Here is a 72,089-nt window from a genome sequence, read left to right as displayed (position 1 = left end):
ACGTAGCCCCAGTGTGTCTGGTCCTATTTCTTCTAAGCGTCCGATCAAAGGACCGAGGGCGGCCTTCACTGCGCACCGCTGATCGGACGTAGGGTCAGAGTTCGGTCACTGCCCAAGGCAGAGTCCGGTCAATACAAAATAGCTCCTTTTGACCCCAAACTTCACCACCCTTGATCAAATGTGCCAACCACCAAGTGTAACACTTCGTGCATGTGTGTTAGCATATTTTCATAAGTATTTGCAAGGGTGTTAGCACTCCACTAGATCCTAAATGCATATACAATAAGTTAGAGCATATAGTGGCACTTTGATAACCGCATTTCGATCCCAGTTTCACCCCTCTTAATAGTACGGCTATCGATCCTAAATGTGATCACACTCGCTAAGTGTCTTGATCACTAAACTGAAAAGCTCCTATCAATTTACCTTTGCCTTGAGCTTTTTGTTTTTCTCTTTCTTCTTTTTCAAGTCCTAGCACTTGATCATCACCATGGCATCACCATCATCATGATCTTCACTTGGAATAGTGCTACCTATCTCATGATCACTTAGATGAACTATGTTAATACTTAGAGTTTCATCAATTCACCAAAACCAAACTAAAGCTTTTAATCTCCCCCTTTTTGGTAATTAATGACAACCCTTACACAAAGATATGAATTAAAATTTAATTGAATCCATGTTGCTTGCCCAAGCATATTTACCATTTGTAAAAGGATATTGACAAGTTTCATGAACCCCCACTGGTAGCAATTACTCTCCCTACATATGTGCTAAGAGTTTGGATTGTAGCTTGCACATATGTTTAGATAGGAAATGTAGGAGTCAATGTCTACCAAATGATGCTAAGGTATAAGAGACGGACATTTGAAGCGTGATGCCAATCAGGAGTGCACCAATATACCATCCTTAGCACCATGAGTAACTAGATATCCACAAAAACTAGAATACCCTGTGAGATCAATCATTAGAAGTAAGGGTCTAGTTTTCATAATATGAGCATAAGTCTAGTTACTTAACCTATGCATGCTAGTTTTTTATTTCATCATTCAAACCTACAACTAGCATACACCACACAAGCATGGATATTGAAATTTAAAACTTTTGCTTGTGCAAGCAAATATATGAAATGCACATTCAAATGCACCATACAAGTTCATGAGCTTGCCTTCCCCTACTTGTGTGCTTAAAATTTTAATTGATCCTCTTCCTTTGTCATATCTCTCTCCATATGTCAAATTCTCCCACTATCACTTATATCTTTGTTTCTCTCCCCCTTTGTTGTCTTTTCACTATCTTTGTATACTATTTCTCCCCCATTATCAACAATGACCATAAAGGTTTAAAAATGTAGATAGGTTGAGATTATCAATGTCAATCAATGGGGTGAGGACCATTTTCTCAAATTTGGTTCAATCTAGAATACTTGCCAAAGATTTTTAACTCGGTTTGATCCAAGTACAAGCTTCTTCATACCTCCAAATAAGGGTTATCTTGTACCATGTTGAGTTAAACACTTATAGCTCATTTTCTAGATCAAACACTAGGTTTACAAGCCCACAAACATGTCATATGCTACCACTTGATCAAGTCAAGTATAGAAGCAATAGTGGTACCATACAAGCATCAAATTTATTTGATTTTCATTAATGAGCCTATTAAAAGTGAAAGATGACTAGATGCACTAAACATGTCCTTATCAAGGATGTATGCCATGCCAATCAACTTTTACCTTGGATTGCTCAAAGGAGAGGCATGTCATATAAGTGAGGGTGCATCAACACATATTTGAGAAATCTAATATGTTTCAACTCATTCCTTAGCTTGCAAAACCTTTTCTCATCCAATGGCTTGGTGAATATATCGGCAAGTTGATCTTTGGTGCCTACACTCTCAATGTAAATGTCCCCTTTTAGTTGGTGATCTCTTATAAAATAGTGGCGGACATCAATGTGCTTTGTTCTTGCATGTTGAACCAGATTGTTGGTTAACTTGATTGCATTCTAATTGTCACATAGCAATGGCACTCTCTTGAACTTGATTCCAAAGTCACTCAAAGTGGCCTTCATCCAAAGTATTTATGCACAACTACCGGCGGGTATATATTTAGCTTCGGCGGTTGATAATGCAATACTATTTTGCTTCTTTGATGATCATGAAACTAGTAATCTTCCCAATAATTGACATGTGCCTGAGATACTCTTCCTTTCAACCTTGCATCCCGCATAATTCGAGTCGGAGTAACCAACTAGCTCAAACTTTGCTCCTTTAGGATATCACAAACCAATATTTTATGTATGCTTCAAGTACCTCAATATTCTCTTTGTAGCCTTCAAATGACTTTCTCTTGGTGAGGCTTGAAATCTTGCACACATGCATACACTAAACATGACATTGATGTGGTCACATAGAGTAGGCTTCCAATCATAGATCGATACAATTTTTGATCCACCATATTGCCACTTGCATCACTATCTAAATTACCATTTGTCCCTATTGGTGTGCTAATGGCTTTGCTATCACTCATACTAAACTTTTTGAGCATGTCTTTGAAGTACTTGTCTTGACTCACGAATGCATCATTCTTCAATTGGTTGATTTGAAGACCAAGGAAGTAACTTAACTCCCCAATCATGGACATTTCAAACTCATTAGCCATCATGTTTCTAAATTCTTCACAAAAGTCTTGATTGGTTGATCCAAATATGATGTCATCAACATAGTTTTGCAATATAAATAAGTCTTTGCCAATCTTTTTGGTGAAAAGAGTGGTGTCAACCTTGTCCATTATGAATCCTTTAGAGAGTAGGAAGTCCTTCAATCTCTCATACCATGATCTAGGTGCTTGCTTCAAGCCATACAATGCCTTCTTCAACTTGTACACATGGACATGCTTTTTGTCATCTTCAAAACTAGAAAATTGTTCAACATATACTTCTTCATTGATGTAACTATTGAGAAATGCACTCTTGACATCCATTTGATAGAGCTTGATATTGTGGGCACAAGCATAGGCTAATAAGATTCTAATTGCTTCCAATCTAGCAACCGTGATATATATTTCTCCAAAGTCAAGACCTTTAACTTGTGTATATCCTTGTGCTACCAATCTTGCTTTGTTCCTTACTACTATCACATCTTGATCTTGCTTGTTTCTAAAGACCCATTTGGTTCCAATCACATTATGTCTCCTTAGTCTCTCTACTAATTCCCATACTTGATTTCTTGTGAAGTTATTCAATTCTTCATACATAGCATTCACCCAATCAACTCTTTCAATGCTTCATCTATGTTCTTTGGTTCAATGGATGACACAAATGAGAAATACTCATAAAATAAAGCCAATCTTGATCTAGTTTGCACACCTCTTGAAATATCACCAATGATAGTGTCTAATGGATGATCCCTTTACAATATTAGTTGGTTGGAGTATTGGAACTTGATTGCTTGCACTTGCTTGATCATTGAATTGAGGTGATGTGCTAGCCACTTGATTTTGTTCATTATCATTAGAGCCATTTGTACTAGCTTGATTTGTATCATTTTGCAAATTTGTGTTAGAGAGCACTTGCACTTGATCATCTTCATCATCATTCATTTGCCTAGGCCTTAATTCATCAACATCCATGTTCTTCATGACTTTTGAAAGTTGAATGCCTCTAACATCTTTCAAGTTCTCATTCTCATCTTGGAAACCCTTGGTTTCATCAAATTCAACATCATGAACTTCCTCAAAAGTACCACTATCCAAATTCCAAACTCTATATGCTTTGCTAGTAGTTGAGTATCTAAATAGTAATCCTTCATCACATTTCTTGTCAAACTTGTCCAATCTAGTGCCTTTCTTCAAGATATAGCATTTGTAACCAAAGACCCAAAAATATGCAATGTTGGGATTTCTACCATTCAAGAACTCATATGATGTCTTCTCTTTTAATAGGTGACAATAGAGGCGGTTGCAACAATAGCAAGCCGTGTTGATAGCTTTGGCCCAAAAAGATTGACTCATATTGTACTCACTAAGCATAGACCTTGCCATATCAATGAGTGTTCTATTCTTCTTCTCAACAAGGTCATTTGATTATAGAGTGTACTTGGCTGAGAATTGATGTCTAATTCCAAATTTATCACACAACTCATTAATTCTAGTGTTCTTGAACTCACTACCATTGTCACTTCTAACTCTCTTGATGGTTGTTTCAAACTCATTGTGAATGCCCTTGACAAATGATTTGAATGTTGCAAATACATTACTTTTATCCAATAGAAAGAATACACAAGTGTATCTAGTATAATCATCCACTATCATAAGGCCATATTTGTTACCATCAATGCTAGTGTATTGAGTTAGCCTAAACAAAGTCCATGTGCAATAACTCAAATGCTTTACTAGTACTCATCATGCTTTTCTTAGGATGAGTGTTTCCAACTTGTTTTCTGGCTTGACAAGAGCTACGAAGCTTATCTTTCTCAAACACTATATCTTTCAAGCCTTTAACCAAGTCATGCTTGACCAATCTATTCAATTATTTTCATTCCAACATGACCAAGCCTTCTATGCCATAACTAACCCATGCTATACTTAGTAGAAAAACATGTAGATAATTGAGCTTCACTAGCATTGAAATCAACCAAGTATAGATTCTTATATCTAAAGCCCTTGAAGATCAAGTTAGAGACATCTATACTTATGATGTCTATATCATCTACCCCAAATATGCATTTGAATCTAAGATCATATAATTGAGCCACGGATAGTAAATTAAAGTCCAAGCTCTCTACTAGCAACACATTAGATATGCTCATGTCATTGGATATTGCAATCTTACCAAGCCCTTTGACCTTGCCTTTGCCATTGTCACCAAATGTGATACTATCATAACAATCATTGTCATTGGTATTGATTGAGTTGAACATTCTTGCATCACCAGGTCATGTATTGAGTGCATCCACTATCAAGAATCCTAATGCCTTCCTCCAGCTTTGTAATTGACCTATAAAAGAAGATCAATTGTTTTTAGATACTCAAACTTGCTTGGGTCCTTGAAGGTTAGTGATCAAGCTCTTTGACACCCAAATGGCTTTCTTCTTTGAGCCCATCCATAGTGTACTAGTGAACTTAACTTTCACACCATTTGTACCCTTAGTAAGCATATAGAAAGAATTAATCTTAATTGAGGATACATTAGTATTTTTGCTCTTGTTCTTACACACATGCTCTTTATGATCAACTTGCTTGTAACTAGTGCAAACTCAACCATTGTTCTTCATAAAACTAGTCTTGTGAGGAGCAAAGGCCGTCTTGCCTTTTTTGGGGGTATAGCCCAATCCCTACTTTGTAGAGAGAAGCTCTTTAGCTACCCAAGCACATAAGCAAGCGGTCCTCACCACCATATGCCTTAGCCAAGGTGTGAGTGAGCTCATTGACCTTCTTCTTGAGGGTCTCATTCTCAACCATTAGTGAGGCATTACATGTGAAACCATCACTATTAGATGAGGTGAAAGTGAAAGTGCTACACGAAGGGTTAGTGGGAGCAACAATGATAGGCTTATATAATAATTCATCAATTAGGTCACAAGTTAACCCTACATTACATGTCTCAATATGCTTATTCTCATTTTGCTCATCAAGCAAAGTGGAATGAGCTTTTTCAAGCTTCTTGTAAGTCTTGCCAAACTTCTCATGGGCTTCCTTCTAGCCTCTCATTAGATGCATTGAGCTCACCAAAGGCTTGCTTAAGGACTTTTAGTTCCTTACGCAAGCTTTTGCATTCTCTTCTCTTAATGTCAAAGTGTTCTTTATTATCATCTAGCATGTCAAGTAGTTCATCGTTAGTTGGTTCATTATCATCACTATCACTTTCATTTTTATTTTCATTATCATGTTCCTCATCGCTTCCATCATCACAAGTTTGTACCTTAGTGGACTTAGCCATGAAGCATGAATGGAGTGTCGAAGAGAGAAAGCTTCTCATTGATAGCAATGCTTATAAGTGCCTTCTTTTTGGTGGTCTTGTCATCATCACTATCATTATCATTACTTGAGGAGGCATCACTATCCCTAGTGACCACATATGAACCACCCTTCTTCTTCTTCTTGAATGTCATCTTAGTCCTTTCTTCTCTTTCTTTTCCTTCTTGTCCTTCTTCTTATTCTTCTTGTCATCATCATTGTCACTATTGTATGGGCATTAAGCAACAAGATGATCTTTGCTTCCTGCAATTGAAGCACCTTCTTGACTCTTCCTTATTCTTGGATGAAGACTTGTTTCTTCTAGCATGGTAGCCCTTCATCATGAACTTGCCAAATCTCTTGACAAAGAGAGTCATCTTCTCATCATCCATCTCATCAAAGCTTAAGTCTTCATCTTCACTTGATGATTCTTGCTTTACCTTGTCCTTGGATGATGTGGCCTTGAATGCCACACTCTTCTTCTTCTCATCCTTCTTCTCATATTTCTTCTCCTTCTTTTCATCCTTCTCATCATTGTCTCTATATGTATCATCGGTCATTATATCTCCTAACACTTGGTTTGATGTCATGGTGTCCGAAACCACTCCTCACTAGAATAGTGACCAATGTGCCAAATCTTGAAGGTAGGCATCTTAAGAACTTATGGGAGAAGTCCTTATCCCCCACCTTCTCTCTAAGTCCTTTAAGATTATTGACAAGCACTTGAAGCCTATGAAACATCTCTGGCACACTCTCATCCTCCTTTATCTTGAAACTAGCAAACATCTTCTTGAGGATATATGCCTTAGCACCCTTCACCGCTTGAGTGCCCTCAAATGACTCCTTCAACTTCTTCTAAGCCTTATAAGCCATCTCAATGTTCTTGATTTGCTCAAATGTTCTCTCATCAATAGCATCATGAATAGTCACTAAGAGCAATATCGTTGTTTTGGAGAAGTACTTTCTTCGGCGGCGGTGGGATTCTCTAGGATCTTCTATCTCAATCTTGGTCTCCATCACTTTCCTAAACCTTCCTATTGATTGACTTGATATATGTTGTACCATCTTAGCTCTCAATTAGGGATAGTTTGAGCCATCAAATTAGGGGTGGCTTCTTGGTATTGTTGATTTGAGCTATTTCGACATCGAAGGTTGTTAAGCCTCAAATCACGATGACCATAGCTCCGATACTACTTGAAAGGTCCTAATGGCTAGAGAGGGGAGGGGTGAATAGCCTATTAAGAATTTCTACAACAACACTAAGATAAATAATTAGTCAATAATATGGCGAAGCAAATTTTGCGTAAGCACTATACTTAGGGTTGAAAGCCACCTACCCTAATTCTATTTTCTATGATCTCTAGTATATCACAACAAGGCTATATCTCGAATTTACACCTAGGTGATCAATCTAGCAAAAGTGATGCAATTAAGTACTACACTATCAAGTCTTGACTACCACAAGCTCTATACAAATAAATGTATAATAAAATACAAGAGAATGGTAGAGAGGTATGCCACCGTGGTAATTGATCAAACAATGAATACGAATGAATACCAAGGAGATAATCAAGGCACAATGATTTTTCCTCCGAGGTCACTTGCTTTGCCGGCAAGCTAGTCCCCGTTGTGGAGATACACTCATTTGAAGGTTCACGCGCTAATTGGCATCACACGCCAAACCCTTAATAGGGTGCCGTACAACCAACATAAGATGAGGATCACACAAGTCAAGAGCAATTTACTAGAGTACCTTTTGACTTTCCGCTGGGAAAAGGTCAAGAACCCCTCATAATCACCACGATCGGAGCCAGAGACAATCACCAACCTCCGCTCGTCAGTCCTCGCTGCTCCAAGCCATCTAGGTGACAGCAACCACCAAGAGTAACAAGCCAAACCCATAGTGAAACATGAATATCAAGTGCCTCTAGATGCAAACACTCAAGCAATGCACTTGGATTCTCTAACAATCTCACTAAGATAATAAATCAATGATGGAGATGAGTGGGAGGGCTTTAGCTAAGCTTACAAGGTTGCTATGTCAATGCAAATTGCTAAGTTTTTGAGCTAAAGCCGGTCATGAGGCTTAATAGAGAGCCTTCACGAATAGAGTCGTTGGGCTCCCTGTCCACTGAAAATCGGGGCGACCGGACACGCCGGTCGAATCGATCGAACGCACCCTATCAGCGTCCGGTCAACGGATGACTACCATGTTATCCCTGGCTTCAAATGCTGAGCACCTGATCTCAACGGTTAAGTTGCGATCGGACACGCACCGTGAGGATGATCGGACACTGCTACGCCTGAGTCCGTTCATTTCCAGTAAGGTTCCAGAGAGGCAAAATGATGACCGGACGCGTCCGATCACAGGTGATCGACGTGGCTCAGGGTCCGGTCCTCATTGGCTTGTTTTGATGCTTACGTCAACATACGTCATAGTTTGACTGAACGCACCCCCAGCGCGTCCGGTCCTATTTCTTCTAATCGTCCGGTCAAAGGACCGAGGACGACCTTCACTGCGCATCGCTGACCGGATGCAGGGTTAGAGTCCGGTCACTGTCCAAGGCAGAGTCCGATCAATACGAAATAGCTCATTTTGACACAAACTTCACCACCCTTAGATCAAATATGCCAACCACCAAGTGTAACACTTCGTGCATGTGTGTTAGCATATTTCCACAAATATTTGCAAGGGTGTTAGCACTCCACTAGATCTTAAATGCATATACAATGAGTTAGACCTTCTAGTGGCACTTTGATAACCGTATTTCGATTCGAGTTTCACCCCTCTTAATAGTAGGCTATCGATTCTAAATGTGATCACACTCGCTAAGTGTCTCAATCAATAAACCAAAAAGCTCCTATCAATTTCACCTTTACCTTGAACTTTTTGTTTTTCTCTTTCTTCTTTTCAAAGTCCTGGCAGTTGATCATCACCATGGCATCACCATCATCATGATCTTCACTGTTGCTTCATCACTTAGAATAGTGTTACCTATCTTATAATCACTTAGATAAACTATGTTAGTATTTACGGTTTTATCAATTCATCGAAACCAAACGAGAGCTTTTATCTAGTCACCTGAAACTGCTGCTGCTGCTAATAATAATAATAGTAATAATAAAAACAACGACGACGACGACCACATATAAAAGAGAATTGCTATATATCCGTTTGACAGATTTTGGGATTCTGAGCCGCTAGATGTAAAACCAACCATCGGATGTCCTTCTCCAACCTCTCTTCCGTCTTCCCCCAGGAATCTCCCATCCGCCCCATCCGCCGCCGGCATCACCATGCTCCTTCTTCACCAAGTGGGAGGCGACAGATCCGTCTCCTAGCTCTTGCGGCACCGTGCAAGGAGCCGGCCGGCGAGGAGCGCGGCTCCGGTGGCCCCAGAAGTTGAAGGGGCGCGGGCTCCGGCGGTCCGACGTGTGGAAGGCGAGCGCGTCTCCGGGCTGAGGGCACCGAAGGCCGAGCGCACCGGAGGCCAGTAACCTGCAGCGGCGTGCGGAGCTCTTATCTCGGCACAATCCACCCCTCCCGACGGGATAGAGAATCCGTGGGATAAGAGGTCCGAATTTCCCTTTCCCCTAAGTTTGGTCGCAAATTCTTTCCATTGCTGTTTCTGGATGTTTCTGATTTAATTAATTTGATCAACCGTAGGAGCAATACCCTTTTGTTTGTCTGCTAAATTTGAGTACACAAGTACTTAAGCTGCTGGATTTGTAGTGGTAAACACGGTGGATTAGAAGTGTGGGGAGATGTACCGTGGGGGCCTTGACCGCTTCAAGAAGGCACAGACCTTGGAGCCCTTCTCAGTGAAGGAGTCAGGCACCAAGAACGCAGCTGCAGCTGCAGGAACAGCTAAAGCACCACCGGCTCTGCTCACACTGCCACAGAATTCTAATTTTGTGCCGGGTCAGAATCACCAAAGTCCGCAAGGCACCAGCTCAAGGGTGGCTGGGCAAGATGGTGTTGCTCCTGGCCATGTTGGGACACAGGTTGGTGGAGGGCAGTCGACGTGGCAACCTCCGGACTGGGCGATTGAGCCGCGCCCTGGTGTCTACTATCTTGATGTGGTGAAAGATGGGGAGGTCATTGACAGGATCAATCTGGACAACAGGAGGCATCTATTCGGGAGGCAGGTTCCTGCTTGTGACTTCGTGTTGGACCATCAGTCTGTGTCGCGTCAGCATGCTGCTGTTATTCCACACAGGAATGGAAGGTTAGGATCCTCATGTCTGATTGCAATTCTATTCTATGTTCTTATGTATCCTATGGTTAGTAAGGCACATTTGTTTAGACTTTATTTATTCCCTGAATGTCAAATTTTCTAGCATCTCACGATTAACTTCTTTTGTGAGTACCACCAGGCCAATAGATGTGCCTGCTTTTTATAGTTTGACGTGTTCATGCTTCATACCACATATGAAGATCGATCTTGTTATCAATTATCATAAGCAAAATCATTTTCAGTGGAGTACCACTGAATGCACACATGCAAAATGAAATGCATCTTAAGTAGTCAACTAGATCATTGCCTGTGTGTTGCAATGGGAGAAAAAAAATCAACATGAAAACATGCTGGTATGAGATCACCAAACACTATAATCCCACCTAATGCGTTAGCAACATGCTATTTCTAGATACATTGAAATACAATAGCATCATCTTACATATTGATATCTAATCAAGCATAAATATAGAACACTAAAATACATAATTCTACTCAAAGGAATCAAGTATTTTCAGCAGGGTCGAGGACCAATGTTTTCCTTGTTAAGAGACATATGATGTATCACACCCCATACACAAACTTCTCTCAGGAGTTCAGGACAACAAGCAATGACAATGTATATTCCAGTGTAGAAGCAACAGTATTGTGTAATTACAAGGAACTAAGGAAGGGAACAACATCTACAGCCCTGACATACCCACATTGCCAATAATCTAAATATGTTGGTTTTGTTTAATGCTCACTACTACTAATGGCAAAACTGGCTGTACTTACCACCCAGCCTCATGTGTTTATTGAGCTGATCAAATTCACATCAATTTGCATGTACACCTGCCTGCTTGCGTTCTAACTTGCCAGTAATTATGCTGCATTGCTTCTTGTCTCCCCGCAAAATGTTATGGTAACCACTAGTATCGCCATCTGCTCAACTACCCTCATCTCTTCAGATAAGATGATAGAGCGAAATCTGCAAGTTTATCTATACATGCTTATTACCATTCGTCAATTTGGCAATTCCATTTCCTTGGAACTCTGAACTCAGCAAGGATAATCGACAAAGACACATCACCGAATCAAAGCGCATCAGAGCAGCAGCATCCCATCTCCTCACTGAATTGTCCTTGTGAGTCTGGACTTGGAGATGAAGAGGGTGTCAGTGTAGTTGAGGTGGCACAGCTTGAGCAGCTCCCATGCTTTCTGCTTCAGCTCTGATGCACAACCACTTTGGATGACAAGTAGAAGCTTCATGGTTAACCCAGCCTCCACGGCAGCAGGTGCACACTCTTCAGGAGCCATCCGACATACCGTCCACAACATCGACAGCGCCTGTCGCATTCATGCCTCTGAAACTCTCATCAGCAAGTGGACAACATTGGGTATCGTCCGTGGACAATCCTTAAGAGCCATCCTCCCCTCTGGAACTGCAGACAGGGCATCCAAGATGTCCAAGGCCAGCTCGACACACTCCGTTGCTAACTCCAGCGATAATTCCACCAGCTGCGGTCCGCACCTACGCTAACAATCATACTCCTTGCTGGCCTGTGGACCGCACAGATCGAATTCATAAGCTCAAGCCCCGCGACCACACAATCTGGATGCCGCTTGTCCTGGATGAGGCGCTTGACACCAACCAAGACTCTCGAGCTCGCGGTGCCGTGGGGGGCCACCTACACGGATCCGTCCTCCACCTCTGCAAACTCCGTGGCAGCCATGTCTGGGGCAGGAGGGGTGCCAACTGGGTAGGGCGGGGAGGGGTGGTGAGGTAATGGGGCAAAGGTGGGATGGTGTGGTTTTTCTTTCGTTTGTGGAAAAAAAAAACGGGCATGGAGGGGCGGACGAGCCAGAGAGGCACGCCGAAGGGGTGTGTGGACGTAAGCGCTCTGCGCTTTTTAGGACTAGAGTAAAGATATCTTTGTTCTCTTGCTTTCAGTTATTTTATAGACACAGGCGTGTTTCCTTAGAACTTTTCTACCAAAGAAATGCATGTCATGATGGAAGATGGTTTCTATTGTCTTTCTTTACCATTGTGACTTAGGTGTATAATTATCTGCTACTCTATACTTGCATTTATGTCTCAGAAACATTGTTTTCCAGTTATTGTTGGTTTCTATATCACTTTATCAGTTTTTTTTAACCAAAAACACATTCCATGAATTTTTCAAAAAAAAATCATTCCATAAAAATTAACTAACAAAGAGGATATTATGTTCTGTATTCTTAACTGTTATCTGTAAAGAACTCTTAGATGTTCATGACATTGGTTCTGTATCCAATGAAGTTTTAAGGCCATTTATTATCAATGTAAAATTAATTTACTTTAGGTTGGAATTTGGAATGAATTCCATAATTCCTGTGCTCCATTTGAATAACTTCTTCGTTGGTTTGTGCATTTGTAGACCCATAAGGAATACCATTTGAACTTTTTTTTGTCAGAAATCATCCCCTGAACTACATTTTTGTTTTTACTGTACATTACTGTATTAGGCTGCTAGGTTTACTACTAACTGCATGTCCTTGCTTTTCTATTTCAGCATCTATGTTATCGACTTGGGATCAGTTCATGGCTCGTTTGTTGCGAATGAGAGATTAACAAAAGACAACCCTGTTGAACTTGAGGTTGGACAGTCACTTCGCTTTGCTGCATCAACCAGAACCTATATCCTGCGAAAGAACACAGCTGTTCTATTCGCAACTCCTAGCCTTCCATCAGATGTCAGTTTGCCATCTCCTCCAGATCCCAATGATGAAGATGCTGTTGTGGCATACAATACAGTACTTAACCGCTATGGTATTAGTAAATCTGACATATTATCCAGTTCCAAAGATTCTTCAGGAGGTGCCTCTGGTGCAAATGATGATAAACATGCAGTTGAAAGGCCCTTGAAGAGAAGTAAAAAACGCAGAGTGTCATTTAGAGATCAGGTTGGAGGAGAACTTATCCAAGTGGTTGGGATTTCAGATGGTGCAGATGTTGGAACTGAACCGGGCCCTATAGGTGTGAAGGAAGGCAGTCTTGTTGGGAAGTATGAATCTCTTGTACAGGTTACTGTCATACCGAAGGGAAAGGAGCAAGCATCACCAAAAGAATATACCTCTACCTCAAAGAGTGGGGTAACGGATAAGCTACAAGAGGTGCTTAAAAAAGTAAAGAGCACAACACGACCTGGAATTTACGATGACCTTTATGGGGATTCTGTTCCAGCAAAAGTGGGCTCATCTTGGGCATACAAATCAGATGATCTGTCAGATAAAGCCCAACCTGTTGAGGAGAAGACACATAGCATGAATTTAAACATTAATTCAGCCGATGACAGTGATGACTTGTTTGGTGACTCGTGATCCAGAATTGTCAGTGGATACAAACAAATGTATTCTTCAGAATTTCGTGGCAGAGTTGTTTCATTTGTTAGAGGTTTTTTTTTTTTTTTGGCTTAGTTATACATGATTGTACCCTGCTGCAAATCTAGGTATGTTCTTTTGTCTAATGTTAGCAACTTAAGGACATGCTTTCTTATAGTGATGCTCATGGTGAGTTTAACCTTCTTTTCCCCTTTTTTTTCTTAACCACTTTGGTGAATTTTGACCTCTGCTGTTTCTTTTACCGAGCCTGCTGTTATAAGTCCGTGTTGTTCATGTTTTGATATGGTCTGATGTAGTGATGTGCTTCCGTCCTTGTGGTGATATCATTGGCTTGACACGAATTTAAAGCTGAACATGAAGCGCAGGGGATCTACATTTGCATCCTGGACAATTCCTGTATTGTTTCTTAATACAGGGAAACTCTCTTGCCTTGTTCATAAAAAAAAAAGTTGTATGCTTGCATCACGTTCTCGTTGAGCCCATCAGTTGTATGCTTGCATCACGTTTCTTAATACAGGGAAACTCTCTTCGGCCAGCCAGGCTTTTGATGGGCTCTTTTTCGATAATTATAGGCTCAGGATGAACGTACGTCCGTCCGGATTCTGACCCGCCGGCGCCTGTACATACCATCTACATGTGTATGGAAAATATCCGTCATCCGGTTCCTCTCTCGTTCGCGTGCGTGCCTTAGAAAATATGAGTCACCCTTTCTCTTTTATGCCTCCCTGCCACCGCTACTCCATCTCTCTCGTAGCCTCAACACGAGCGGGCCTGGCCTTAGCATGGCCTCAGCACGAGCCACGACACGGAGGCCCGAGCGGCCCTCGACATGGCGGCGCAATGGCGCTGACGGCCTGGTCACGGGTGGATCAGCGCGACAGGCACAACACCAGTGGCTCCTTGGCGGATCTGAATCCCTCTCCTAGTTGTGTGGGCGCTGCTTCCTTGTCGCGTTGCGCGGCCACCGCCGCCGGCCCGCGGCCTACAAGCGCCATCGGACCGCTGCTTCCGGTGAACTCCACACGCCGACGAGCCTCCATTCTTCAAATAAAAAAAGGAGATGTTGCACCGCGTTGAAAGTGCATGTTTCAAGCGTATATTTCAGATGTTTCAGAGGTATGTTGCAAATGCTTCATATGGATGTTGTAAAAGTAGATATGGAAATTCACACATGTTGTATATGTTGCAAGTGTTTCAGATAAATATTGCAAGCGTTTGTTCAAAATATTTTATTTATTTCGGACGTATGTTTGCAAGCATTTTTTATCTAGATGTTGCATATGTTTCACACACATGTTGCATGAGTATGTTTCAAATGTTTCATCTGTCAGCAAGTGTTTTCATGTTGCAAGTTATAAGTGTTCTAAAAGTTACATATGTTATAGTGGCTATACACGTATATTGTAAGTGTATGCTTCAAATGTTTCAGTTGTTTTCAGAAGTATGTTGCAAGTGTTTTATCTAGATGTTGCATATATTGTAGTGGCTATACACATATATTGCAGGTGTATGTATCAAATGTTTCACCTATTTTAGACGTATGTTGCAGCTAGTGCTTCATGTTGCCAGTGTTTTCATTAGCAGGCATGGGAAATGAGCGCAGGTAGAGGTGGTTCCCCGCGTGCATGTGTAGTAGCATGGCGTGCATAGGCACGCCAACAGCAGCAGGCACATGCGGAGCACTAGAAAATCTCGTGCTTGTAGCTGTGGTCCACGACAATGACCTGTTGTAGCTCCCATGTTTCGGTGACCATGCATCACTGGAGAATGAGGCCATGCATGTCCTCTTCCCGTTTAAAAATCGTGAGCATGCGGGTGTATGCAACTGGCGCATGCGGGGGGGAGGGGGGTGCGGCATCACCATGCGCAACAGGCAGGGCAGCATGCGTAGGCGCTCAGCAGCAGACGCATGCGGGCACGTTCAGTAAGCGAGGCAAGCGGCAGCAGCATGCGCATTAGGAAGGCCAGGCGCGGGTATCCGCACTAGGGATGAAAACGGTACGGATATTTTCCGACTGTATTTGAAACCGAATCCGTTTAGAGGAGTTGAGATCTGTCCGTATCCGAGTCTGGATATCCAACATGTAATATCGGTGATATCCGTCCGTATCCGATCCGTTTTCATCCCTAGTCCGCACGATGCGGCTAGTGCCCGGCGCCGTTTCACTAAATCCCTATCAAATTTGCCAAATGTTGACACACATGATGACTACTTGCACCGTATAGGTATCCGCATAGAGCCATAGACCATATGACGAAAGCTACAACAAACGCTTAGTCCTCGCTCGATTGGGCTGACTCAGTGGCCCTTCAGGTGCGCTTGCGCGCCCATCTATACATCTATAGATGTACTTAAGTTTGTATTAGGGTGCTTTTCATGATTCCATTACAGGTAAGGTTTGTATTATGCATTTGTATAAACTTGATCGTAATAAGAGAAGTTTGACTTAGGACAAACTAAAAAAACACACACTCTCTTTCTCACACCCATACACAATTATAAGTGAGTATTTTCTACTCCCATTTTTAATATGGAATAATAGCGCCCGGATGTCCGGCCCTAGGTCCACGTCTGGACGCAGCTTCGCCGCACCCTGTCCCATCCCCCGCGTAACAAAGTGTTCGCCGCGCCCGCGTAACAGGGGAGCCTGCCCGCTCGTCGCGCCCACAGGGGGTCTCAACCTCGTCGCACCCGTGTCACCTCCATAGCCAGGGCCTGCATCTCCATCCGCTAGGAGATGCCACAAGCTTCTACTTCAGGACCTCCGGCGGGGCTAGCGGAGGCAGCATGTCATACGGGAACGGGCCACGTGCGGCAGCATGGACGCCTATGCGTCCTCTGGTGGAGCGCTGCTGCCAGCTTACATCTGACGCCGCCATGGCTCCTACACTAGCTCTCTCTTCCTCGCTAAATAGCCCTACATTGAGATCTACTTTAGCAATAGTTAGATGAAACAATTACAACATACGTCTGAAACAGATGAAACATTTAGAACATACAATTGCAACATAGTCATGGTAACAAATGCAACATTCAGATAGAACACTTGCAACATACATCTAAAACAGATGAAACATATGGAGCATGTTGTTGCAACATATGTGTGAAACATATGCAAATATCCGGATCAAAACGCTTGCAACATACGTCTAGAATAGATAAAATATTTTGAACAAACGCTTGCAACATGCCTTTGAAACACTTGCAACATATGCAACATGTGCAACATCCCTGATCTACTTTTGCAACATCCATAACAAACAACTACAAAGTACCTTTGAAATGGCTGAAACACCTGAAATATACATTTGTAACATAGGGGATGGGAAGCCTAGGCCGGTCGATTCCGGCCGTCGGGGTCATAGCCGGCGGGGAGTGGTGGCGCATGAGCACCACCGGTACCCAACACCATTAGCACCAGCCTTGGCTCAGCCTGGTGGACAGCGCGCGCTACAAGACGGAGCAGGCGACGCGGTGCATGACCAAAGTGAGGAGCAAGGTGCAGCTGGGCACGATAGGCAAGGGAGAGGAGTGAGCGGCGCAGGTGGGCACGCGACGACGTGGTAGCGCGGAGCGAGCAGTGCAGGGTCAGGGCGCGGTGGGAAAAGGCCGAGCGAAGTGAGCGAGCGGTGTCCTGATGAGAATAAGAGATGGAGGGAATCAAAGTTGTGGTGCACGTCACGCCGCGCGTCCATCCGGAGGGAGTCGCTAGCGTTGGACATCCTGTTTGTACCATTATCATTTTTAATATACCACCTTGCGTATGGACGCATACTTATTTATTAGTTTTGATTATGTTTTATACTAATTTAAAGATATTCTAAATCTTACTCCAGAGGAGCTCATATTTTTTCAGTGTATTATTATAATGTTATAATACCATAATACTATTATATACGATAACCATATACACTATTTATACTTACATACTTGATGTATATATTATTTAATAATATAGTCCATATAAATATAATTTGTTGGTGTATACCCTCTAGATCTACGCTTTTATATTTCAAATGCCTAAATTTTAAGATGATTTCAGGTAACACTCGCTACTACACAAATAATTTTAGGAGACGGTGCCCAAATATTAATGGAGGCGGGCACGAAATCCAAGCGCCTCCAAAAAAGCCAGACAATTAACAGAGGTGGTCGTTTTTATTTGCGGAGGCGGATAAAAAATAACTGCCTTCTAAAATCAATTTACGTTTAAGACAACCGCCTCCAAAAATGACATATTGTCGGAGACGGTCGTCTTAATAGGTCCGCCTCCTTAAATCCATTTTCGGAGGTGGGCACACTGCAAGGCCTGCCTCCAAAAATACTAGCCCAACTTTGAGGCCCATTAGCAGCCCGCTCTAAACCCTAGCTAAAAAATGCAACCCACCTCTCCACTTCTCTAGCTCTCTATCCACTTCACTCCCTCTCAGCCGCCGCCCTAGAACACAACGCTTCTCTGCTCCCGACACTCCCTCCCTCCCTCCCGGCGCTGCCTCCTTCCCTCCCTCTCTCTCCCGACGCTCCATCTTCGTGGTGGCGTGGGGCCGTAGGGCCACGCAGTGAGGTGCGGTGCAGTTGTAGTGGTGGCGCAGGGCCACAGTGCTGTGTGGTGGCAGCGGCGTGGTGCCTGTGGTGGCAAGCGGCGCGGTGAGGAGCAAGGGCACGGACAACGGGCTTGATTCGGCAGCACGGAAGGTACATATCCCTCTCTCTCTCTCTCTCTCTCCATCTCCATCACTCTTCTATCTCTTCCCCTCTTCATCTACCTCACTCTTTCCTCTCCTTTTGTAGATCCGGTGGAGTAGAGGCAGATCCAGCGACGGGACTCTGGAACAGCGGTAGATCTGGGTGACGCCACGACGGCAGCATGGAGGGCGACCGGCGTGGGCGTGGATCTGGCTCTGGGGCTAGGATTGGGCTTGCCGGTAGGCTCGGAAACGGGTTCGCCGATGGGCTATGGTTTTTTGTTTTTTTAATCCATTAACCGAGGCAGGCATTTGCAAGACGCCCGCCTCCGTTAATAGATTAACCGAGATGGGTAAAGCATCCGTCTCCATTGTTCTCTATTAACGGAGGCCTTTGATTGGAGGCTGTTGCAATGCCCGCCTCCATTAATCTATTTTGCCCACCTCCATTAAACTTTATGTAGTAGTGACTCTTGTACAACAAACTAGTGCAAGTAAATTGTTACTTTTGATGGCTAGCGCCCGGCGCCGTTTCACTAAATCCCTGTCAAATTTGCCAAATGTTGACACACATGACGACTACTTGCACCGTATAGGTATCCGCATAGAGCCATAGACCATATGACGAAAGCTGCAACAAACGCTTAGTCCTCGCTCGATTGGGCTGACTCAGTGGCCCTTCAGGTGCGCTTGCGCGCCCATCTATACATCTATAGATGTACTTAAGTTTGTATTAGGGTGCTTTTCATGATTCCATTAAAGGTAAGGTTTGTATTATGCATTTGTATAAACTTGATCATAATAAGAGAAGTTTGACTTAGGACAAACTAAAACACACACACTCTCTCTTTCTCACACCCATACACAATTATAGAGTGAGTATTTTCTACTCCCATTTTTAATACGGAATAACTAGCGCCCGGACGTCCGGCCCTAGGCCCATGTTCGGACGCAGCTTCGCTGCACCCTGTCCCATCCCCCGTGTAACAAAGTGTTCGTCGCGCCCGCGTAACAGGGGAGCCTGCCTGCTCGCCGCGCCCACATGGGGTCTCAACCTCGTCGCACCCGCGTCACCTCCATAGCCAGGGCCTGCATCTCCATCCGCTGGGAGATGCCACAAGCTTCTACTTCTGGACCTCCGGCGGGGCCAACGGAGGCAGCATGTCATACGGGAACGGGCGCGTGCGGCAGCATGGATGCCTGTGCGTCCTCTGGTGGAGCGCTGCTGCCAGCTTACATCTGACGCCGCCATGGCTCCTGCACTAGCTCTCTCTTCCTCGCTAAACATCCCTACATTGAGATCTACTTTTGCAATAGTTAGATAAAACAATTACAACATACGACTAAACAGATGAAACATTTGGAACATACAATTGCAACATAGTCATGGTAACAAATGCAACATTCAGATAGAACACTTGCAACATATATCTGAAACAGATGAAACATATGGAGCATGTTGTTGCAACATATGTGTGAAACATATGCAAATATCCGGATCAAAACGCTTGCAACATACGTCTAGAGCAAATAAAATATTTTGAACAAACGCTTGCAACATACCTTTGAAACACTTGCAACATATGCAACATGTGCAACATCCCTGCTCTACTTTTGCAACATCCATAACAAACAACTGCAAAGTACCTTTAAAATGGCTGAAACACCTGAAACATACATTTGCAACATAGGGGATGGGAAGCCTAGGCCGGTCGATTCCAGCCGTCGGGGTCATAGCCGGTGGGGAGTGGTGGCGCATGAGCACCACCAGTACCCAACACCATTAGCACCAGCCTTGGCTTAGCCTGGTGGACAACGCGCTCTACGAGACAGAGCAGGCGACGCGGCGCACGACCAAAGTGAGGAGCAAGGTGCAGGTGGGCACGATAGGCGAGGGAGAGGAGCGAGCGGCGTAGGTGGGCACGCGACGGCGTGGTAGCGAGGAGCGAGCGGTGCAGGGTCAGGGCACTGTGGGAAAAGGCCGAGCGAAGTGAGCGAGCGGTGTCCTGATGAGAATAAGAGATGGAGGGAATCAAAGTTGTGGTGCACGTCACGCCACGCGTCCGTCCGGAGGGAGTCGCTAGCGTTGGTCATCCTGTTTGTACCATTATCATTTTTAATATACCACCTTGCGTATGGACGCATACTCATTTATTAGTTTTGATTATGTTTTATACTAATTTAAAGATATTCTAAATCTTACTCTAGAGGAGCTCATATTTTTTTAGTATATTATTATAATGTTATAATACCATAATACTATTATATACGATAACCATATACACTATTTATACTTACATACTTGATGTATATATTATTTAATAATATAGTCCATATAAATATAATTTGTTGGTGTATACCCTCTAGATCTACACTTTTATATTTCAAATGCCTGAATTTTAAGATGATTTCAGGTAACACTCGCTACTACACAAATAATTTTAGGAGACGGTGCCCAAATATTAACGGAGGCGGGCACGAAATCCATCCGCCTCCAAAAAAACCCAGACAATTAACGGAGGCGGTTGTTTTTATTTGCGGAGGCGGACAAAAAATAACCGCCTCCTAAAATCAATTTACGTTTAAGACAACCGCCTCCAAAAATGACATATTGTTGGAGGCGGTCATCTTAATAGGTCCGCCTCCTTAAATCCATTTTTGGAGGCGGACACACTGCAAGGCCCGCCTCCAAAAATACTAGCCCAGCTTTGAGGCCCATTAGCAGCCTGCTCTAAACCCTAGCTAAAAATGCAACCCACCTCTCCACTTCTCTAGCTCTCTATCCACTTCACTCCCTCTCAGCCGCCGCTGTAGAACACAACGCTTCTCTGCTCCCGACACTCCCTCCCTCCCTCCCGACGCACCTCCTTCCCTCCTCTCTTCCCGGCGCTCCGTCCCATGGTGGCGCGGGGGCCGTGGGCCACGCGGTGAGTTAGGTGCGTGCGGTTGCAGTGGTGCGAGTAGGGCCACGGTGCTGCGTGTCCCGGTGGCAGCGGGCGGTGCCCGTGTTTGTGCGAGCGGCGCAGTTTTGAGCGAGCAAGGGCACGGGGCAGCGGGCTCGATCGGCGGCCAAAAGGTACAGATCCCTCTCTCTCTCTCTCCATCTCCATGCCACTCTTCTATCTCTTCCCCTCTTCATCTCCCTCACTCTTTCCTCTCCTTTTGCAGATCTGGTGGAGTAGAGGTAGATCCGGCGATGGGACTCTGGAGCAGGGGTAGATCTGGGTGACGCCACGATGGCAGCATGGAGGGCGACCGGCGTGGGCGTGGATCTGGCTCTGGGGCTAGGATTGGGCTTGCGGGTAGGCTCAGAAACGGGTTCGCCGATGGGCTATGTTTTTTTTTTGTTTTTTAATCCATTAACCGAGGCGGGCATTTGCAAGACGCCCGCCTCCGTTAATAGATTAACCGAGACGGGTAAAGTAACTGTCTCCATTGTTCTCAATTAACGGAGGCCTTTGATTGGAGGCTGTTGCAATGCCCGCCTCTATTAATCTGTTTTGCCCACCTCTATTAAACTTTATGAAGCAGTGACTCTTGTACAACGAACTAGTGCAAGTAAATTGTTACTTTTGTGATTGGGTGTTCATCTTTGTTCATAACATATCAAAATTTTGTCCTTATCGACTATAAAAATAATTATAAATTATTAATTGTCTTTGTAGCAACACATATCAGATTTTACAGATTTAGGGTTTTGTCTAACTGGCTTTTTTACAAATCATGCATACATAAATTGCAAAGAACTAAAATTAGATTTTTTAATATAAAATATAGACAATAACTGTCGCCTAAAAATAAATTAAAGTTCAACGAGCACCTGGATTTTAGCGAGTTTCCTATGGCCTTGTTCGGTTAGTTAGGATTGTACCCGGAAATCATTCTAATTCAACAATAGTTATACAAATTACATGAGCAATCCAGCTATGAATAATTCCAAGCCGCCGTTCTCTAGGAACCGAACAGGGCCTAAATGTAATCTTGATATACAACGCTACATTCCTCCACAAAACTATGAGTCAAGCACATGGTGACGGCTTCACGGGGGCGGTGGCGGCACTCCGGCTGCCACCGGGGCCATGGCAGCTGCCGCTCATCGGCAGCCTGCACCTCCTCCTGCTGTCGCGCTTCAGGGACCTGCCGCACCAGGCGCTGCGCGAGATGTCCAGCACCTACGGCCCGCTCATGTTGCTCCGCTTTGGCTCTGTGCCCACGCTGGTGGCCTCCTTCGCAGAGGCTGCCAGGGACGTGATGTGGACCCACGACCTGGCCTTCTGTAGCCGGTACCTGAGCGCCACCCTAGACATCATCAGCTACGGCGACAGGGACATCCTCTTCTCCCCCTACAACGACCGCTGGCACGACCTCCGTGATAGAGAAAGCAATGGAGCCAACAACACAATCTATATTGATCTCAGTGTATTTGTATAAGCTACAAGGCGGGCAACTGCCAGCGCGAGGTGCGACTACAGCCGAGCGCACCGCGACATGGGCGACGTCGTGGGCTGACCAGCGTGGTTGCATGGGCTAAGCTGCGCGGGAAAAACCTCAGCTAAGCTATGAACTACAAAATATAAATTACACTTTATCACCCCCGCAGTCTGAAGCTTCATCGGTATGACGCAAAGACGGTCCCGGAAAGCTTCAAAGGTCTTCATCGTGAGGCCCTTGGTCATGATGTTGGCATACTGCTCGTCAGTCGGCACATGGAGGACGCGGAGCTCGCCAGCTTGCACCTGTTCCCAAACGAAGTGGGTGTCGAGTTTGATGTGCTTCGTTCTCTTGTGATGGACCAGATTCGTGGACATGTAGACAGCCGAGACGTTGTCGTAGGACGCCACCATAACTTTGAGTATGGGGGTGTGAAGCTCATGGAGGAGCTGTCGTAGCCATATGCATTCGGCTGCGGCATTGGCGACAGCGCGGTACTCCGCCTCGGTGCTCGATCATGACACCGTGGGTTGTCGCTTGGAAGACCATGACACAAGGGACTCACCAAGAAACACGCAGAAGCCAGAAGTCAATCGGCCAGTGTCTGGGCAGTCGTCCCAGTCTACATCGGAGTAGGCCGTGACGTTGAGCTGTGGCGAAGCACACAACAGTAGATCATGCGATGTCGTGCCGCGTACGTAGCGCAGGATCCGTTTTAGCTGCGCTGAATGTTGTTGTCGTGGATCATGCATGTAGAGGCAAGCTTGTTGAACGGTGAAGGCAAGGTCCGGGCGGCTGATAGTCAGATACTGCAGCGCTCCAGCGATGCTGCGGTATTACTTCACGTTCAGAATAGCGGGGCCATTCGAGGAAAGCATTCGTTTGCCATTGATCAGTGTCGAAGCAGGCTTACAGTTCGACATGCTCGCGCGCTGTAGGATCTCCTCGGTGTACTGGCTCTAGGAGAGGTAGAAGTCGTCCACCGTGCGTTGGACGTCGATGCCGAGGAAGAATCGGAGGTCACCCATGTCCTTGACGGTGAACTCGGAGCGCAAGTCGGTGATGACATGTTGAAGCAGTGTCGAGCTCGAGGCAGTGAGGACCATGTCGTCAACATAGAGGAGGAGATAGGCCATGTCAGCTCCCCGGTGAAGAACGAAGAGGGAGGAGTCTGACCGGGTGGCCTTGAACCCAAGCTTGGTGACGAACGTGGCGAAGCATGTGAACCAGGCGCACGGTGCTTGCCGCATTCGGTACAAGGACTTGTCGAGGCGGCAGATAGCCTGAGGGCGATCAGGGTCGACAAACCCAATTGACTGTTGAGACAAGACATACTCTTCGAGGTTACCATGGAGGAATGCGTTGGAGACATCAAGCTGTCTTGTAGGCCACTGCTTGGACGCAGCAATGGTGAGCGTGGTTCGTATGGTCGCTAGCTTGACCACCAGCGTGAATGTTTCCTAGAAATGCACCCTAGTACATTGTGTGAATCCGCGCACCACCCATTGAGCCTTGTAGTGCTCGAGTGATCCATCAGGATGAAGCTTGTGCTTGAAAACCCATTTCCCTGAAATCACGTGAGCACCGACCGACTTGTCGATAAGACACCAGGTGCGGTTCGCCTGTAGGGCCTTGAATTCAGCATCCATGGCTTGCTTCCAGTTTGGATCGCGTAATGCTACCCAAGCTGATGACGGAATAGGTGAGATGGTGGTGGATGTGGCCAATGCGGCCATGGCATAGCGGGGGGTTGGGTTTAAACACATCGGCGCGCGCATGAGTGACCATGGGATGGACGGGGGGTGGTGTTGGCGTGGCATGCGCGGGCACCGGTGATGCTTGTGTGGGAGCTAGTGATGCATGTGGATTGGAGCTGGGAGCAGGCATGCCAGGCGATGGCATGGGCATGGCCATAGTCATAGGCATCAATATGGGTGTGGGCGTGACCACTGGGGAAGGTATGCTAGGGCTGGCACTGGGCGATGGTGTAGCGATGCGATGACGCTTGGGAGCTATGTCCGAGAGGATGAGAGTATCATCATCAATGGTGGTAGGGAGCGCACGCGCTGGCGACGTAGTGGTAGATGATGGTGCCCAGAACGGGAAGATGGATTCGTCGAACACCATGTGGCGCGACGTGATGATGCGACGGGTGTCGAGGTCAAAGCATCGATAACCACGATGATCAGTGGGGTAACCCAGGAGGACACAAGCACTGGATCAGGCGCCGAGTTTATGAGCGGCGGTGGCTGTCTGGTTGGGGAAGCACAAGTAGCCAAACACCCGGAGGTGAGTGTAGTTCAGTGGAGCACCCAGGAGCCATTGGAATGTCATCACCGGCACCAGGCGTGGCATGGGTGCCGGTTGAGAAGGTGAGTGGCAGTGGAAATTGCTTTAGCCCAAAAGGAAAATGGCATGCCAGCGTGCAGAAGAAGGCTGCACACACAATCATTCAGGGTGCGGATGATGCGCTCTGCCTTACTGTTCTGAGCTGAGGTATATGGACAGGAAAGGCAAAAGGAGATGTCGTGTGAAGTGCTGATGAACTACAGTGTTGTTAAACTCCTTGCCATTGTCGGTTTGAAAAGAAATGAAGGGTAACTGAAATTGCGTCAGAACATAAGCATGAAAGGAGATCAAACATTCAACAACTTTAGATTTAGCGCGCATTGGAAAGGTCCAGATAAAACGAGTACAAGCATCAATGAGGACTAGATAATATTTGAAACCAGAGTTGCTGGGAACAGGTGATGTCCAGACATCGCCATGTACAAGCTAAAAGGGAACATAATAGACATAAGAAGAATGGGAGAATGGAATACGAACATGCTTGCCTAATTGACATGACTGACAAGTATGAGCTATGGTTTTTGTATAGGTGAAATTAAACTGATCAAGAGTGTGTTTGAGGGAATCACAGTCGGGGTGCCCAAGGCATTGATGCCACAGATCAGCCGAAGAAGAGGATCTGGACAGCAGCGCCTGAGCAGATGAAGGCCAAAGGGGATATAGCTCACCGTTACTATTACATCAGAGCATCTCCGTCTAGGTGGGAAGATCCTTGATAGAGAAACCGAAAGGATCAAATTCGACTAAAACATTGTTATCTCGAGTGAAAGCATGAACTGAAATCAAATTCTTGACAAGATCAGGAGAAATAAGAATCTGATTGAGATGACAGGGAGTTCCAGGAAGGGTAGAGGAGGCAGTATGAGTGACCGGCATGGATGCACCATTACCAATAGTGATTCATGCTGTGAAGGGTAGGGCATGAGCAGAAGAGAGATTACCAGAGCTGAATGCCATGTGCGAAGTGGCGCTAGTGTCAAAGAACCACTCTGACGTTTGAGGCCTGGTGGGTGGAACACTAGCCGTGGCCAGAGCGGTGAGTAGGGCCTACTAAATCCACACATCATTGGAGGATGAGGGCGGAGCAGGTGCTGGTGTAGGTGCGCTGGCGAAGTAGGCCTACTATGGTGGACCGGGTCGCGGGCCTAGGACGCCAACGCTAGGAGCGCGGAACAACATGGGCCATGCCTGGACCATGTCGGTCCATGGGTTGAAGCCTGGAAGCCACGGGGAAGATGGTGGGCGCTACCAGTAGATGCACCTTAGGAAGGAGGTGAGCCACCACTACTGCCACTAGGGAAGTTGTTGCCGCGGCCACGACGCTTCTTGTTGTCGTGGTTGTCAAAACTTGTGTTGGCATCCACGGTCGGCTGGCTAGATCAAGGAACATCGGTGGCACCTAAACCGCTCATAGGAGCAGCAGGTCGAGAACTATCAGCAGAGAGTAGGGTGTGCTGGGCGGCGGATTTGGTGTGTTCCTTATAGTACTGCTCCTCTAGCAGCAGATAGGAACACGTGGACAAGAAGGTATGTGGATGGTTCTTGGCGGTGATCACCAGAACAGTATGCTGGTACTTGGGGTAGAGGCCACGGAGCATGTTCAGCACCTGAGATGTCTCGCGCACTGATTGTTCGATGTCACGTAGAGCATCAGTGAGATGTTTGAGATGGCCAGTGTACATTGTGATGTCCATGTCACCCTAGACCGAGCTGTGGAACTTAGCCTCAAGGTAGACGGCTTGATGAAGCTCGTTGTCGTGAAACTGATCGTGGATCATGTGCCAGATGGTGTGCGCTATAGCCTTGGGAACGCACATGATAGCATGAATGTCCTTAGACATGGTGTTGTAAAGCCAGCTCAGGATGCACTGGTTGACCATGACCCAGTCCGAATCACGGTGGTTGGCGCTGATGGGAGAAGAAGTGAGGTGGGAGCTAAGACCGAACTTGTCGATGAAGGCATCAAAGAAGCATCACCACTCAGTGTAGATTGACTCGGTGAGATCGAGCTCGATGGGAACATGGTTTTTGATGTTCACCGTCTGTAGCACAGTGGAGGAAGGAGGCTAGACGACGGTTTCGGTGAAGGAGAACGGCTGACGGAAGAAGTGGAGGAAGAAGACTTGCCATCAGAGAGATCAGTGTCATGCAGGGGGGTAGTATCCATGGAAACAATGGAAGGTGAGCATGCGACAATGCCGATCGCGGTAGTGATGGTTGCGGGAAGGAAAGCGAACACATAGCAACCTAGATCATGGCGGTGGGGCAAAGTCGAGCGTGGTGGCGGCGGTTGTGGGGAGGGCAGCGTAGGGGAATAGACCTAAGTCAATGAAACCATGATAGAGAAAGCAATCGAGCCAACAACACAATCTGTATTGATCTCAGTGTATTTGTACAAGCTACAAGGTAGGTAACAGCCAACGTGAGGTGCGACTATGGACGAGTGCACCGCGATGTGGGCGACGTTGTGGGCTGACCAGCGTGGTTGCATGGGCTAAGCAGCATGGGAAAAAACCCTCAGCTCAGTATGAACTACAAAATACAAATTATACTTTATCACTCCGCAAGGTGTGCATGCTAGAGCTCTTGAACCCACACCGCGTGCTCTCGTTCCGAACTGTCCAGGAGGAGGAGGTGGCACGCCTCCTCCACTCCATCTTAGACTAGTGTGGTGGCCATCATGCTGGTGTCATCATCGTCAACCTCAGCAATGGCATCTGTCGCATGGTGAATGACGTCGTCGTGCAGACCACCATCGGCGACCGGTGTAAGCACCATGACAAGTTCCTGCATGAGCTCGATGAGGCGGTGCAGCTCACTAGCGGGGTTAGCTTGGCTAACCTATACCCATCGTCGCGGCTCGTGCGCTGGTTTAGCCTTGCCGCCAGAGACATGGGAAGGTGCCAGAAGAACGTGTACCGCATCATCGAGAGCATCATCCATGAGCGCAAGGTGGCCACCACACATGTGCCGGTGGACTGAGATGACGACGACCTCCTCGGCATCCTCCTTAGGCTACAGAGGTAAAGTGGCCTTCAATTCCCTCTTATTAGATTGATCTCCAATCCCAAACTAGGCCCAATGGCCCAGTTGGGCCTTTGATCCGCGCCCTGATCGGGGGCGCCTAGTCCACTATGGCTAGAGGGCCCCTGTCACACTGCGCAATAAATAGAGGTGGGGGCCAGCGGCTCAAGTCATGAGGTTCACCTGAGCCGAGCTCCCCACCGACAAACCCTAAACCCGATCGAGAGGGTGCGCAGCCAGTGATGGGAAGCCACCAGCCGCGCCCGTACCAAACTACGTCACCACGACCACTGCATTGCGCCACCACTCGTCTTCCCCGACCGTCACTGCCCTAGCGCAGACATCGACTCCATGGCAGATGCGAGCGAATCCTCCACCACTGCGGTGTTAGGTTTGACATGTCCATCTTCTACCCCTCCCTTTCTCTCGTTCTACCTACTGTTACTACACTTGTAGATGTTCTAGGATTCATGATTCTATTCAACAACAAGTACCTAGCTATATTTATGCTCCTAGTGATCCTATAGGTATAACAATGGTACTAGAGCCAACTAGGTATAGATCTAGCCTAACAGACAAAATCCATTTGGATTTGAGAAAAGAACAAAGGTTCATCCGAACCCTAACCCATTGGGGAACAAGAACAATACCCTAACCCATCGGGGAAGATGAATAGTGACTCCAGTGAGTCAAACCCTAACCCTAACTCATGACGGGAAAGGGGAACAGCTAGCTAGATTCTAATGAGTAGATCTCGGTATGGGTACAAATAGAAAAGAAAAGAAATCAAATCAAAGAGACCCTAACCCTAGATCCCCAATCAGTTGAATCCGAGAAGAACAAAAAAAGAACACAAACCAGAAGGGGAAGGGGAGGCTTGCCTCGACCGCTGCTGACACCGCCATAGTGTGGCTCACCGGCATACAGGGAGAAGAAGGCCAAGCCAAGGGCAGCTGCTCACTGGGCCCTGGCCAAGGAGGCATCGTGGCTAGGCCGCTCGATGGCGGCGTGCTCACCCACTAGGGAGGGGGCCGACGACGGCATCGAGGCTCTCGTCGTTGCCTGCTCTTCGCTTAGGCTCGCGTGACTGAGTGAGAGAGAGAATGGGAGGGAATGAATGGGTTAGGGTTTTTAGGGGAGCCGCTGTCGTTGTGTTTTTGATTGAGCAATGCACGTGGACGGCTGTCGGATCAGCATGGGCGGCTCAGATCGAGTGGGCCATTTCGCGACCTAGGTGGGCGTGCGCGACCGTGGCACTTTACCGCCCCAAGCCCACGTTGCGGCCTAGGTGCGGCCAGGCGCCGCGCTGAGGTCGTGGGCCAAGCCGAATTGCTGGCTTCGGGCCTAGTAGCAGTAAAGATGGAGCCCAATTTTCATTTTTTCCTTTTCTGTAAAATTGAAAAATGGAAAATGGCTCAAAAGAAATCAGAAAAATGAATTTTTCCTGTGGGTAAAATTCAAGGAAATGAGTTCATTTTTCCGCTGCGTATTTAAAGTTGTCATTTTCATTATTAAATTCGAATCAACGAGAGAATTTAATTTTGAAAAATGGATATGTTTTTAGTCTATTATAATATTGTTATTATTCTGACCAACGTTGATTAATGGCAATATTATGATGTTATGTCATGCATTAATTCTATTTTTGCCCAACGGTGATGTAGAATTAGTGTAAAGGACAATTGTATGTTTTAATTTTGACCAATGTTGGAACTAAGGCATGCAATTTGTTATTATTATGTTTATGTTCTCACTCCATATGAATTGTGTTTTCAGGCGGATACAACTTGATGGGTTGTATCAAAGAGATCCCCACTCTCAAAGGTGACAACTACACGGAGTGGAAGAAAAAGATTGACCTAGCCTTCATCTTGGTTGAGGTGGACTGGGTAGTCACCTCACCGTGTCCCACTGAGCCTATGGCACCGGTGAGAGAGACAAACGAGGTTGATACCGCTTGGGCAACCAGAGAGAGGGATTTTGCATCCCAAAAGATGTCCTATGACCTTGAGCATAGGAAATGGGTTACTGCCAATAAGAAATGTATGGCTGTGATAAAGAACACGATTGAACCTACAATTGTGGGCACAATCCCAGAGTGTGACACCGTCACCGAGTACCTCGATAGAATAAAGAGTCAGTTCACTGGTTCTTCAAAGACATATGCTACCCAGCTGATAAAGCAACTGGTGACAGAGAGGTACTCTAGAAATGGTGGCATAAGAGAGCACATACTAAGGATGAGCAATTTAGCATCCAAGCTAAAACCAATGGATCTAGCTCTCAAGGAAGAGTTCCTTATCCACCTGATTTTTGCTTCCTTGCCAAAGGAATTTGACACTTTTGTTGTCAACTACAACATATAGCCCGAGAAGTGAGATATGGAGAGGCTCATGGCTATGTGTGTGCAAGAGGAGGAGAGAATGAAAGCTACCAATGGTGGCACTATCAATTATCTAAAAGACAACAAGAAAAAGAATACTAATGCTAACTTCTCCTTAAAGTCAAAGGGAAAGGGTCCCATGCTGCATCAGCCTCAGCAAAACAAGTTCACAGTAGGGAAAGATCAGTGTCTCTATTGCAAGAAGATGGGACATTATAAGAAAGATTGTCCCGATTACTTAAAGATGATCATGGGAAAGAAAGGTGAGAACATTATTACGTTCATAAATGAATCCCTATATGTATAGTATTCAAAATCTACTTGGTGGATTGACTCAGGCGCAACTATTCATGTTGCTAATTCTTTACAGGGATTCCATTCGACGAGGACTACGTAAAGAAGAGAAAGACACGTTAAAGTTGCAAATGGAGTCCGAGCAGATGTCAAAGCCGTTGGCGATCTTTCTCTAGAGCTTGCTGATGGCTTCACACTTTTACTTACAGATGTACTTTATGTTCCCTCTTTATAGAGAAACTTGATTAGTGTTTTATGCTTGGACAATGATGGATATGATTGCCATTTTGGAAATGGCAAATGTAAGATAACATTTAATAATGCATGTGTTGGTCTTGCTATCTTACAAAATGAGCTTTATTTGTTATCACTACGTGATGATGTGAATGTTGTATGTGATGATGGGAACATTGCGTGCGACAATGAGAATGTATCCTCGTCTGCGGATGTAAACAGAAAACGAAAGAGAGCTCACGATGTGTTGTCGAAATTATGGCACTGTCATTTAGGCCATATTTCGAGGGGGAGAATAGAAAGACTAGTTAAGAATAATATTCTTCCTCCGTTAGAGCTCTTAGATTTAGAACAATGCAGAGAATGCATAAAAGGAAAGTATGTAAAGAAAATTAAGAAAGATGCAAAACGAAGCGTTGGAATTTTACAGACTATTCACACAGACATCTGAGGTCCGTTTCTTGTAAAGAGTGTGGATGGTTATGATTCGTTCATAACATTCACAGATGATTACTCCCATTGTGGCTATATTTATCTAATCAAAGAAAGAACAGAAGCATTGGATAAATTTAAGATATTTAAGGCAGAAGTTGAAAACCAACACAATTTAAAGATTAAGATAGTCAGGTCCGACCGTGGGGGAGTACTATGGTCGGCATACCCTATACTGCCAAGTTCCTAGACCTTTTGCAAGGTTCTTATAGGAGAATGGCATAGTTGCCCAGTATTCTACACCGGACGAATCTCAGCAGAATGGAGTAACTGAAAGACGCAATTGTACCATGATTGATATGGTGCACAATATGATAAGTTACTCCACCTTACCATTGAGCCTATGGATGGAGGCGTTAAAACCGCCATTCATATTCTCAATAGAGTACCAAGTAAGTCGGTGCCCAAAACACTGTATGAGTTGTGGACAGGAAGAGTACCCTCACTAACCCACTTACGTGTGTGGGGGAGTCCTGCTGAGGCTAAAGTATTTAACCCAAACATTGGGAAGCTAGATCTCAAAACAGTAAGTTGCCATTTCATTGGCTACCCAGAAAAGTCAAAAGGTTTTTGTTTCTACTATCCAGACAGACATACAAAGTTTGTGGAAATGAGACATGTTGTCTTCCTAGAGGATGAATTGATGAGGGGGAGCATGGTAGCTCAAGAAATTGACCTTGAAGAGAAGCGGGTGTATGCGCCCACTTCAATGATTCATGAGCCATTTTTCTCACTACCTGTTGTCGCTGCACCGATAGTGCAAGATACTATGGTGCCTATCAGTGCGAGACCCACAGGATACCTTGCAAGGAAGGGAGAAGACCTTGTCTAATTAGGATTCTTCCCTTGTAATCTTAGTAGCAGTATTACTCTGTAATCCTACTAGGAACTCTTATTGTAAACCGACTAGGACTCTAGCCTCCTGACTATATAAAGGAGGGCAAGGCTCCTTAGATCGGGAGTTCAAGACAACAGTTGTACAACACAACACTTTATGATTAATCCAATGCAAAGGCTAACACCAACTAGACATAGGGCTATTACTCGATCTACGACCGAGGGCCTAAACCAGGATAAATCGACTGTGTCTTGCGTTAACCATCGAGTTCTGCATACGCTGAAGCCCAAACATACTACCCCAAGTACCCCTGTGGTAGTCTATCGGTGGCCAAACATCGACAGCTGGCGCACCAGGTAGGGGCTTTCGGTGACTTTGCATCCGAGAGCTCGATGGATCTCGACGACACGATCTTCTCGAAGGGATCGACCTTCATCTTTGGTTCATGGATCTGCGAGGTAGGCGACGATGGCAAGCTCCAAGGCCGTCTCCTCAAAGATTCAGATCATCATCAAGACTATCCTAATTCGACGATAACGACAGATCAGCTTGTCGGAAGATTCGCATAGCTCATAATGTCCAATCCGACTCAGTTTTCATGACTTCACACATCCGATTCAAACTCAAGTTCTGCTTCCGAAACAAAGTCTTATCCGAGTTCTTTTAGAAAACCGAGTTCTTTTCTGACAAAGCTCCAGAACATGACGTCAACCTATCAAGAATACTACTCGGAGTACACCCAGAGTACTTCAAAGAAGTCGGGTCCTTTTCTGTTTGGACTCCACAACATGGCAACATCTTATCAGACATGGCACAAAGGATCCACTTATCCCATGCTTAGAATGCCATTGAAGGGAGCCTAGGAAGGTCTCGTTTTAACCATAACATCTCAAGACTGCAACATTCACTGGCTAGGTACCATTCCTGAGGATGACGGCACCCAACTAGTCGATGATACGACAACAGCAATTCTACCCTACCAAGAAGGAGATTCCATCTATGACTTTGAAACCTCTACTGAAGTTATCAATAGCTTTGGCAGAATGGAAATCAACGACGATGATGGAACAACTCACGCTAGAGAAATATTCATGATTCGCCGTCCTCGATCACCATTGATCCCCCCAGAAGCACCTGATGTAAGGTCTTCAGATGAATCCGAGTCCAACATATCACCATTTATCTAGGGGCACGATGGTGAGACTAAGAATCAGAGGCAAGCGAGAGAAAGAAAGAACAAATTGAAACAAGGACGTCAATGTCGTGCAAAATAGCAAAAAGACACTTGGATCAAATATAAATCAGACCTAGCCGAGTACAAAAGAAGGAAATCAGAACAAGAGGTCAAAGAAGGACGAGCAGCGAATACACCCTACGATAAGATCCGAGAAGCACTAGAAGAACTCAAGGCGACCTCATATCCCAATGAAAAATAAGAACAGCTCCGAGATTTTCTCTGATCAACAGTCTTTAGAACAAACAACGGAAGGGCAACATCTCATGAATAGGAAAATCAAAATCAAAGGAAGTCTGCTTTTGAAAGACTTGGACCAAGTGGAAGTCACAATGGAGAGAGCCAAAGAAATCACAGTCAAAACAACCGAGTCGAGCAACCAAGAAAGGCCAGAAGCAGAGCACCTACTCGGACAGCCACACAAAACTATTCTCACCAAGACGACTGTTGGTAAGAAGGGGGGCGCAGAATCAGAATATACAGAAACCAGAACGCATGATAGATTCCCCTATTTTGCAAACAGACTTGCTTCAATTCGACTAACTCACAAGTTCAAACCGTCCAACCACTCCAAGTACGATGGCAAGACCAAACCAAAGCAATGGCTCAGGATTTACTCACAATCGATTGAATTAGCCAGAGGAGACGATGACATCAAAACCTTGTTCTTTCCCATGGCCCTAGAAACCATGCCACTTCAATGGTTTGATAAATTGAATCCAGGATCAATTAGAAATTGGGAAGATTTGCAAAGAGCTTTCTGTGAAAATTTTGCGGGAATCATTACACATCCAATCACCCATGTAGAATTAAAATGACTCAAGCAGAAAGGAGGTGAAAGTCTCAGAAATTACTATCGATGATTTGACGAACTACGAGCTCAAGTACATGATATCACACAACGAGAAGTAATCGAAGCTTTCTCTCACGGAATCATGGCTAGGTGGCAATTTTAAGACTTCTGCAAAGAAAACCCAAGAAACAATGAAGAATTCAGAAGAACAGTAGAAAAGATGATTACTGCAGAGGAAAAAACAAGAGAAAGATTCCCAGATAGGAACAACAGAGACAACCCGAACAGGCAAAATCCTTGAAACAACAGACATCAGGAGAGAAAGCGAGGTCCAGACAACACAGTAGCAATGGCTGACAAATCAAAGAAATTTACAAAGCCCAAAAGATATGATGACATTGAGAACATGCGTTGCCCCTTGCACCCCAATGGAAAACACACCATTAGAAATTGCTACACCTTCAACGAAAGATACACTAGAAAAGATAGCAAGGGAAATAATAAAGAAGACAATCAGAAAAAAGAAGGAGACAACCATGAAGACAAGGGATTCCAAAAATCCAGAGGGACAATGGTCGTAATCTTTGCCAGGGTTTTGGACTCTAGAAGCAAACATCAAGAAAAACTAGCGTTATGAACCATCATGGCAGTGGAACCTGCTACACCAAGATATCTCAACTGGTCAGAGTATCCAATCCAATTTTTAAGAGAAGACCAATGGACCAGCGTAGGAAACATAGGCCATTACCCATTGGTTCTGGATCCAACCATTGCTGGTATGACTGTTACGAAAGTACTAATCGACGGAGGAGCCGGACTCAACATCATTTTTTCAGAAACTCTAAGGAAGATGGGACTACAACTCGCCGGGATGATCACACCAATAAGCACACCTTTTTATGGCATAGTACCCGGCAAGGCAGCAATGCCACTTGGATAAATCACTCTACCGGTTACTTTTGGGACTCCCTCGAACTACCGCACAGAGTTCATCAAATTTGAAGTCGCAGATTTCGATTCATCATATCACGCAATCCTCGGGCGCCTAGCACTAGTGAGATTCATGGCAATACCACATTATCCATACCTGTTGCTTAAGATGCCAGGGCCTAACGGTGTCCTTTCTCTTCGGAGTGATTTAAAATGCACATTTGACTGTGACATACAGGCAATCCAAATTACAACAAAGGCACAGGCAAATGATGGAAGAAAAGAAATAGCCACTATCGCCGCAGAAATAAGCCAAGAAGAACTAGAGATACCAGCTAAAAGACCAAGCATCCTAGCACCACCAAAAGAAGCAGACGTCAAGCAAATTGACCTAGGCACCGGTGATCCCTCAAAAACGGCAACCATCAGTGCCCACCTATCAACAAAATAGGAACTCGCGCTCACCAACTTTCTTCGGGACAACAAGGATATCTTCGTTTGGAAGCCGACCGACATGCCAGGGGTCCCAAGAGAGTTGGCTGAGCACGGAATTGATGTCAATGAAGGCTCCAAGCCTATGAAGCAACGACTACGACGATTCTCTCCCGACAAGAAGGCAGCAATTAAAAAGGAAATTACAAAACTAATGGCAGTTGGATTCATCAGGGAAATTCTCCACCCAGATTGGCTAGCAAATCCAGTTCTGGTACAGAAAAAGAACACGGACGAGTGGCGCATGTGTGTTGACTACACAGATCTCAACAAACACTGCCCAAAGGATCCGTTTGGGCTACCACGCATTGATCAGATAGTTGATTCAACAGCAGGATCTACCCTATTATCCTTCCTTGATTGCTATTCCGGATATCACCAGATCGCATTAAAAGAATAGGACCAAAGCAAAACATCTTTCATCACTCCGTTCGGCGCCTACTGCTATAGGACCATGTCATTTGGACTTAAGAATGCTGGAGCCACTTACCAAAGAGCCATCTAAACATGCCTTGGTAATCAGATCAGTGAAAACGTAGAAGCATACGTGGATGACGTGGTTGTAAAAACAAAGAACCCGGATACACTGATTGAAGACTTAAAACAAACCTTTGAGAATCTAAAAAGGTGGAGGTGGAAACTGAACCCAAACAAGTGTGTATTCGGAGTTCCTTCAGGACAACTACTCGGATTCTTGGTCAGTCATCACGGAATCGAAGCAAGCGCCAAGCAAATTCAAGCCATAACAGAGATGGGCCCTCCTTAAAACGTCAAAGATGTACAAAAACTAACAGGCTGCATGGCAGCACTCAACCATTTCATATCAAGACTCAGTGAAAAAGGGTTGCCTTTCTTTAAACTACTAAAGAAGACAGACAAGTTTGAGTGGACGGAAGAAGCCAATGAAGCTTTCAAGAAACTTAAGGCATACCTCACCTCCTCACCAGTCCTCACACCTCCAAAGAAAGACAAAGACATGATGCTATACATTGTAGCAACTTCTACTGTAGTCAGCATGATGATAGTAGTGGAAAGGGAAGAAGAAGGGTGCATGTATAAAGTACAACGCCCAGTATACTACATCAGCGAAGTACTGTCAGAATAAAAAATCTGGTACCCGCATGTGCAAAAACTACTCTACACCCTACTGATCACTTCGCGCAAGCTTCGTCACTATTTTGAAAGCCACAAGATTACCGTGGTGACAAATTTCCCACTAGGAGACATCTTACACAACAAAGACACAACAGGACGCATATCCAAGTGGGCGGTTGAACTCGGTGCTCTCAACATCGATTTCACCCCGTGGAAAGCAATTAAATCTCAAGCCCTTGCTGATTTTGTTGCCGAATGGACAGAAATTCAACAACCCATGTCAAGCGCGATCCTTGATCATTGGAAGATGTAGTTTGATGGATCACTCAAGCTAGGTGGAGCCAGTGTAGGCATCCTCCTAATTTCTCTGGACAGAAAACAACTAAAGTATGTCCTTCAAATATTATGGCAAGCTACCAACAATGAAGTAGAATATAAAGCTCTCATACATGGGCTAAGAGTGGCTATTACCCTCAGAATCAAGCGACTACTCGTATACGGCGATTCGGCAGTAGTCATCAACCAAGTCAACAAAGATTGGGATTGCACCAAAGAAAACATGGGTGCTTACTGCGCTAAAATCCGAGAACTCAAAAAACATTTCCAAGGATTAGAAATTCTACATGTCCTGCAGGATTCCAACATTGTAGCAGATGTTCTTGCCAAGCTTGGATTCAACAGGGCAAAGGTCCCACCCGGCGTATTCATAGAGGAGTTATCAGCTCCTTCTATCAAACAACCCGGTGAGACAACCACAGAACTCGCAGCCAAAGGCAACCAGATTCTGGTGATCAACACTTCATGGACACAGATTTTTACTGATTACATCAAAGAGAATAAGTTGCCAGCGGAAAAACAGGAAGCCACACAAGTCGTTCGCAGAAGCAAGAATTACGTCCTAGTAGGAGACAAGCTATACAGAAGAGCCGCATCATCAGGAGTACTCCTAAAATGCGTCTCATTTGAAGAAGACAAACAAATCCTAGACGAAATACACTCAGGTTGCTATGGAAATCACGCTGCTTCAAGAACACTAGTCGGCAAAGCATTTCGCACTAGTTTCTACTGGCCAACCGCTTTGAAAGACGCAGAAGAACTCGTCATACGATGCAAAAGTGGTCAGATGTTCGCAAGATAGGCTCATGTGCCAGCCCACAACCTCATCTTCATCCCACCCGCTTGGCCTTTCTCCTGCTGGGGGCTGGATCAAGTAGGACCTCTCAAGAAAGCAAAGGGCGGTTTCGAGTACATCTTTGTAGCAATTAATAAGTTCACCAAGTGGATTGAATACAAACCACTCGCAAAATACAGCGTAGCCAAAGCAGTCGAGTTCATCCAAGACATTATGCACCGCTTCGGCATGCCCAATCGAATCATCATAGATTTGGGTTCTCCCTTCTACAGAATTCAAAAGTTGGGCACAGGATTGTGGCTTCAGCATAGATTACGCATCAGTCGCACATCCTGAAGCCAACGGACAGGTAGAAAGGGCTAATGGACTCATACTAGCTGGATTGAAACCAAGACTGTATGAAGAACTAGTAGACTACGGATCAAAATAGACTAAAGAATTACCCAAGGTTGTATGGGGGCTATGGACTCAAATAAGCAGAGCCACCGGATACTCACCTTTCTTCCTGGTGTATGGATCAGAAGCCGTATTACCCGCAGACTTGATCTGGACGTCCCTAAGGATAGAGCAATACGACGAAGGAGAGGCAGAACACACCCAAAGATTAGAACTCAACAGCACAGAAGAAGTTAGAGTAAACGCTACCCTACAATCAGCGAGATACCTCCAAGGACTAAGGCGCCACTACAACAAGAATACCCAGTCTCGATCATTACAAGTCGGAGACCTAGCACTAAGAAGAATACAAAAAACCGACGGACGCCACAAACTACTCAGTCCATGGGAAGGTCCTTTTATCGTCACAAAAGTCATTGGACTAGGCACATACAAGCTCATAACTGAAGATGGAAAAGAAGTCAACAATACATGGCACATCAATCAGCTACGAAGATTCTACGCATAAAAACAACTCAAGGGAAAGTATGTATACAAGACACACGAGATCAACGTTCATGATCAACAAAGATACCGCTATGTATCATTGTAACACATCAATATTCATGATCAATAAAGATGATTATCTCTCGACAAACATATGTCTCATAGCTCCCTCTGAGTTGTTTCTTAGATGCAAAATGGCTGAAAAGACGCCTGAGCATCCCGGCCGAGAGCAAAATAGTTGAAAAAACACTTGAGCCCGCCGATGAGGGTAGCTAACAAGCTAACACCCGAAATAAAAAGCAAAATGGCTGAAAATATGCCTGAGCATCCCGGTCGAGAGCAAAATAGTTGAAAAGACACTTGAGCCCGCCGATGAGGGTAGCTAACAAGCTAACACCCGAAATAAAAAGCAAAATGGCTGAAAAGACGCCTGAGCATCCCGGCCGAGAGCAAAATAGTTGAAAAGATACTTGCGCCCGCCGATGAGGGTAGCTAACAAGCTAACACCTGAAATAAAAAGCAAAATGGCTGAAAATACGCCTAAGCATCCCGGCCGAGAGCAAAATAGCTGAAAAGACGCTTGAGCCCGCCGATGAGGGTAGCTAACAAGCTAACACCCAAAAAAATGCAAAATGGATGAAAATACGCCTGAGCATCCCGACCGAGAGCAAAATAGCTGAAAAGACGCTTGAGCCCGCCGATGAGGGTAGCTAACAAGCTAACTCCCGAAATAAAATGCAAAATGGCTGAAAATACGCCTGAGCATCCCGGCTGAGAGCAAAATAGCTGAAAAGACGCTTGAGCCCGCCGATGAGGGTAGCTAACAAGCTAGAACCCGAAATAAAAGCAAAACGACTGAAACTAAGCCTGGGCATAGACCAGAGCAATTTTAAAAGCAAGACCCTCCAGCTACTTGTACTAAATAGCAAGAGACTCGGGGGCTACACTAGAGATACCCAAGAACGCAAAGATCTACATATAACGAGTTGTTTACAGGGCACAAAAGAAGGCCAGACAAGCACTCGACAGATCAAGAAAGGCCGTCAACACAAAGATCTATATATAATGAGTTGTTTACATGGGCAGAAAAGTACTCGACAGATCAAGAAAATTTGTCAAGATAGCGTGCAGAATTGTTTACAAGGCAAAGACGAGAGAAAGACAAAGTACTTGGCAAAATCTAGTAACTCTGACCAATCAAACAAAACATCCAAGGAATAAGCAAGGCATTCAGGCAAAGAAGACATCAACAAAAAAACCTTCGGCAAAGTCTAGTAACTCTGACCAAATGGACAAATCATCCGAGGAATAAGCAAGGCATTTAGGCAAAGAAGACATCAACAAAAAAACCTTCATTCAAAAAGAAGTATAATGTCATATTACAAGGCACGGGCATAAAAGTCAAATACATCAAGCCTCATCATCAGGAGAAGGGAGAACAATATTAAGATTATCTACTATCCTACTAGCTAAGTCTTCAACTTCAGGCTCCATCCTCTCAACGGCATCAATATATTCTTGACTGTCAGCTTCCTTTGCTATCTTGGATAAAGGAGCTACTAGAGCAAGAACCTAGACTTGGGCCAGGACATTCTTGGTACACAGTTGAGTGCACCTCTTCACAAACTCTTGGAAACAAGTCTGGAATTCGAGGAATCAACTGATCCCAAGATTGCCCATCATCCGCTGGAGTTCAGAGAACGTTGGCTACTGAACGAAAGGATTTCCACAAAGCTTTCTAGTTTTTAGTAGTCGTCGCCAATTTGCCAGACAAGTCTTCAATAGTTTTTTGAGCCTGCATAAGATCTTTATCAGCTCCACGCCTAATCAACTTAGCAAGCGCGAGTTCCTCCTCAGCATGAGTAATTACCTCCTCAGCCTTGTTGTGACTTGTATGAACAAGAGTCTTCATTTCTTCAACGCCCTTCGAGAGCTTTTGCTTTTCAACCCAGAGAGCTGGACAAGGCAACAAACAACAAGTCAGTAGAAAGGAGAATTTGAGTGCAGAAGGAAACAAAAAGAACCCGCAATACCATTGCACTCTTTCTTCACGGCCTCCAAGTTCTTCACGGCCTCCAAATTCTTTTGAGCCTCCTAGAAAGCAGCATCCCTCTACTTCTTGGTCTCAACAATCCGAGCATGAAGAGATTTTTCCTCCTCTTCATGCGTTTGATGCTCAGCCTCCATCTCGGACCGGAGGAGGTCAAGATCAGCTTTCAGGGCACTCACTTCTAAAGACAACTTTTTCTCATTTTCAGACGAGAAAAAGAAGCCGGTATGATCATGAGAGAAGGACTGAGCAAAAAGAGACAAAGAAAAACAAAGAATGAGGACAAAAGAAAAGCAGACATCCAAAGAAGGAACGGTGAAAAAACTTACCAGGAGCTTTTCTCCAAAAGAAGTCACAAGGGACGATAAGCTTCCCCAGGTAGCAGTTAACTCCGATAGCCGATGAGTGGCATCAAACTGCTGCACCACATCATCAGCAAAAGGAGGACCACTAGAGGTAAGAGAAGGTGAAGGAGAAGCCAGCCGAGGTGAAGAGGGCATGACCAGAGCAATCTCCCGGGAAGCCAGGGCCAATCCCACAGAAGGACCCACCGCAATGGCCACGGTCACTGCCGGGGCAACCAAGTCTGTAGCGGCACCATCGCCAGAAAGCTTCGTTGCCCCCGCAGCCACTTCACCAATAGTACGCTGTGAGTCTTAAGGCTTAGTACTCGGTGGCACAACGGAGGGCTGAGAAGAAGTCGATGAAGAAACGAGAGAAGACGAAGGACTGAAAATTGATAAAAGAAATCGCCAATGAGAACCAGAGAAAAGGAGAACAGAAGCAAAAAGATAAGCTAGAATCCACTCACCCAGCCACCTTCTTCTTCATAAAACAAAAAGAGGACCTCATAGGGGGGACCACGGCGGCAAAAATGTCCCCGCCACTTGGCGGCAGGAGCGGTATAGCTGATACCGAAGCCCCGGAAGAAGCCAATACCGGAGCCTCGAAAGAACTCAGCACCGGAGCTATGGCAGAACTCGGTACCAGAGCTACCAAAGAACTCAACACCGGAGCTTCAGAAGAAGCCGGCGTAGGAGCCTCAGAAGAACCCATACCCGACGTCCGATTACTACAAAAAGATCAAGACTAAAAGTCAAGACAAAGAGGAGAAATTCAATGGCAGGGGAATATGAAAACAACTCACCGCCGCATGATAAGGGGTACTTCATCATCCTCTTCCCCCTCGGTCTCAACCAAGGCCACCAGGGCACCCACTAAAAAAAGAACAAAAGTACTCGGTTCAAGATAAAAACAAGAAAACAAAGGGACAGAGAATATTAAATATGCTCACCTAAGAGCATGCTAGCTACAACTGGAGTACCTGGACGAGTACTTGGCTTGTGGGACTTCTTGGAAGCAGGCAGACCAGATGAAGACCCATCCGTTTGCCCCCTCTTCGAGACACTATGAGGACCTCAAGGGACTAGACGAGGAACATATTCTTCATATACATCAACAAATCTGGAAGAAACCCTAGGAAACACTATGGAGATTGGGAACTTACTGGTTGCAGAAGCCCCAACAAGTTTCTCCCTAGTGTTCACCATGGCAGGGAGAACATCAAGAGGGATCGGGTCAACAAAGTTGTGCCCAAATTCCTACGAAAAAGAATAAAACAACAAGACAAGGAAAAGTTAAGCAAAAAATGGATACAGCAAAAATACAGAAAGTACCCGAACAAAGAGAAAATGACTTACAGCTGGAGGTGGGTTGTTGGCAGAGAACTCGGAGACAGTAAGCAGGACAACGCTTGCTCCTTTCAGCATCTTCTGGAGACGCTCGAGTACCTCTTCGTTGGTCAACTCAAGGGCTAGGACCATGCATGAAGGATCCTCAGCCCTAGAGTACTCAAAGCCAAGGTGCTCTCGCTCCTTCAAAGGCTGAACTCGGTGACAAAGAAAGCTCGAGACAATGTCGAAACCAGTCAAGCCCTGCTGTTTCAGCATACTAATCCTATCAAGGAATGACTGGATTGACTGAACCTCAGCAGACGTCATAGGGTTCTTATCCCATCGGTCATTAACCAAGGGACCAGATCCAGAGTGGACATCAAGAGAAGGGATCAGATTGGCAGCATAAAACCAGTCGGCATGCCAATCCCTTACAGAAACAACCAGGTCATAGTTAAAGAACTTGCTCTTAAGACCCTGGCAAAATTGAATCCCACAACCACCAAGAACACTGGTGTCTTCATGGCGGGGTTGGGGTTTCAGGCAAAAGAAGTAACGAAATAGAGAAAGAGAAGGGGGAATTCCAAGGAAAGCTTTACAAAGATGAACAAAGATAGAAAGGTGAAGGACTGCATTAGGAGCAAGATGATTCAGGCAAATCCCAAAATAGTTGAGAAATTGATGAAGAAAGGCAGAGGCAGGAAGGCAAAGTCCAGCACGAATGAAAGAGACAAAAAGAATGATCTCACCAGGACCTAGAGCAGGGACCCGATGCTCGCCTAGAACTCTCCATTCAGCAAAGGCCTTGCTCTGGATCAAGCCGTCGCTGACAAGCTCGCAAAGCTGCTCTTCGGTTGTTGTCGGAGCCAGCCAATACTTCTGGGCAGCCCTCATGGCCATGAACTCCTGATTCTCAATCACAGAGAGTGATGACTCCTCGTCCACGAAGGATGACTGTGACTTGCTTGCGGTTTTCTTCTTACCCATGTACTAAAGGAGGCAAAAAAGCAACTAGGGGAAGAGAAAGCTTGACGGCGGCGCTAAGACGACGGCGGCAATGGCGACGGCGGATGACTGAGAGCTAGGGTTTCAAGGCAAGAGAAGGGCAGTAAAGAAAAAGAAGATGAAGGGTCTTCAAATAGATTTTACAGCAATAAAAACGGCCCACCAGGCCCGTTAAAGTACCGTGTGAGAACGCAACGGTCCATTTACTGACACAACTAAAATGACGGAGGGCATAAATCCACACAACGGTATAATTCAACGGGCAGATTTCAGACTTATCTATCCAGCACTACTGCGGAGTAATTAGATAATTGCAAAAACAACTTGTCAACCAAGAAGAAAAGAAGGGCAACTTCACAAGAAACATACCAAGAAGAAAAGAAGGGCAACTTCACAAGGAACATAAAAACTCGGTTCTTACGGAAAGAACTCGGGAATCTCATGAACAACCGGAACTACAGCAGAAAAATAAATGACAACTTAGAAGACAAGATTCTTTCCATTACAGGTGACTTCAAAAATAGAAGATTACAAATCTTACAAGACCCAACGTACTCGGTACCACAAAAAGCAAAGTAGCAAAGAGGAACACGGACATGGCTAGGCTCTGGAACGACTACGTGTCCCAAATTGCTACTCGGAAGGACAAACCACCATTGGCTACACTGTTTTCTTCAAAGGATGGACGCAGTGCATCCAAGGCGGAAATCAGTAGCACGACAGGACAACACGGAGCAGAGAAGGTCGACAGGCATCTGTCTACCCAAGATCGATGTGATACTAGATATGGTGTTGATCTGCACCAGACAGTCTCAGAACAGGCGACGAGGATCAACCCAGAACTACCAGATGAAGGAGCGAAGCCCACATCATAAGACTTCCTCCAACTACCACCACGTACATCCTGGTACATTGCTGCTATGGGATTAGCCTACCTCTAATCCCTATCACAAGACTTCCTCCAGCTACGACAAGACACACAAGAACTACAAAACATGCCCGGGGGCTGCTCTACTTCACAACTACCATGTTAATGACCACGAATGTTTCAACAGAATGTTCAATGGATGAAAACAAGCACTTTGGGAGGGTATTTATAGATCAAAGGAGCAGTGCACATGGACTAGGAGTACCAACGAAATAAGCCTAACAAAGGACACAGTGAAAAGATAGGACTCAATAATGGAAGACTCAGGCGAGAGGGAACAATACTCGAAGACGAGCATATTCAGAAGAATATACCGACACAGTACAACCCATGAACAAAAGGCATTCACACTCAACCACCACCATACAACTATATCTGACAACAGCAGACTACCAGAGAATACGCTAAAACTCTGCATCCGAGTTCTTCCTGAACAAAACAACCCGGATATATGCTCGGGGGCTGCAAAAGGAGAGGTATACAGTTCTATCGAACAACTCAGATTCAAGACCCTCCAACTTTTTGTTCCAAATAGCAAGAGGCTCGGGGGCTACACTCAGTGAGTGCACTTTTTTCTTCAAAAAAGCGCACGTCACTCAGAATGCTTCTTCAAGATAGACGACTTCAGGGCCACAAGATAAAAAGAACCCGGGCATAGCTATATCCAAGCTCTTTTCGACAAAAAGAACCCGAACACAGCTAAATCAGAGCTCTTTTCAACAAGGAAGTTGGGGAGCCTTTCAACGAAGAATCAGTAAGATTTCAAGAAAAAACCCTCAAGCTCCTTGTGCCAAACAGCAAGAGGCTCGGGGGCTACATCCAAATGGGAGTACTTTTTTCTTCAAAAAGTACACACCACACAAAGATCTCACAAAGCGCTACACGGTTTCGCTTAAGAAAGCACTCGGACGACGCTTGTTCCTGCTCAACGAGACTTGAAGGAATAAGACGAGGCTTCCAAAACTCAACCATGAAGTGCTCGGGGGCTTGTCAGTGCGAGACCCACGGGATACCCCGCAAGGAAGGGAGAAGACTTAGTCTAATTAGGATTCTTCCCTTATAATCTTAGTAGCAGCATTACTCTGTAATCTTACTAGGAACTCTCATTGTAAACTGACTAGGACTCTGGCCTCCTAACTATATAAAGGAGGGCAAGACTCCTTAGATCGGAAGTTCAAGACAACAATTGTACAACACAATACTTTACGATCAATCCAACGCAAAGGCTAATGTCGACTGGATATAGGGCTATTACTCGATCTATGATCGAGGACCTGAACCAGGATAAATCGACTGTCTCTTGCATTAACCATCGAGTTCTGCATATGCTGAAGCCTGAACATACTGCCCCGGGTACCCTCGTGGCAGGCTATCGATGGTCAAACATCGACAGTGCCAGCACCTGTTGTTATTCTGCCTGTGGCAACAATGAATGACGACGAGGAACATGTTCTTCAGGATCCTATAGAACCTATTGCCACACATGAGGGGGAGCAACAATAGTCTCAAACAGAAGATGTGCCAAATGTGGAGGCCCCTAGAAGATCTCAAAGAGTTAGAAAATCAGCTATTCCTGCTGACTATGAAGTATACAACACTGAGGAATTTCAAATGGAGGATGATCCCACCTCATTTGAAGAAGCCATGAGAAGTGATCCTTCATCAAAGTGGCTTGAAGCCATGGAAGATGAAATGAAATCTATGAATGCCAATAAAATTTGGGACTTGGAAATAATTCCTAAAGGAGCCAGGACAATAGGCTATAAATGGCTCTACAAAACTAAACTTGACTCTCAAGGGAATATAGAGAGATATAAAGCACGACTTGTGGCAAAAAGCTTTACGCAAAGAGAAGGGATTGATTACAATGAGACTTTTTCTCTAGTCTCATGTAAAGATTCATTTAGAATCATAATGGCATTAGTGGCACATTATGATTTAGAATTACATCAGATGGATGTAAAGACGACATTTCTCAATGGGGACTTGGAGGAAAATATTTACATGGCACAACCGAAAGGTTTTGTCATGGAAGGAAAAGAACGAATGGGATGCCGCCTAAAGAAATCCATTTATGGATTAAAACAAGCTTCAAGACAGTGGTACTTGAAGTTTGATCAGATAATAAGGAATTTTGGGTTTAAAGAGAATGTTGAGGACAATTGTGTCTATGCAAAGTTTTAAGAATAGAAAGTTTATCTTCCTTGTCCTATATGTGGATGATATCTTACTTGCTAGTAGTGATGTCAGTCTACTACTGGAGACAAAGAAGTTTTTGTCCTCAAAATTTGATATGAAAGATCTTGGTGAAGCCTCGTTCGTTCCAGGGATCGAGATTCACCGAGATAGAAGTAAAGGGGTATTATGACTGTCACAAAAAGCATACATAGAAAGAATCTTAAAGAAATTCAGTATGCACAAATGTAGTCCCTCACCTGCTCCTATAGTCAAGGGCGACATATATGGGGATTTTCAATGCCCCAGGAACCAATATGAGATCGATCAAATGAAAGCGGTTCCATATGCTTTAGCTATTGGAAGCTTGCAATATGCTCAAGTATGTATGCGTCCTGACTTGGCATTTGTTACCGGGTTAATTGGCAGATTCCAGAGCAATCCTGGAACAGAACACTAGAAATTAGTAAAGATAGTCTTGCGTTATTTGCAAGGAACGAAAGGCCTCATGATGACGTATAGAAGATCTGATTCACTTCATGTAGTGGGATATTCAGATTCTAATTATGCGGGAGATGATAGAAAATCCACGTCGGGATATGTATTCACTCTCGCAGGGGAGCTATTTCATGAAAAAGCTCAAAGCAAACCATCACTACATCGTCCACAATATATGTCGAGTTTGTAGCGTGTTATGAGGGAACGGGGCAGGTGAACTGGCTAAAGAAGTTCATACCCGGTTTGAAGGTGGTTGACAACATTTATAGACCACTTAAGTTATACTACGATAATAATCCGACAGTACAGTATGCTCACAACAATAAGTCAAGTGGTGCTGCCAAACACATTGACATAAAGTATTATGTTGTGAAAGATAAAGTCCGAGATCATGTTATAAGTCTTGAGCATATAAGCACCGAAAAGATGCTCGCGGATCCGCTTACAAAAGGCTTACCACTCAATGTGTTCAGAGAACATGTAGCCGGCATGGGTTTAAGGGAAAGCCTATAATTCCTGGACAAAAGAAGGCCCAAAATTAAGTATCAATTTTAGAACAGAGTAGTGTGTTGTAGCTGTTAAATCTATCGGCAATTGACCATGACGATTAAACATGCTCTATACGCTAATCTGTAATGGAATGAACAAAAGTAAATGATATGAAATTGAAAGATGGTAGGAAATCAAGGGGGGATTGTTAGATTGATCTCCAATCCCAAACTGGGCCCAACGGCCCAGTTAAGCCTTTGATCCGTGCCCTAATCGGGGACGCCCAGCCCATTATGGCTGGAGGGCCTCTGTCACACTGCGCAATAAATAGAGGTGGGGGCCGGCGGCTCAAGTCACGAGGTTCGCCTAAGCTGAGCTCCCCACCAACAAACCCTAAACCTGATCTAGATGGCGCGCAGCCAGTGACAGGAAGCCACCAGCCGCGCCGCCACCGGACTGCATCACCGCGACCACTGCACTTCGCCGCCACCCATCTTCCCCGACCGTCGCTGCCCTAGCGCAGACACCGACTCCATGGCGGACGTGAGCGGATCCTCCTCCACTGCAGTGTCAGGTTTGACACGTCTATCTTCTACCTCTCCCTTTCTCTCGTTCTATCTACTGTTACTACACTTGTAGATGTTCGAGAATTCATGATTCTATTCAACAACAAGTACCCGGCTAGATCTATGCTCCTAGTTATCCTGTTCCAGGTCTAACACCTCTCACCAACGAGATTGTCAGGCCGTCATTTTCGTAAGATCGTCAGATCGATCTCATCACTTTGCATTATCTTCTTCGCTTTATAATTTCAGTCACCTTCTCCCTCATCAACAAGACCATATTATATACAAATTAATTGTAGGATATTTTTACTGCCGGGAGTGAGACGTCATCAACAGTGCTAGTGTGGCCCATGTCAGAGCTTGTAAAGAACCCACGGGTGCTGCACAAGGCGCAATCAGAGGTGAGGGAGACCTTCAAGGGACAGGAGAAGCTAACCGAAGACGACATGTCCAGGTTAAGCTACCTGCACCTGGTGATCAAGGAGGCGTTACGGCTGGACGCGCCGGTGCCATTCCTGCTTGCCCCGGCAGTGCCGAGAGGCGTGCCAGGTCATGGGCTACGACGTGCCGAAGGGCACCAAGGTGTTCGTGAACGTCTGGGCAATTGCGAGGGACGACAAGTTTTGGGGTGACGGCGAGATGTTTAGGCCAGAAAGATTTGAAAGTAGCAGTGTTGATTTCAGGGGTAATGACTTTGAGTTCACCCCATTCGGGGCCGGCAGGACGATCTGCCCTGGCATCACGCACGGGTTGGCCAACATGGAGCTCGTGCTCGCTATAGCCTCCTCTATCACGTCGACTGGGAGCAGCCCGGTGGCGCCGGCTCTGGAGACCTTGACATGACAGAGGCCTTTGGTATAACGCTGAGAAGTAAGTCCAAGCTCATGCTCAAGGCCATACCTCGTGTTAATTAGTTCATTCATGTCAAAACTAAGTAGTTGTTCTGTGCTATGATGCATGGATAAAAAATAAATGCACTTTTTTCCACTTGCGCTTCTAGCCAATGTATCAAAGTCACTGTCTAGTTGGGTGCAATTGTAGTTTCCACCAATTTGGAACCACCACATGTGTATCGTTTGATATTTCAGTTTCGATGTAATCCATTTTGTTGCAAATGTTCGCCACCTATTTAGTTCGGTTACAAAAGCCAGCCTACAGAGTGCATTCTTTAACACCAATTCGACATGTTTCCATCTATTTGGACCACAAATATAGTTTTTGTCAAAATCATTATATGCTTTTAATAAGACTATGGGAGTGTTCGGCTGGCCTAATAAGCCAGCTTATTTACTAGCTTACAAGACACGGTACAATATTTTTCTTTCTCAAAAAATCAGCTATACAAATCAACACCAGCGGCTTTTCGACCAGCCGAACACTCCCTATAAGGGCCGATGAAAGTGTAAACGTGTTAAATTGCAATACAGCCAGTGGTGTGGCTCGTTGATGTGTCTTTGTTGGGTGGCCTGTGTTGATGTCTCAATTCAATCGGTTGGTATAGTCTTTGCCGGTCCTCCAACTTGGTAAGGGGTGTCACATAGGTCCCTCTATTCTCAAAATGCTATTTGTAGGTCCATAAACTTGTTTTGGATATCATCTAGGTCCGAATGGGTTCAAATCCGCTCTGTACACTGATGTGGCATGCTAACTGTGCATTGACGTGGCCCTACATGTACGGCTGATCCTTCAACTTAACAAGGGGTGTCACCTGGGTCCCTCTACTATAAAATATTATTTCTGGATCTATGAACTTGGCTTTAGGTATCATCTAGGTCTAAACAGGTTCTAACTTGTTTTGTATACTAACATGGCATATTGACTGTGCATTAACAATGTTCCACTTCATCCTCGTTCCTAAGCCAAACTCTACCTTAACCTTACAGACCGGAACTACTATCTTGTTCAGGCGGTCGGAAGCATTGGGAGGAGGTGTTCCGAGATTGACTGGTAGTGGAGACTGGAGAGGGGATGCAGGATGAAGAATGCTTGAGGAGCCGTAAGACCAGGAGCTGGGCGACATATCTTTATTTTTCTTATTTAAATGTATGAATGGTCGCTGAATTTATCAGGGGTGTCACCTAAGGTCCATAAACTTTAAAAATATATTTCTAAGTTCTTAAACTTATTAAGTGGTGCACATCAAGGATCGGTATTGTCCAAAAATAGATATGAGGTGCTATTTTATAGGTTTAGAGATGTGCGGCGCACCAATTAGCACGTTTAAAGATTTAGAAATGTATTTCAAAGTGTGTGGACTTAAGTGATACCCTTGACAAGCTCAGGTGCCTCTTATGATTATAACTTTTCTTTTTATATCTTTATTATGTATATAGTACCACCGCGTGTTGGTTTCTCATGTAGCAATAGACTGGATTTGGGCATGTAATAACTGGAGTGTCTGGGAACACTTGTATGGATCTCTCGAGAAAATTGCATACCGTGAATCAGGGGTGCAGTTCTCTCACCCTGTCCAGCTCTCTCTTTCTTTTTGCAGCGTCCCTTCTCAGTCTTGTCTTGGGTGCTCTAAATTGTAGGTGTATTTTCATTTGGTATGAATGGAAATGGGGAAAATCCCCAATTAAAAAACAAAAGGTGAAGAAGGCATTTTAGTACCATTGATCTAGTTGATACAATTGATGTTGCATATGAATAGAGCACCATCAAAAACCAAAGCCAGAATGTAGTCGTAATGCCGAATTCGTCAACCAATTCCAAAACCTTGGACATGCTATAAGATTTGACATCCAGGACCGTACTGAAACACATCTGAATGGAGAAACAACATCCACAATTAAATCGTGGTGTACAATATAGGCTGTAAAATCACCACTACCAACTCTTGATCAATCAAGTTACGCGCCTGATTTTGTCATCTCTTAGATTGATAATCTAGAATTAATTTTTTCATGAGAAGTGCCCATGACCACCCTTGATTTTACACATAGGCCCTGTTCGTTTGTCTTATAATCCGTACTTTTCAACTTGTTTTTTAGTCGGAACAGTGTTTTTCTCTCACAACAAATCAGCCGGAAGTCCAGAACAGTATTTCGGTTTGTTTTTTCAGCGAAGCGAACGAGGCCATAGTAGCCATAAACTGACCTCCTAACCCACTCCCGCAATGGCAAATCATGGCAGATAACTAACTCGCAGTCGAATATTAATAATAGTGTTTATTGATAAATTTATTTGGACTAAATTTAAACAAACTAAGCAAAAAAAAAAAAAAATTGCTTGTAGACGAGGGATGTCCTGGCAGAGGCGGTGGTGGCTTGGAGCCTGCTCTTATTATGGTTTGATTTGGCATGAACCACGGCATGTGCGCTCGCGTGCATGTGGCACTTGAAAAAACTGCTCGATCGTAACGCCACCGCACATGCCTGGTGCTGCCGCTATCCTGAAAGGACGGATCGGGCGGGATTGGGTTGGCAGCTGACGGGCAGGACCGCAGATCAGATGGACAAGAGACTGCGACCACCCTGACCCTGACCCTGGTCCTGATCCTGCCGGTAGTCGCTGCGTGGAACACCAGTGATCTCAATATGAGCATGGAGCACGCGGCGTGGCGCGCAGCACGAGCTTGGACTTCCTCTTCACGGTGATACCGAACGCCTCACTCATGTCCAGCACCTTCCCGCCGCCGTCCGGCAGCGTCCAGTCGAAGTGGTAGAGGAGGCCCGCGAGCGCCAGCTCCATGTTGACGAGCCCCAGCGCCATGCCAGGGCACATCCGCCTGCCAGCGCCGAACGGGATGAACTCGAAGTCGGTGCCTCTGAAGTCGACGCCGCCGGTCCCTTCGAACCGCTGCGGCCGGAACACCTCGGTGTCGTCCCAGTACGCGGCGTCCCTGGCGATCGCCCACGCGTTGACCCGGCACGCCTCGCGGCACTCCCGCGGCAGCAGGAACGGCACGGGCACGTGCAGCCGCAGCGTCTCCTTCACCACCAGCTGCAGGTACCTCACCCTCGCCGTGTCGGCCCCGGTGAGCCTCTGCTCCCCCCTGAAGGCCTCCCGCACCTCGGCCTGAGCCCTGCGCATCGCCCGCGGGTTCCTCGTCAGCTCCGACAGCGCCAGGTTGAAGCTGGAGGTGAGCACCACGGCCCTGTGGAGCTCGCGCAGGAACTCGTCCCGCCGCTCGCACCGCCCGCCGACGGCCGACCGCACCACGGTGTCGTTCATGGCGCGGCACACCCGCTCGCCGATGTCCACCACCGCGCTGCCGCCGTGCTCGGCAGCGCAGGAGTCGGCCACGGACCGCGTGAGCCTCCCAGCCTCCTTCTCCCGGATGCGGCGGAACGACTGCACGTGGCGGGCCGAGAAGAGCACCAGCACGCAGATCGCCGTAGGGTGAGAAGAGGATGTCGCGCCCCCCGATGCTGAACACGTCCAGCGTCGGCGTCAGGTGCAGGAGGCCGCCGTGGCGCGACAAGAGGAGGTGGTTCAGGCTGCCGATCACCGGCAGGCGCCATGGACCCGGCGGCAGGCCCAGCGGCGGCTTCCCGGGCTGCGACAGTGACGCCGCCGGGAAGTACTTCTTGTCAACGACAACGAGCTTGATGAGGAGCACGAGGAGTAGGCCAAGCAGCAGCAGCGAAGTGTTTTGTTTCAGCATCCACTGTTGTCCAAACATCAAAAGCATCCACTGGAGACCGCCATCCGGATTACGACACGCTGCGCCATCCACCTTGTCACCGTCCAATCTTTTTTTCTTCCGTACTACGTAGATTTGGTTGCCTACAGATATCCTGGCTAGTTGATCGTACTGGGGAAGGATCGAAGTGAAATTTTTACATTTTGATCCCTTTTGAAAACATTTTTTTTAAAAAGACCTATGCCAAAACGTTTGCTGAAAATAGACCATTTTTAGGCGTCTTAGAACATGACACCAATGTATGAGGGTCGGCGTTGACTGACACGACGCCGAGGTCTTGCCACGTCACGGACGACCCCGGTCGACGGCGACACGGTGGCGCATGGGGTCCGACACGTCGGCGTTGTGTCAGCTAACGCCACAGGCCCAACCTCGGCACGGTGGGACTACACGACGAGATATTGGCACCATCCGGCGCGCGGCCTAGGCGGCCCAACAACGCTTCGTGGCCCAATAGCCCGGCGCGGGGTCACTTAACGCCGAGCCACCAGACTCGGCGCGGCCCGATTCAACGCCGAGGTCTGGACTCTTGAAGCCGCGCCGCGACCCCCTTCTTCCTCCCTCCATTCTGAAAGCGCCGTATCTTCCTCCCTCCATTCTCCCCCACGGCCCCCACAAAACCCTAACCCCCAAATGCGACCCTAGGTGTCTGGATCTCGTCTCCCGAAGCTTCCTCGAGGTAATGGTCCCTCCCCTCCTCCAATCTATCCGCGTAGATGTGCTTACATTGTCTCTAATCATGTGGAATCATAGATGTATGATGTTTTGGTATATGTGTATTTGCATTTGCAAAATGTATAGCTTAGGTTGATTGAGTGCATTGTTGTTTAACTGTTTTATGTGCTGAACATGTTAGGTTAGTTTGGTTTCTAGTTATTTTGGTCATTAGAGTTCTTTGTTTATTGTAGATGTCATTAGGGTTAGTTATTTGTTGGTCATTAGGGTTAGTATGTATTTTAGTTATTTGTTGGTCATTAGATTTCAATTTTTTATGACTAGAAATGATTATGTTGTTGGGGTTAAAAAAGATGAAATGATATATTTTAGTTTCTACTTATTGGATTGAAACTCGCATGATATATTGATATGTGACACTACTTGTTGTGTGATGGCTGTAGATGGATAAATTAGTGAGGTTGCATCATGGAGGCCGTATTGTTAGGACAAGAGATGATAGTTTGGAATTTCTGGACATGTGTGAGGAGTTGTTGATTTTTTCTGAAATACCATCTTTGACCCAGTTAGTGGAGCGAGTGAAGGTTAAGTTAGGCTAGAATGAAGGAGACGTGCATGTTCAGTTTGAAGGTGTCATAGATGTTGGGTCGTCGAAGGGTCCTCGGATCAAGCGGTTGCTCAAAATTACAAGCGAGTCTAAATAGAATGATTACAAGGCAGTTGTATTGGCCTTAGAAGTACGATCTTTGGATTTAGTAGTAAGGAGTCCGGCTTAGGAAATGATAACTTCAAAGCATGCCCATCTTTCCCCGCTCACATAGGTTATGGTCCTTTGTCTGAAGAAGGAATACTTGTCACACAACTAGGCTACGGTGGTCGTGAAGTGTTTGGATCGCTCGAGCGTGATAGAGGTTGGTTTGAGGGTGGTGGAGATGAGGAGGAGAATGCGGTTGCCGATGGTGAGGGCAATCATGATAGTGATGAAGAGGATGATGATTATATAATTGGTGATGCAGAAGAAGGTTTGGACGACGCTAGCGAAGACTTTTCTATTGAGGATGAGCTTAGCGACGAAGATGATCTTAGTGGTGAAGAAGACTTTGGTGATGCTAGGGCTACGAACCGTTTTGACATGGAGATAGCTGGAGATGATGAATCCTTCGTAGAGTATGAGCTTAGCGACGAAGATGATCTTAGTGGTGAAGAAGACTTTCGCGGGCATCTGAAGAAACGACGGCCTCCATCGTCATAGTTGTTGTACATCTGCACAACGCAATCCAAACCGTGGCGGCATTTTGGCCAATCTTCAATGCGCTTGTCGTATGATCTAAGAGGTCTCTCACGGGTGAAGTCACTCTTCCTCTCCAAAGGAAATTCCTCTATTGGTTCTTCAAAAGAATCGGGACCCAGAGAACCCTCCCACACAATCGGAGGTCCCTTCCTCACCCCTTTTCCTCTCCCTCCGCCGAAACCCTTTCCACTCGAGGAACCTCCGCTCGACATTTGCTAAAACTAAACCAGAAAACAAGTTGTGTGGATGTGGAGCAAGACATGGAACACTATATAGAGATGAAGGCAAGTTCACCATGAATGCTACTTGACAAAAAACTTGTGTGCGTACTCATTTATTGAATCTGCAAAGGCTAGATGCTTCATCTGAAAAGTCTACAACCATGACTAGTCATTTCATCTGAAAAGGCTACACCTGTGTTTTGTCACTTCATCTAAATGTAGTACATCACTCTGATATTAATTCATTGCGTATACGGATACAACAGTAAACGAATCTAGGCTTTTCAGTGAGTTTTCAAATAGACTTTTCATTGACTGCAACAGTACTTATAGCCCTTTCAGTGACTGCAACAGCACAAGTAGCCTTTTCAGTGATACAAACAGTAGCACTACAGTCTATGATAGTTAACGAAGTACAGGGCATAAGACCATCTGAAATAAAAACATAGTGCATTACAACATAATAAAAAAGTCCAAAGAATAAGTTCATCTGAAATAAAAGCAGAGTGCATTACAACATAGTAAAAAAAAGTCCAGGGCTACACGACATCACTCATGAATAAACCAAATACCTACTGAGTGCAACGAGGCCACTTTCCCTTCCTCTGGGCATCGGGATTCTCCTCCATCGCTGCCTTCGCTCGGCGCACACGCTTAAGCTTCTTCTCCCTCTCCGTCCTGTACGCAGCAACACGTCTCCTTTCCTCCTCTTCCTTATGCTCCTTTTCTATAGCCTCCTGTCTACGTCTCTACTCAAACCTCTCCTTAACCTCCGTATCCCACTCCTTCAGGCCTTCTAGATGCTGCTTGTCCGACTCCTTGATCTCAGTATCAATCCACTACTCAAAGTCACATAGTGGTGGAACAGTCTACAAGAAAAATAAATTGTTACAAAACAAATAAATAAGCAATACTTAATATCACAAGAAAATTAATTAACACATAATAAAAATTCCTCACAATCGATGCACGGCGCTGTTGCTTTGTAGGTTCTCATGCATAATTGGGACACATCCAGTACCTCTGTCTATATGTTTCCTCATCTTTAGAGATGTCTACCTTGCAAGGATCACCACAAAAGCACATGGGTCGAGGAACACCTTCAGAGAGAGGCTTTAGGTCGTAGGGATTTGCCCTCTAGCGACCATAGCTACAATTGAAAGAATTTAGTCATATTAACGGAGAACCAAACCTAAACCTAGGGTTTTCTATTTACCACGCCTTGGCGTCTTAACATTGGGATTACCTTGGAATACGAGCTTTACCACGCCTTGGCATCCTAACATTACGTAGAAAAAAAATCAATCCAAAGTACCTTGCAACGAATGTAAAGCTACTAACACTAAATCACCATACCTCCCAAATAAGCTTTTCATTACAAACCCTAAGCAAATTTGAATCCCAACAAACACAAAATTTAACTCAATAATTATAAACCAGAACATATACAACAACCACCACCATACATTTGGGTCATTCAATCATTTGAACCACCGTACATTGCACGAATAACATGAACATGAACCAAACCTATAATGCCAAGTTCAAAAAAAACACAAACAACCGAATCTAAATGGATGAAATGAAAGAGGGGAAAGAGGAGTACCTTGGCAAAACGTCAAAACCCTCGATATGGCCTCCCAAGAGCTGGATTTAGGATTTAGGGTTCGTGGAAAGAGAGGGAGTGGGAAATGGCCACCTGTTGGTTCTGAATGGAGGGAGGAGGAAGAAGGGGGTCGCGGCGCGGCCTCAACTGACCGAACCTCGGCGTTGAGTCGGGCCGCGCCGAGGCTAGCGTCTCGGCGTCAGCTGATCGCACGCCGACCTCTTGGCCCATGAAGCGTTGTTGGGCCGCCTGGGCCGCGCGCCGGATGGTGCCAAGATCTCGGCCCCCACCGTGCCGAAGTTAGGCCTGTGGCGTTGGCTGACACGACGCCGACGTACTGGGCCCCATGTGCCAGCCCCGGAGTCGTCGGTGACGTGGCAAGAACTCGGCGTCGTGTCAGTAGACGCCGACCTTCATACCTCGGCGTGATTTCCTAAGACGCTTAAAAATAGTCTATTTTCAGCAAAAGTTATGACAGGGGTCTTTTTATAAAAAATGTTTTAAAAAAGGACCAAAATATAAAAATTTCACAAGGATCGAAAGGACCTCACACGAGCTAGCGAGAACTTCGGTTTCACCGTCAAGAGGAAGTCTAAGCTCTCGTACTAGACATTACACCACGCGTTCCATGAGCATACTGACATTTCAGTTTGAAAAGGATCAAGATCCACACGAGACGGGGGTTGTTATTGATTACAGTTGGGTTTTTACATATTTTCAGGAAATTAATTAAATAGACCTAACACAGTAACACTTAGCTCAATTCAGCTACGTGCCTGAGGTTCAAGTGAATTCATTCTAACACGCAAAATAATATCACCGTATATTACAACAGTATGGTAATTTCTAGAAAAGTAAATTTTAAGTAAAGTGGACGCATAATGTAAAATGGTTAACTAGACTTAGTACTCTTTATCCTGAGGTATGGTGTAGTCATTCCCCACTAGTTCACAATGGGCACCTGCACACAAGAGTGTTTGTTCCCCTAGATCCGTGCAAGGACTAAGCCAACACTGCATGTTATCTATATCAGTGCCGGTCCTAGGATTTTAAGGGCCCTCCGACGATCTCGTCGTAACGGCCCCTCTTGACCATGTATAAAATCTTATAATATATAGGCGTCAATTTTACTTGCAAAACGAAAGAAAATTCAATAACATATTTTTAATTTAACATGTCTGATAATTATCGAGGAACAATATAGATTAAGGAATATATTTATAGATGTATGATAATTATCGAGAAATAATGTAGATTAAAAAAATAATATATTCGTTTTCTTTTCTCACCCATGATAAATGTTTCTCAGGTAACATTCTAAAATTCTAACATGTAAATTAGAAGAAAAATATGACTATATGGGTACAAAGTACTAGAAGTCTGGAATACTATACAAATAATTAATTTGGATTAAAAATAAAAAGGAAAAAAATACCTTGGGCCTAAACAACTAATCGGTGATCGCAATTCATAAGAAGCAAAGAATCAAGATGTCGTCGTCGTGGAGCCTTGTCTGGTCGCCGTCCTCGTGCGCCGTGTCCGTGTCTCCGGTAGTCTAGCTCGTCGCGGCGGCGCGGCTCGCTAGCTCCGCGCGTGTAAGGCGCATATCCCAAACTCACGATCAGAGTGTGTTGTGTGCAGCGTGACTCCTCGCCTCCTCTCTATCCGAGGGCCGTGGGAAAATGAAACTAGGAAAGAATTGTCAATGTTGTCTTTTTGGACTGCCTAGCCAGTTCTATGTCTCTCTTCTTTTTAGTTTGCTAATGCCTAATGAACTATAGGACCTGAGGGTTTGTATACCTAGACTTGGGCCCCTCCTCCGCTTGAGCCCTCCGCCGTCGCACCTCGTAGCCTACCCTTAGGGCTAGCACTAATCTATATTCAACATTCGGGAATGACGGATTCCTAAACTCTGTACAAGTTTCTCGGCTTTCCACAAGCTCCTCGAGTCAAGATCCTTGAGAGCATCACCACCAAGCCATCTAGGGTATGCCTTCACCAATATAATGGTAACAACAAATACTCTCACTTTGACTAGGCCCCGTTCGGCTTAATCAGAAACCGGCTTGTTTGGCTTGTTTTTTCAGCCGAAACAGTGTTTTCTGTCACAACAATTCAGCCAGAATAGTGTTTTTCAGTCAGTTTCAGCCAAGTTTCAGCAAGCCGAATGGGGCCTAAATCCTAGGCAAGCAGGTGGGTGGATGTGCACATGTTATTCTCTAAACACCAATGAAGTCCTTAATCTTTAACTAAGAACTTGGTTCAATTGGAAACCACGCTTGTGTTTCTCCCTTGCAAAACAACCGGCCTGGTCCCTAGCATATGTCTATGGTGTCCAGACATGCAAGTAAAAAAAAGAATAAAGTGTACCGCATGTTCTTAAATTTTTAGTGAATTCTTGTCCGAGCCCTTGAACTAAAAGTGTTACGATCTGAGTCCTGGATATGTGTTCCGTGCACCAATGGTCCAAAACACGCCACACATGCGCTAGGAGCCGACGTGAATATGCCACCGTGGAGATTGGACATGGGCCTGTTGCCTACTTTGCAAAAACGGTGTCTCCGCAGTCCGCAGGCGCACTGCCACGCGAGACCCCTGCTTGTGCTGGCACGCCATCACGGGAATCCCCGGGGACACCGCCCGCCGACTTCGCCGCCTCCATCGTCGCCCAGCAGGGACCTCGCCACCCGCCTCCGCGCCAAACCAGTTTGAGGGCGCCACCGCGACGTCATCATCCTCGTTGTGCACGACGTCGCCAAGCCGAGGCTGCGCCGCGAACCGACCAACGCCGACGATGAGCAAGAGCACCCCACCTCGCCGGCCTCCGCCATGGCCAGGACGAGCTCGCGTCGCCCTCTGCTCCGGGGCGAAGGTCGAGCCGCACCAACACCGTGCCGGCCTCGACTTGCCATCCACGTCGCACCGAATCGGGACACGCTTAGGCCTTGTTTGGATGCCTCTTATTAGGTTCATTCCCACCGTCGCGCCAAGCCTACCCTGCCGCGTGCCTGGAGATATATTGGAGTGGAAAAGATTTTCGTTTTGCCTTCATGCATGCACGAACGCCGTGGCTGGCCGCGTACGTGTATCTAGCCACAGGCTAAGCCCTTGCTACCTCCTGGGCGGTGGCGTGGTTCCTGCTCCCGCTACATGCTGCAGCCTGCTGGGCTGGCAGTAGGCCACATTCAACAACCGTGAATTAGAATATATATATGGAGGGCGCCCAGGCCTTAGATTGGAACGAGATGGGCTTCTGATCCATGCACGCTTAGTATATAGTAACAGGCCTAGGGCCAATGTAGGGTCATCGATTCTTCTTTTTAAAGTCCATTTTACATACTTGAATTATCGCTAGAGTTAAAGCTTTTCTTCTCAAATTCCAACAACTTGACTCCCTCATCAACACCTAAAATCATTTATATTAGGTACCTCCCCGCCCAGATTACAGGTGGTTTTCAAGACGATTTCATCCTTTTTTTAGTTCAATAACAAATTCATTAAATACCTTATATGTTTTTAAAACCACAAAACAAATATTTTCACTTTTGGAAAGTTACAAAGTTATACACATAAGTCATAATTTTTGTGCATAGCATTTTGCGGGAGAAAACCTACCACCACAACTTCTTATCATAACTTTTTAAATATAGTTTTTATGTAATTTCATGGATAATTTATCATGAAAACCTTTTTCTAAATTACCTTTGCAACCCATTTGCTCATAATTGTCAACCAGCAAACATAAATTTTCAACATAAATTTTCTAATAAACTTTTATATAATAATTTTGCAAATAACGTAATTTATGCATGTAATTTTTTGTTGTTCGATGTCTTTCAAAAAAAAATTATAGATAACTAATCCAACATTTTTTTGTGCAATTTATTACGGACAATTTTCTCAAACTATTTTTTTTCATAGTATATAGAATAAAAATAGGATACGAGCCAGGGACAGAGATCCTGCGCATGCTGGTAACCAAGATCAGCAGCACTACTAGAGCCTCCGCCAAGCCAGGTTGCGGCAGGTGTGGACCCAGCATAGAGCGAGTGGAGACACAGGCCTCCACTCAATTTGTTGATTTTCAAGGGCTTTAGATCATTTTTCTGTGGTTGTAGAAGTTCACGAAGAAGGTTTTGGGCTAGGTCCGCCCCTGCGTTGCGGGCTACGCTCGAGAAGGAAGATGGTGAAAAGCGAGAAAATCTTAGAGGCGGCACTGATGACACAAGATGGAGAAAGGGGGATGAGAGTGATGGGCGATGCTCTGGGAAAAAAATAAGTGCATTGTGTCGCACCATGTGACACCGTCAGAATGAACACAACCTGACCACATGTTCTAGCAGCCGAATAACCAGGCGAGCACTCAGGGCCTTGCTCTCCTCACGCAAGCGTGATCTGCTACATGGACGAGATTTGCTTTTCAACATGAATACATGGAGATCATCTGGACGGTGTCTCACGAAAAGCATGGTGCGGCACCGTTGCATACCTAAGGGGGTGTTTGGTTGCTCCTCCTAAATTAACTAAGGGGGTGTTTGGTTGCCCATCCTAAATTTTAGTCGATGTCCCATCGAATGTTTAGACACATGCATGGAGTATTAAATATAGACTAATTACGAAACTAATTGTATAGTTTGCGACTAATTTGCGAGACGAATCTTTTAATCCTAATTAGTCTATGATTTGACAATGTTTTGCTACAGTAAATATGTGCTAATGACGGATTAATTAGGCTTAAAAAATTCGGACGGATTATGTAATTTATTTTTTTATTAGTATCCAAATACCCAATGCAACATCCTCCCGACATACTTCTATATTTTAATCACAGGATCCCAACACCCCCTTATTTTTTCTTGGTGGCTTGTGAGCGGTTGTAGGTGTTGCAGTGCAAATGCAGGAAACATGTTACTGGCTTGCAGAGTGGATGTGACCGATTTGATCAGTTTGGTGGATACAGGACCGGTGGATGTTTTGAAAACGGTGTTCGCCTGTATAAGGGACTATGCAAAAAAAATATAACTAGACTTTACACTACATGATATTATGCAAACAACCAATCACATCTATTATGTTGAAAGCTAAAAAAACTAATCTACGGTAGAGAAAGATTGGACAGGGACATAATTAGATATAAATAGGTCAAGGTGATTGCGCACCGTGTCCGGAATCCGGATGGATCCATCCAATTGAATTCATTCAAGCTGAAATAAAACACTTCACTATTACAACTGCAGAATTTTGTCTCCAGTGGATGTTTTTTGATTCGGCTACAAAGAAAGGTGTAGTTGAGTTGAATTTGAATGCAACCACTGCTTCTTCTTTTTTCTGACAACCACTGCTAGTTATAAGCTACTCCTACATTAGACTGTCTCCAACGGACTACACAAACCGTGATCCATCCGCATTTTAGGTAGTGCACAGTGTTTTTACGTGGAAAATCAACCTCCAACGGACTACCCAAACACAACAGCCATTTTGCGTCCGACGAAACACGATACGCAAATTTGCGTCCTCTCTCGTTCCCTTTGCGTCTCCTCCGGCGGGTCCCACCACCACGAGCTCGGGGACGACCGGAGCCGGGGCGGAGCTCGCCCGCACCGGGGCCGAGCGCGCCGGGGCGGAGCTCGCCCGCGCCGGGCGGAGCGCGTCGGGGCCGAGCTCGCCCGCGCCAGGGCCGAGCGCGCCAGGATGGAGCTCGCCGGGGCCGAGCGCGCCCGCGCCGGGGCCGAGCTCGCCGTTCTGCTTCTCTTTTGCGTCCTCGGTTGGAAAACGGGAGTTTTGACTGCCTATCCATTCTACTGTGCGTGACCCAATCTACCGAATGCGTCTCACGTTTAGGCCTTCCTCGTTGGAGACAGTCTTACAGCATCACACAGGCACACATCAGCACGTTTGCCGGCCAATAATGGCAGGGACAAGGGGCGGGCCTACTTTAGAGTCAAGAGTATTCAGTTGAATACCCAATATTTTTGTCAAACAATTAGTATTTATATATGCTACACACTTTCAAGTTATGATAAAGCTTATGATCTACGTAAGATACAGTGCTCAACTCTGTGCTATATATCAGGGACAGACCCACAGAGTATATAGGGTGGGCCACCGCATATCTTGGGGTCCGCCAGTCATAGAGATATGTAGGAATTTTTAATGTAAAAAAATAAAAAAAAGAAAATTTTCATCGAATCGCATAAGAAATTTTTTTTGCTGCGCATAACCAAAAGTAAAAACCTAGGTCCGTCACTGCTATATATCTCCTATTTATTATACAATTAGTTCAATCATGCTATAGAATCCAATATACATGCCAAACTGGGTTTTAATCTATATAGAAAAAAAAAATTGTCCTAATACTGTGAAAATTTTGAATACCCACGTCCCAAGTCTTGTGCCCGCTCGGCTGCGCGAGCTGTCAGGTCCACGCCAGGTGATGCTGCTCTGGTTGGGCGTCGTGCCGACGCTGGTGGTGTCCTCGGTCGAGGCGGCCAGGGAGGTGCTGAAGACCCACGACGCGGCCTTCGCTAGCCGGCACTGGACGCCGACGCTGGACGTGTTGACCACCAGAGGTTATGGCCGTTTGCGACCACCGGAGCCGTGTCAAGACGTCAATGGTTTCGACAATGTTCACCTCTTACTCGGTGATCCGGTTCTGACGCCGAGATTCGTAGACCTAGGGCATTCGAAGATCATCAGGCACTGCTTTACTTCGGGGAACACAATGTCCTCCTCCTGCCCGCCGTCAGCTCCCCCGCCGACCTTCTGGGTAAGCTTCTGAGCCTTGCCCTTTAGGTCGAGGGTTCCTTAGATGTGGCTTCTCATCGTCCCGCGGTCCTTGAGGAGGTGCCTGGCCTGCCTGCCATGGAACGGGCAGAGCTCCTGATGAGAGTCTAAAATAGGGGTATGTTTTGACTCCCCGGAAAAGGGGAAGCCGGACGATGGACCCCCCGACCGATCTCATGGATCGATGGGGCTCGGGGGTTATACCCATAGAGTACGCTCGCGCGTACCCTCTGGAAGGAGTTAGGACGAGCCCGAGCATGCCCGCAACCGTTGCTCAAGGCTCGGGGGCTTGACCACGGCCGCAGGCTACCGAGCGATGGCAGCCCGAGCCCGACCTCCACCCAGCGCACACCTAGGCCTGCGCCCGGGCAGTAGCCGGCGTCCCAAGCCATTGGACGAGACCTGACTCAGGAATCTGCTAGACACCCAGAGCCTGACAGGTATGGAGATGCTGCACATGCCTGTTCAACGGACACGAGGCCCTGTCGGCCACTCTCTCGGTAGGGTCATGCAACGGGCGTGACGCATTAGGACAAAGGACTCCAACTCCAGGGGAAGGGCTTTAGGGCCCACTCGTCAGCCCCGCCAGGCGGGGCTCCTTGCAGACCAAGGAAGCCTCGAGAAGGCTCGCCTAGGGAGGCCACGCCGCAACAGGCAGCCCCTGACGGTAAAGCAGAATGAGGCAGCGGCGTCAGGAGGCGGTTGCGGCAGCTGTCAGCTCCCCCTAAATGACAAGGCAACGTCCAGCGACACCGTAGCAAAGGACTCATGCACCCGGTGCATAGACCATAGACTAGGACCAAACCAACTTGTACAACGTGCCCTCTCGGAATATAAGGGGAGACATGACTCCTAGGAGACGAAGAGAAGAGAAGAGAGAATACAGAGAGAAACCCAACTCAATTAGAGGATTCCGAACATCGAGGGACTGGGGAAGAACACCGACGAACTCTAGGATAGCACCAAGCGATACCGATCTCACTCGATTTCCACCATTATAACTCCTGATTGGCATTACTAACACGAAGATCACTATACTGCTAGATGTTGGGACAGAGCTAGAGTAGAAATGAGGCGGTGCGCCACTTTAGTGCAACCTTCCCTTAATATGCTGTATAGATACGGGAATTATGAGATGTAGGCCCTGTTCGCTTATCTTATAATCCGTCTTTTTCAGCTTATTTTTTCAGCCGAAACAATATTTTTCTCTCACAACAAATCAGCCGAAACAGTGTTCGGCTTAATTTTTTCAGCGAAGCGAACGGGGCGTAGTCCCTTTTGTTAATTAAATACGTGGATATAAAATTATAAATAGTACATACAAAAATATGTGACATGCCATAGTAATAGCCATTAGATTTTTCTTAACTATACCGAACATTTGAGAGACTATTTACCAAACAAAACATGATCGTACTATTGGATCCTTGGACACAGTGGCGAAGCCAAAAATTCATAGAAGCACGGACGATTCTCACATTACGTAAAAATATTTATCTAGAAAATATAGTGTTTCTCTACTATACAAAGAAAAAATTCTTTTGCACTTAGCTAATGAGCCCAGGAGGCTGCCTAGGGTCGCCAAGCGGTGGCGGTGGCTCCGCCGGTGCTTGGACACATCACACATGTTTATCTTATCCACTCACACTACATGCATCTAAACGTGGACAAAATCAAACTCAGATAGATTTTTGAGTTTTATAATGGTATAATTCAGACAAGTTTTTCTTGGTCATGTCGTTCTTAACCTGGTCCTACTCCGACAAGATTAAATCCCAAGCTGCTTGTTGTCTTTCCCAATCGAATCAAATTTTAGTTGCCCTGGTGTACTCTTCCGTGTTTTGAGTGTCCGAACTGCCGGAGACCCACACATCGACCTCCGACGAACAACCACGATGCTTGTCGTGGTTACAAACCTATGATAGCTCCTCGAGCGCCTTCCCGAAGTGCTTGGGGGCACTGGCGCCTTCCCTTGGGCTGGGAGCGGGTGGCGTGGTCGGCCGCTGTCACCATCTCTTCCCCGCGATGCTTCTTGTCCTTCTTCTTCTTGTCACGGCGCCGGCCAGCCGCGTTGGCCTTATCATCACCGTCCCCACCGTTGTGGTGGGCACTGGCCTTGTCCTTGCCGCTGAAGTTGGCCAAGACGGCCTCTTCCCCTGTGGCAGACTTGGTGGCGACGTTTAGCGGCTCCCATGTTGTCTGTGGGGCCTCGCATGCGAGCGCGTGGATGAGCGCCTCGTAGGTGGTGCTGCAGGTGACGTCTACGTCCATGACATTGGGTAGCTCGTTGCACTTCTTGGAGATGCGCTGGATGTACTCATGGAGGGTCTCATATAACTTTTGCCTGCAATTGCGCAAATCCCAAGAGTTACCAGGTCGAGTGTATGTACCTTGAAAGTGTCCGACGAAGGCTGAGCTGAGGTCGGCCCAACTCCGGATGTTTCCCAGGTCGAGCGGCTCGAGCCATGCCCTCACCGAGCTTGATAGGAGCTAGGGCAGGTAATGGACTGCGAAGTCGTTGTCCAACCCCCTAGCCCTCATCGCGAGCCGGTAATCATTGAGCCAGTGGTTGAGGTCGGTCTCCCTATCGTACTTGCTGATGTGGGTGGACGGTAAGAAGTGCTTGGGGTACCGAGTCGGGCCCCGAATGCCTAGGGCCGAATCGGTCCTGGCTCGGGCACCCCTCTTGTCGGTCGGGGCTCGGCGACTTGGCCTAGGCGTAGCGCCTTGCCTCGATGGTAGATTTTCAAGGGAATTGGAGCGTTATTTCTGTAGCTGCAGAAGTTGAGCAAGAAAGTGCCGCCACTCAATTTTGGGTTAGGTCCACCCCTGCGTTGTGGGCTGCGCTTGAGAAGGAAGATGGTGAAAAGCGATAAAATCTTAGAGAGGCGGCACTGATGATACAAGATGGAGAAAGGGGGATGAGAGTGATGGGCGATGCTCTGGGAAAAAATTCTATGCATTGTGTCGCACCATGTTTTCCATGTGACACCGTCCGAATGAACATAACCTGACCACATGTTCTAGCAGCCGAATAACCAGACGAGCACTCAGGGCCTTGCTCTCCTCACGCAAGCGTGATCTGCTACTTGGACGAGATTTGCTTTTCAACATGAATACATGGGATCATTTGGACGGTGTCTCACGAAAAGCATGGCGCGACATTATCGCTTAACATTTTTCTCGGTGTAGGTGTTGCAGTGCAAATGCAGGAAACAGGTTTTACTGGCTTGCAGAGTGGATGCTGCATGGAGTATGTGGGTCCGTGGGCGTGACCATTTTGACCAGTTTGGTGGATACAGGACCGGTGGGTGTTTTAAGAACGGTGTTGGCCTGTAGGGACCATGCAAAAAAATATAACTGGACTTTACACTGCATGATGATATTATGCAAACAACCAATCACATCTATTATGTTCAAAGCAATAAAAAGTAATCTACAGAAGAAAAAAAAACTATTGGACAGTGACACAATATATACCTAATATTAAATACTCAAAACTTCAGCCTATTTTTTATCCGCCTCTCCCTAACTATCCGATAGTGAAGAGTTTTTTTCCCATATCCATTCACTACAGCAGACGCGTGCTTTGCTGAGTGCAATTGCACTCGGCAAAGAAGGCTTTGCACTCGGCAAACCCTTTGCCGAGTGCCCGACATGCTGCACTCGGCAAAGAGCTGTCGGCATATCCCTTCACGGCAAAGGCTTCTTTGCCGAGTGCCGCATGTCGTGCACTCGGCAAAGGATTTTCCGAGTGCCACGACGGCACTCGACAAAGAAAAGCCGCCATGACGGCCAGGTCACGGTGACGGCCCCTTTGTCGAGTGCCACGCGTCGGCACTCGGCAAAAAAATGTGTTTTTTATTTTTTTTTTAAAATGCTTTGTCGAGTGCCTGTATCTGGCACTCAGCAAAGCTTGTTTTTTTATTTTCTTTGCCGAGTGCTGTAGGTAGGCACTCGGCAAAGCAGTTTTTTTTTAAATTTTCTTTGCCGAGTGCCTTAACCATGGCACTCGGCAAAGCTGGGAAGCTTAGTGTCTCAAATTCACAGCTTTGCCGAGTGTCATGGTCATGACACTAGGCAAAGAAGTGAAAATTTTCAATTTTTTTGTTTTTAGTCTTCCATCGTTGCAAACAAGATATATATATATATATATATATATATATATATATATATATATATATATATATATATATATATAGAACTACTATCTTGTAGCTGGCTACAGAATAACTTATTCTGTAGCCACTTTGAGTTACGATAATTACTATGTTAATTTACAAGATTATAGTAACTCCTTACTAAGTGGTTTAATATAACGTTATGGTAAATATCCCTATGTGTTATAGTAATCCAACTATCGTAAATATGTATTGACATTATGGTAAATTAGTATATAAAATTATAGTAAATGGAGGTGGCTACAGAATAACTTATTTTGTAGCCGGCTACTGAATAGCCTCTCCATATATATATATATATATATATATATATATATATATAACTAACACAAATGTATATCACAATCCACCACAAACACAAACATAGCATACAAGTATCACAATCTCGACTCCTAAGTCCAAAGTCCAAACACACAAGCATAGTTCATAAAGTTTACAAGTGCATTATATCACAACGGCTGCCATTTGAAGCTCACGGCGACGGTCCGGGTTGGGATGGCCCAACGTGCGATCCCGGTGACCCTCCGAGGTGGTTCGACGCCGCCTCCGATTGATGCTGCACAAAATAGAAGAGATTGCACGTGAGCGACAAGAGAAGAGATAAATATGCAAGATAAATATCCGCCACTACCACCACCACCACATCATCGCCATCACCAACACTTCACCACCAACACTTCACCACCACCACCACACCACCACCACCACCACCACATCACCACCCTGACCACCACCACCACCACACCACCACCACCACCATGAGCACCACAACACCGTGACCACCACCACCACCACCACCATGACCACCACACCACCATGACCACCACACCACCACCACCACCACTAGGTTTCTCTAGGTTTCACTAGGTTTCTCTAGATTTCACTAGGTTTCAGCATAGAAAGTAAAACTTCGTACTTATACTCACTGGGGTAGAATCAGGACGTTGTGGAGGTGGATCTGGAGCATGTAGCGTCTGTGGGATTACCCAACCGCAACATTGTTGCTGGCCAATTTGCTGCATGAACTTGATCATCTCGGCCATCTGCCACTGATCTTGCTTCCGCTAGGCCTCCAAAGCCTGTAGCCTCTGCCGCTCGGCCTCTTGCTCAGCCTACAGTTCCTGCACCTGGGCTTGCAGCATTTGACCCCAATGTTTCAATAATGCATAGGTAAGGTATGTAAAAGTCAAAGAACAACGAATGAAACAGGAATACTTACCTAGAGTGCCGCACCATGGTCGGCCGTTGGCGTATGGGCACGCTTGAGCTCATGCTCGCTGCTCGGAGCTGGTGGAGAGGAGGAGTAGAGGCCGTGTCGAGGACGCCGTCACCAATCCAGAACCACCTATGCTTCTTGCCTTGCCCCACCCTGACTTGGTGTCGATGTTTGACCACCGATAGTCTGCCATGGGAGTACCTGGGGCAGTATGTTCGGGCTTCGGTGTATGCAGAACTCGATGGTTAACGCAAAAGACAGTCGATTTATCCTGGTTCAGGCCTTCGATCGTGGATCGAGTAATAACCCTACGTCCAGTCGGCGTTAGCCTTTGCGTTGGATTGATTATAAAGCGTTGTGTTGTATATTTGTTCTCTTCTCCCTCCTAGGAGCCCTGCCCTCCTTTATATAGTCAGAAGGCCAGAGTCTTAGTCGGTTTACAATGAGAGTTCCTAGTAGGATTACTGAATAGTATTACTACTAAGATTATATGGGAAGAATCCTAGTTAGACTAGATCTTCTTTCTCCCTTGCGGGGTATCCTATGGGTCCCGCATCGACAAGCCCTCGAGCACTTCATGGTTGAGCTCTGAAAGTCTCGTTTTGCTCCTTCAGGTCTTGTTGAGTAGGAACAAACGTCATCCGAGTGCTTTCTGGAGTGAAACCTTGTAGCGCTTCTTGGGATCTTCAAGTGGTGAGTGCTTTTTAAAGAAAAAGTACATCCATCTGGTTGTAGCCTCCGAGCCTCTTGCTATTTGAAACAAAGAGCTAGAGGATCTTGTCTTGAAGTTGCTCTGATTGTTCGTTGAAGTTTTATCAAAAAGAACTCGAATATGGCTCATTCTGGGTTCTTTTTTGTCGTAATGTCTTGAAGTGGTCTTCGTTGAGGAAGTCTTTTGGTGACGTGCGCTTTTTTGAAGAAAAAGGGCACTCACTGAGTGTAGCCCCTGAGCCTCTTGCTATTTGGAACAAAAAGTTGGAGGGTCTTGATTCTGAGTTGTTTGAAAGAACTGTATATCCTTCCTTTTGCAGCCCCCGAGCGTATATCCATGTTGTTTTGTTCAGGAAGAACTCGGATGCGAGGTCTTAGCGTATTCTTTGATAGTCTGCTGTTGTCAGATGTAGTTGTATGGTGGTGGTTGAGTGTAAATGCCTTTTGTTCATGGGTTGTACTGTGTTGGTATATTCTTCCGAATATGCTCGTCTTCGAGTACCGTTCCCTCTCGCCTGATTCTTCCATTATTGAGTCCTGTCTTTTCACTGTGTCCTTTGTTAGGCTTATTTCGTTGGTACTCCTAGTCCATGTGCACCGCTCCTTTGATCTATAAATACTCTCTCGGAGTGCTTGTTTTCATCCATTGAACATTCTATTGAAACCTTCGTGGTCATGAACATGGTAGTTTGTGAAGTAGAGCAGCCCCCGGGCATATTTTGTAGTTCCTGTGTGTCTTGTCATAGCTGGAGGAAGTCTTGTGATAGGGATTAGAGGTAGGCTAATCCCGCGACAGCATTGTACCAGGATGTACATAGCGGTAGTTGGAGGAAGTCTTGTGATGTGGGCTTCGTTCCTTCATCTGGCAGTTCTGGGTTGATCCTTGTCGCCTGTCCTAAGACTGTCCAGTGCAGATCAACACCATATCTAGCATCACATCGGTCTTAGGTAGACAGATGCCCGCTGGCCTTCTTTGCTCTATGTTGTCCTACCGTGTTGCCAATTTCCGTCTTGGATGCACTGCGTCCGTCCTTTGAAGAAAACAGTGTAGCTGATGGTGGTTTGTCCTTCCGAGTAGCAATTTGGGACACGTAGTCGTTCTAGAGCCTAGCCGTGTCCGTGTTCCTCTTTGCTACTTTGCTTTTCGTGGTACCAAGTTCGTTGGGTCTTGTAAGATTTATAATCTTCTATTTTTGAAGTCGCTTGTAATGGAACGAATCTTGTCTTCTGAGTTGTCCTTTACTTTTCTGCTGTGATCCCTGTCGTTCATGAGATTACCGAGTTCTTTCTTAAATAATCGGGTTCTTTTGTTCCTTGCGAGGTAGCCCTTTCTTTCTTCTTGGTTGATGGGTTGTTCTTGTAGTGATCTGATAACCCTGCTGTGGTGATGGACGGATAAGTCTGAAATCCACTCGTTAAATTGTACCGTTGTGTGGATTTGTGCCGTCCGTCATTTTAGCTATATCAGTAAATGGACCATTGCGTTCCCACACCGTGCTTTAACGGGCCTTGTGGGCTGTTTTTATCACTGAAAAATCTATTTAAAGACCTTTTATCTTCCTTTCCTTTGCTGCCCAGCTCTTGCCTTTAAACCCTAGCTTTCAGAAATCCGTCGCCGTCATCATCGCCGTCACCTGAGCACCACCATCCTAGCTTCATCTTCCTAGTGCCTTTTTGCTTTCGCTAGTTCATGGGTAAGAACAAAACCACGAGCAAGTCCCAGGCGACCTTCGTGGACGAGGAGTCATCCCTTTCTTTGATCGAGAGCCAGGAGTTCGTGGCCATGAGGGCTGCTCAGAAGGTTTGGCCGGCTCCAACAACAAGCGAAGATCAGCTGCGTGAGCTCGTCAGCGATGGCTTGATCCAAAGCAAAGTCATCACTGAATGGAGAGTTCTGGGCGAGCATCGGGTTCCTGCTCCGGGTCCTGGTGAGATTGTCCTCTTTGTTTCCTTTGTCCGCGCCGGACTTTGCCTTCCTGCTTCCGCCTTCCTTCATCAGTTTCTTGGTTATTTCGGGGTTAGTCTGAACCATCTAACCCCTAATGCCATTCTCCATCTTTCCATTTTCGTTCATCTCTGTGAAGCTTTCCTTGGAATCCCTCCTTCTCTATCTCTTTTTCGCTACTTCTTTCATCTGAAACCTCAACCCCGCCGCGAAGAAACCAGCGTTCTTGGCGGTTGCGGGATTCAGTTTCGCCAGGGTCTTAAGAGCAAGTTCTTTGACTATGACCTGGTTGATTCTGTAAAAGATTGGCGTGCCGACTGGTTTTATGCTGCCAATTTGATCCCTTCCCTTGTCGTCCATTCTGGATCTGGTCCTATGGTGAATGACCGATGGGACAAGAAACTTGAGTCACCTGTTGAGATTCAAGTGATCCAGCCACTCCTTGATAGGATTAGCATGCTGAAACAATAGGGTTTAACCGGTTTTGGTATTGTTTCGAGTTTTCTTCATCGCTGAGTTCAGCCTTTGAAAGAGCGGGAGCACCTTGGCTTTGAGTATTCTGGGGCCGAGGATCCTTCATGCATG

General features: G+C 45.8%; 1 protein-coding gene and 2 pseudogenes across 1 annotated transcript; 2 read left to right on the top strand and 1 right to left on the bottom strand.

Moving 5' to 3' along the window:
- The first annotated feature begins 9,159 nt into the window (after positions 1-9,159).
- LOC136483177 (protein phosphatase 1 regulatory inhibitor subunit PPP1R8 homolog) lies at positions 9,160-13,732 on the top strand. Its single transcript, XM_066480254.1, has 3 exons — positions 9,160-9,528; positions 9,621-10,182; positions 12,726-13,732. The coding sequence occupies exons 2-3, from the start codon at positions 9,719-9,721 to the stop codon at positions 13,531-13,533; spliced, it is 1,272 nt and encodes a 423-aa protein (XP_066336351.1). The 5' UTR covers positions 9,160-9,528; positions 9,621-9,718; the 3' UTR covers positions 13,534-13,732.
- An 8,522-nt stretch (positions 13,733-22,254) lies between these two features.
- On the top strand, positions 22,255-49,141 carry LOC136456426 (dolabradiene monooxygenase-like; annotated as a pseudogene).
- Positions 49,142-51,484: 2,343 nt separating this feature from the next.
- Positions 51,485-52,933, bottom strand: LOC136483165 (zealexin A1 synthase-like; annotated as a pseudogene).
- Positions 52,934-72,089: the final 19,156 nt, after the last annotated feature.

This window comes from Miscanthus floridulus, chromosome 1 (genome assembly GCF_019320115.1).
Source record: "Miscanthus floridulus cultivar M001 chromosome 1, ASM1932011v1, whole genome shotgun sequence".
Classification (NCBI taxonomy): domain Eukaryota; kingdom Viridiplantae; phylum Streptophyta; class Magnoliopsida; order Poales; family Poaceae; genus Miscanthus; species Miscanthus floridulus.
Note: the sequence above shows the minus strand (reverse complement) of the source record. Positions and strands in the feature narration are given on the sequence as shown.

Excerpts from the sequence above, each read along its gene's own strand:
- LOC136483177 (XM_066480254.1), top strand. The coding sequence starts at position 9,719 with ATGTACCGTGGGGGCCTTGACCGCTTCAAGAAGGCACAGACCTTGGAG. Across the intron at positions 10,183-12,725 it reads ATTCCACACAGGAATGGAAG|CATCTATGTTATCGACTTGG; the intron begins GTTAGGATCCTC and ends TTTCTATTTCAG.